General features: G+C 50.3%; 4 protein-coding genes across 13 annotated transcripts in view; all 4 read right to left on the bottom strand.

The window, feature by feature from the left end:
• Positions 1-6,961: 6,961 nt before the first annotated feature.
• Tmem89 (transmembrane protein 89) lies at positions 6,962-9,096 on the bottom strand. Its single transcript, XM_046431861.2, has 2 exons — positions 8,665-9,096; positions 6,962-8,204 (listed from the first exon to the last, which is right to left on the bottom strand). The coding sequence occupies exons 1-2, from the start codon at positions 8,953-8,955 to the stop codon at positions 8,028-8,030; spliced, it is 468 nt and encodes a 155-aa protein (XP_046287817.1). The 5' UTR covers positions 8,956-9,096; the 3' UTR covers positions 6,962-8,027.
• Positions 9,097-10,919: 1,823 nt separating this feature from the next.
• On the bottom strand, positions 10,920-20,606 carry Slc26a6 (solute carrier family 26 member 6). Of its 6 annotated transcripts, none has more exons than XM_046431664.2 (22): positions 19,777-20,444; positions 19,286-19,397; positions 18,512-18,669; positions 18,291-18,430; positions 18,035-18,145; positions 17,408-17,571; positions 17,079-17,243; positions 16,851-17,003; positions 16,465-16,547; positions 16,232-16,379; positions 15,873-15,986; positions 15,701-15,778; positions 15,282-15,377; positions 15,085-15,191; positions 14,852-14,921; positions 13,672-13,764; positions 13,482-13,586; positions 12,999-13,091; positions 12,092-12,268; positions 11,841-11,895; positions 11,434-11,570; positions 10,920-11,195 (listed from the first exon to the last, which is right to left on the bottom strand). In XM_046431664.2, exons 3-22 carry the CDS (start codon positions 18,628-18,630, stop codon positions 11,181-11,183), a joined length of 2,223 nt encoding a protein of 740 aa, XP_046287620.1. In that variant the 5' UTR covers positions 18,631-18,669; positions 19,286-19,397; positions 19,777-20,444; the 3' UTR covers positions 10,920-11,180. The 6 variants fall into 6 exon arrangements, with proteins under 6 accessions (XP_046287620.1, XP_046287622.1, XP_046287623.1 ...); XM_046431666.2 differs by having other exon boundaries at positions 19,286-19,378; XM_046431667.2 differs by having other exon boundaries at positions 19,286-19,358.
• Positions 20,607-22,424: 1,818 nt separating this feature from the next.
• Celsr3 (cadherin EGF LAG seven-pass G-type receptor 3) lies at positions 22,425-49,055 on the bottom strand. 4 transcript variants are annotated; one of them, XM_046431661.2, is made up of 35 exons: positions 45,374-49,055; positions 42,839-43,489; positions 42,194-42,419; positions 41,800-41,915; positions 41,355-41,443; positions 41,056-41,213; positions 40,283-40,446; positions 39,882-40,007; positions 39,622-39,791; positions 39,026-39,211; positions 38,330-38,446; positions 37,756-37,927; positions 37,457-37,598; positions 37,239-37,359; positions 36,760-36,943; positions 36,342-36,443; positions 34,872-34,966; positions 34,459-34,668; positions 33,985-34,180; positions 33,597-33,752; positions 33,051-33,222; positions 32,309-32,476; positions 31,948-32,074; positions 31,650-31,856; positions 31,254-31,428; positions 30,899-31,011; positions 30,364-30,443; positions 29,786-29,909; positions 29,146-29,262; positions 28,906-29,054; positions 28,540-28,649; positions 28,013-28,171; positions 27,368-27,568; positions 25,616-26,501; positions 22,425-24,224 (listed from the first exon to the last, which is right to left on the bottom strand). In XM_046431661.2, exons 1-35 carry the CDS (start codon positions 49,053-49,055, stop codon positions 24,197-24,199), a joined length of 9,879 nt encoding a protein of 3,292 aa, XP_046287617.1. In that variant the 3' UTR covers positions 22,425-24,196. The 4 variants fall into 4 exon arrangements, with proteins under 4 accessions (XP_046287617.1, XP_058430848.1, XP_058430849.1 ...); XM_058574865.1 differs by lacking the exons at positions 22,425-24,224; positions 25,616-26,501; positions 27,368-27,568; ... (1 more) ...; positions 28,540-28,649; positions 28,906-29,054 and adding an exon at positions 36,116-36,130 and having other exon boundaries at positions 29,173-29,912; positions 45,374-49,052; XM_058574866.1 differs by lacking the exons at positions 22,425-24,224; positions 25,616-26,501; positions 27,368-27,568; ... (1 more) ...; positions 28,540-28,649; positions 28,906-29,054 and adding an exon at positions 36,116-36,130 and having other exon boundaries at positions 29,173-29,909; positions 45,374-49,052.
• Positions 49,056-57,167: 8,112 nt separating this feature from the next.
• Positions 57,168-60,948, bottom strand: part of Nckipsd (NCK interacting protein with SH3 domain) — a 10,290-nt gene continuing 6,509 nt past the window's right edge. The window contains exons 10-13 of one of the 2 annotated variants that reach the window (XM_046431944.2): positions 60,880-60,948; positions 60,693-60,785; positions 60,380-60,552; positions 57,168-58,059 (exon numbers count right to left, since the gene is read on the bottom strand). The exon at positions 60,880-60,948 is cut by the window's right edge and continues 60 nt beyond it. In XM_046431944.2, coding sequence (XP_046287900.1) covers positions 57,856-58,059; positions 60,380-60,552; positions 60,693-60,785; positions 60,880-60,948 — 539 coding nt within the window. In that variant the 3' untranslated portion in view covers positions 57,168-57,855. The remainder of the gene's footprint in view (positions 58,060-60,379; positions 60,553-60,692; positions 60,786-60,879) is intronic. The other variant, XM_046431945.2, reaches the window with a different exon arrangement.

Genomic DNA, 60,948 nt, shown 5'->3' with positions numbered 1-60,948 from the left:
ATATAAGAGGGAAGAAGACCTTCCCCTTCCAGGGACTCCACCTCTTGGGTCCCCTTCTTTCTCCAGGGAGAAGTCTTTTCTGCTGTCCTTTAATAAAGGCTTCTACTTTCCACTCTAAACTTGCGTGCTTCTCTGGTGTTATACTTCAGCATTGGGGAAGCAAGGACAGCAGTAACAGAATGTACCAACTGGACCTTGAAAAACATTCTCACTAAACTATCCTTTGGTTTTGGGGTTTTTTTTTTAAATATTTATTTATTTATTTTTAGTTTTCGGCAGACACAATATCTTTGTTTGTATGTGGTGCTGAGGATCAAACCCGGGCCGCAGGCATGCCAGGCAAGCGTGCTACTGCTTGAGCCACATCCCCAGCCCCACTAAACTATCCTTTGAATTACATGTAGATTGGACTAAACTCCTTCCCTTGGCTCTTCTTAGGTTACAAGCCCTCCCAATCAATATCTCCCCTTTTGAGCTTCTATACAGACTATCTTATCTCCCTGCTCAGCTCACCACCCTCTCTGATTCTCCAGTTCCCCTTGCCCCTCATCTTTTCTGGCATACATAATGCTATTCTGGCAAAGCCTAGTTCTGCCTCTTCCACTCTTCCCACTCTGTGACCTGGTACTTTTTAACTCCCGCCCGCAACAAGCCCCCCTCCTCCTCTCAACTCTCAGCAAAATGAACTGGACCCTATCAGGTCATTCTTACCACTCCTCAGCAGCCCACCTTGAGGGCATCTCATATTGGGTTCACAACTCCCATTTAAAATGTTTTTCTCTGCCCTTTTATACAATGAGAATCATAGGCCTTCTCAACTGTGTGTCTCCAAGGCCAGAACCCCCAGTCTTCCTTTGGTCTCTGAGGACATGAGGACACTGCAGAACCATGAGTACCATTCTTCCCTTTTTCACTTCTGCCCTCCTCCCTTATTCTGTACTCACCTCCCACAGGTACCATTATCTGGAATTACCATTCCAATTTCTAGGAGACTTACAGCAACTTGCTCAAACCATACTAACTATACAATCCCACCTTGATTCTTTAGCTGCTGCCGTTCTGCAGAATGAAGGGGTCTTGATCTTTTAACAACCCTGAAAAAGGCGGAATGCTACTTTTATGTCAATCAACATGGAATAGTAAAGGACAAGATAAAACAACTCCAACAGGACCTTGAACACCAGAAACAACAGCTCTCCTCTACTGAAGGATGGCAGCTAAGGACCCCCCTTCTCCAGTGAGCACTTCCTTTCCTGACCCCTCTCTTTGCCATAGCCCTTTTGTTAATTCTTTCCCCCTGCATCATTAGATTGGTTGAAGACCAGATCCAAAAAATCTCTAATCAAACTATAAACCAGCTTTTGTTACAGGAATACCAATCCCTCACCAAAAATTGGGGCACCAGTGACAGCATTCCACCACCACTCAACCTCTGTCATTATTCCAATGATGTCCAGTGCCCCTAATGAGAGATTCAAACTCCACCCCTTCCCAACAGGAAGCAGTTATAGAAGATTGACCTGAGTCCCTATTGGGGGCCCAATAGAAACAAAAATGGGGGGAATATAATAAGGTTCTTGCTTAACATCTGGATGGCCATTTGAAGGAAAAAGTTTCTTTTTCCCACCCAAGGGTGTTTCTGAGAAAGGCCTACCACTTCCCTAAGCCCCCCCCCCCCACACACACACACACAAATACTTAGGGCTGGGCATGGTGGCACATGCCTGAAATCCCAGTGGCTTGGGAGGCTGAGACAGGAGCACCATGATTTCAAAGCCAGCCTCAGCAAAAGTGAGGTGCTAAGCAACTCAGTGAGACCTTATGTTCAAATAAAACAAGATAGGGCTGAGGATATGGCTCCGGTGGTTCAGTGTCCCTGAGTTCAATCCCTGGTACCAAAAAAAAAGAAAAAGAAAAAAAAAGAATAATTATTAAATACCTAGGAATAAGGGGAAAGCTTTCAATCTTCCATTGAATATGAAGTTGGGCTGTGAGTTTTTCATATTTTGCCTTTACTATGTTGAGGTAATTCCTTTCTATTTCTAGTTTATGTACTGTTTTTATTAACAAAGGGCATTGAATTTTGTCAAATTCTTACATGTTTTTTTTTGTATGACAATAATATAGCCAAACTGGCTCTCTTCTAGTTACAATTTGCATGCAGTTTTTCCATCATTTTACTTTTAACCTTTCAGTATCCTTATATCTGCATCTCTTGTAGTCTGCATATAGATGAACTCCTTTTTTGTTGTAGTTTTTGTTGTACCAGGAATTGATTGTGCATGCTAAGTGTGCACTCTATCACTGAGCTACGTTCCCAGCCCAGATCAACTTTTTTAAGCATCTGCCAATCTGTTTTTCAAATCAGAGAGTTTAGTCCACTTGCATTTAATGTTATTAATAATAAAGGATTTACTTCTACCATTCCATTATACGTCTTCTATATATCTACGTATGTACATACATATATATATTTTTTCTTTTTCTTCTTTTTTTTTTTGGTACCAAGGATTAAACCTAGGGAACTTAACCACTAGCCACATCCCTAGCCCATTTTATGTTTTCTTTGCTTTTCTTTCTTTTTTTTGATACCAGGGATTGAACTCAGGGTTACTTGACTCCTGAGCCACATCCCTAGCCCTATTTTGTGTTTGGTTTTTTTTTTTTAGAGACAAGGTCTCACTGAGTTGTTTAGCACTTCACTGTTGCTGAAGCTGGCTTTGAACTCATGATCCTCCTGCCTCAGCCTCCCAAGCAGCTGGGATTACAGGTGTGCCTCTGTCCAGCTTCTCCTCCTTTATTCTTGAAGGATTGGTTTGCTAGGTAATAGAATTATTGGTTGACATTTTTTTTTTCACCAGAATTTTAGATATGTCACACTAACACTTATTGTCCTCCATGGTTTCTGAGAAATCAACTATTATTAGTCTTATTTAGAATCCCTGCGCATAACAAGTAGCTTCCCTCTAGCTGCTTTAAAAATTCTTTGTCTTGAGTAACTTAGCAACAGCCTTGGCTAAGTAACTTAGCAATGTCTTAGGCATAACTTAACTTGGACTCAGTTACTTAGCAATATCCTAGGCAACTTAGTGAGACCCTAGGTTGGTCCTCAGCACCACATAAATAAATAGAATAAAGCTATTGTGTCCAACTACAATAAAAAAAATATTTAAAAAAGATCCTTTGATAAGGTCTCTGGCCTTGAGCAGAAGCTTCACAGAAGTGTCTACATTTCTAAGATAAGTTAACAGCTGGAAGGGGGAGGAAAGAAAGGGGAGAAGAAGCTCTCCCTTCTCAGATGTTGTCCTTGAAGAGTTAACTTGCCCAAAACAGTGAGAGAAAAAGCTGCTTTTATGTGAACTTCTGCAGACTGTGAACTTCTGAGCCCCTCCCCTCACACACTGGGCATAAAGTTCTGAAACTACCTGAACTTGGGATTCAGTGGATTAGTTGATTACAGCAAAAACTGTATCTTCTGAACCTGGCTGCAGCCAAATAAAACTGTTTCCTGCTATCTTCAGGGACTTGCCTCATCTGTCCTCTACAATCTAGACTTGAGTTCCTAAAAAGTTGGTTCAGGCAGTTTCTGAAAACTCAAATACCTGATTTTTTGTTTATTTGTTTTTGGGGTGGGGGGGCGGGGGGGAGTTGAGGGGGATTGAACTCAAAGGCACTCAATCACTGAGCCACATTCCCAGTCCCATTTTGTATTTTATTTAGAGACAGGGTCTCATTGAGTTGCTTAGCGCCTCACTTTTGATGAGACTGCCTTTCAATTTGCAATCCTTCTGCCTCCACCTCCCAAGACACTGGGATTACAGGCACATGCAGCTGCACCCAGCTCAATTCTTGTTTCTGTGAAGGGATGAATCCATGAAGCTTCCTAGTCCACTTTCTTCTGTGACATCATATCCTTCTTGTATATTATTTTTATAAATACTTTATCACTCAAAATGAAGAACTTGATGTTATTTGAATTGTATCAACTTCAACAATTTGAGGTAAAGTGCTTTTCTGGACTGAGAATTCCTAACATCAAGGTCTGATTTCATTGTAACAGTTTCTCTTTGAATTTATATCTCTCTTCCTACAGTTTACCATAATTAGCAAGAAGAACCCAGAATGTACCTTCAACATTTTGCTTAGAAATGGACAAATTCTGTTTTCCACCCTACTGTGGGATACAATTCCACACTAAACTTTCTGCAACTCCAGCTTCCAATAACCTGTTTTTCATTTCTTTCTAAGCTCTCACCAGCAACATCCTTAACATTCAGATTTCTTCTAATGGTTCACTGAAGCCAAAATTGGCCTTTTCTGTTATTCTTCTAGCCTCTGCCAACTGCCCAATTCCAAAGCCAATTCCACATTTTTAGATTTTTTTTTTTTTTTTTTTGTACCAGGGATGGAACCCAGAGACACTTAACCACTAAGCAAGATCCTAGGCCTTTTTATATTTTATTTAGAGATAAGGACTTGCAAAGTTGCTGAGCCTGGCATTGAACTCACAATCCAACTGCCTCAGCCTCCTGAGCTGCTGGTATTACAGACCTGCACCACTGAACCTGGCATGTTTTTGGAATTTGTTACAGCAGTATCTCATTCTCTAATCTCTATCAGTTTTCTTTTCCTACAATAACATATTACCCTTGGGTTGGGGGGTGCAGCTCAATGTTAGAGCACTTGCCTAGCATGCACAAGGTCCTGGGTTCAATCCCTAACAATATAAACACACAAATTAACACAACCTTAGTGGCTTAGAATAATAAAAATTTTTATCATACCACAGTTCTGTAGGCCAGAAGTTCAATATGGGTTTCATTGGGCTAAAATCAACACATTAGCAGGGATGCAATCCTTTCTGGAGGTGGTTGGGGAGAATTTGCTCATTGAGGTTATTGGCAGAATTCAATTCCTAGTGATTGTAGGAGAACTTAGTTTCCTTTTTTTTTTTTTTTTTTTTGCTATCACTTGAGGGTCATTTCTTGCTTGTAGAGACCACCTGAATTCCTTGGATCCTTGGCCAGCTGTGGAGGATCGCATCCCTTTCATACTTTGAGTCTGACCAACTTCTGCCCTCCTCTTTTGCTTTTTCAGGCTCATGTGATTACATTGGGACCACCAAAATAACCCATAATGATCTCTCTAAAGTCCTTTTCCCTAACTTCATCTGCAAAGTACTGTAATATATTCAGAGATTCCAGGGATTAGGATATGGACATCACAGAGGGGCCATCATTCTGCCCATGGTACCCTCTCTAGGAGACACCAATTTTTGTTCCTCTTCAGACCCCTCCTTCCTGCTTTCCAGAGCACCTTCTTTCCCTTGAACTCCTGATCACCTTAAAGCTCCTTTAACAAGTTCTATCTCCCCACTAAGCACTTGTACGTGCTTGTCCTTCTCAGTGGAGCTCTCTTCCCTTCTTCTGGTCATTCTACTCATCCTTCAGGTCCCAACAGTCAGCCTCTGCACCACCCCAGCTGAGCAGCATACCTTGCTTCAGAATAATTGCCTTTTCATGTCTATTTCACCAGCACTAGACCTTTATTTGCAAGAAGGTAAGGGAGGAACCAGGTCTGCTATGCACATTAGTATATACATCCACAATAAAGGGTCAGCAAATAGGAGGTGCTCATTAAACCTTGTAGAGTGCCAAAGTGGATCTCACAACAGGCAGATGAAACTTGGCCTTCAACATCTTACTTTCGGCCTTGAGAAAGGCCCCAGTAGTGTGTCTGGGGGCAAATATTTTTGGAAAACTGGCAAAATTAAGATAATATAATTGCATTAATTCAGGACCTCTGTCCTTTCTGCTCAGACTTGTCTCCAGCCTCAAATGTGTCGGGTGGGGAATATCAGAGAGACTATGGCATTTGGGAATCTATCCAAGGGGAAGGTGGGTTAGGAATTATTCCAGGTTGGGTTCCCTGGAAAGCTAGCTCTAAGAGGAAGATTAGAGTCCAAGATACTTACTAGAGAAATCAATTGGGATCAGTACCTGAGGAAGGAATAGGGTTGGGCAGAGGAAGAAAGCTAGCTGGGAGAGGCTCTCCATGGCTGAGGCAGACTTGTCTTCTGGTTGATTTCCCAGTGTCTGGCAACAGCCAGCCTTTTTTGAAGGGGACTTAAGTGGCACATCTCTGTCTACCATAAGGAAACACTTGGTTTGAGTTAACAGGGACATATTTATGTGAATTGTTCCACTCCTGTGTAAAGTTAGCTTATTATTCCTCTTCTGGAATGTAGCCTGGAAGAACTCCTACCGGGGTGAGAGCTCCTGACAGGACAGAAGTACAAAGTCTTACTGCATTAAGAACGTGCCCCACAGCACCCAGCACTAGAAAAATCAGGGAGGGAAAACAAGGTTTGAAATATGTACAGGTGGAAGTCCACCTATGGGAAATTCTTCCAAATCTTACAGTTTCTGTATGAAAAATGGATGTTTCCAAATTTGGCAGCAATACTTACACCACTGGTAATAGCTTAGGAAGTAAAATAACTTTCCTAAGCTATCAATAATTAAAACTCAAACTTCAATCAACTATGTTAGAAGGAAGGCTGAATTATCTTTCCCTTTTCTATTTAAAAATTTCTCCCCCTGAATTACAAAATCCTTATTGTTTATAGAAGCCATCAAAGTAAGAAGCCAGAAAATGGAGGGAGAAATTATAGGAATGTGTCATATAATAATATGTATCACAAAAGATATATTTACAGATCACTATTGTAATATTTATCAACCTAAAACCATTTGCGGGGGGAGAGGGTACCAGGGATTAAACTCAGGGGCACTCAACCACTAACCCACATCCCCGGCCCTATTTTGTATTTTATTTAGAGACAGGGTCTCACTGAGTTGCTTAGTGCCTCACTTTGGCTGAGGCTGGTTTTGAATTTGCAATCCTCCTGCCTTAGCCTCCAGAGCCACTGGAATTACAGGTGTGCGCCACCATGCCCAGTCTAAAACCATTTTTAATGATTGATTGATTTATTTATTTTTTCAGTGCTGGTGATTGAACCCAGGGCCTCATGCACATGCTCTACTACTGAGCTAAATCCCCAGCCTTTTTCATTTGTTTCTAGTGTTCAATTTTGTTGTTGTTCCCAATGTTCAATTTGCAATAGCATATTGTTTTTCTAAAACAGAGACCCCCAAAATGCATGTGTCTCAGGCCCAACTCCACCTGGATCACCTTTGATAGGTGGGAAAAGGGGTAAGTCTCTTTGGGGAGGTCCGACCCTCATTCTTCTTCTAGGGGCCTTGGAGCAAGGGCACTCAGGTATCAGAGCATGTTTGAGGTGGCCACAAAAACTGCCTACTTGGCTCCAGTTTGATATTATCGGGCCCAAGCTGGGGAGGAGGAGAGTGGGGAGCCAAACAGGTGCCAAGGATCTGGAGAGTGGCTGCTATAGGAGACTCAGCAGTGACCCCCTTGGAGTAGGGCCTTGCAAGTCCAGGGAAGAAGGAAACCAAAGCCAGCTGCTTTCAGGTGGCAAGACTAAAAAGTCACGAGGACATCTCTCCTACTGATCTCCTGAGGTGGTGATAAAGGTGGAAGAAGTAAAGGAGTGGGTGCCCCCCAGTAACTGGGGTCTCAGTTCCCATTAGAGACCATTGGAATCTGGTTCTAGCCTCCTCACTACCCTCCTCCTACTCTTCTCAGCTGACCAGGCCTTTTCTCTGTACCCCATGTGCACTGGAAAAGCCTGGACCCTTCCTTGGCACTTTATGCTCTCCACCACTGATCACTACCCATCCTGACAACAAGCATGGAATACCAAACACAGCATATGGCCTTTACTCAGACTGAGATCTCCACTGGGAGTAACCTTCCCCATACCCACTCTTCCACAGGCACTTTGTCAGTTCCTGGACTCCACAGACCTGCTGGTTCTAAGAGTAAAAAGGGGCCACAGAGAGGCCCAGAGAGAACATTTGCATAGGCTTGAGTCCCAGCCAGGGAACTCAGACTATCGTCACCCTGGCTGGCCAGCAGGCAGAGAGAAATGTGCTGGATCACCCACACTAGGTGGGAGTCCCCTTTATTTGAATTCGCTTTTGGGTAGCTAGACGCTGCAGGTGGCCCTCAATATGGACCAGGAGGGCATCCAGCATGTGAAGGACCCCAAGGAGTAGGGCACGATCTGAAATTGGAGTTCGCCGTTTCCAAGGTCCGTAGCAACTAGTGGTCACCTGTGGGTGCTGAGAATAGGAGTCCAAGTCTTACTCCAAGAGGTAGGAGTAAGTGGAGAGAGGGGAAGGGGGCATAGCAAGTGGCAGCAATAGAGAAGGGTGTAGGGTTATGCATTTGTGCCCAAAGGAGATGGGAGAGGTGACTTAGGGTGATGGATTCCCTGAGGGTCTCCTATAGGCTAGCATGTTCATGGGACCCATGGGGGTTGGATGAGAAATGGATGTACTAAAGGAGGACAAATTGGGCAGGGTACTGACCATGGGGAATAGTCAGGATGGATGGTTCTAGAAATGCATTTCATGGAGATGTGTGGACGGATGCAGGGAAAATAGGGTGTTGGGTAGGGTGAGGTTTGGCAGGAGGCCCATGAGTCTTTATAAGGCTGGCTTATTAGGGAAGGTTGAGTAGAAGTTATGGGCCCACTGGGCATGAGTGGAGGAAGGAGCTGTCGGGGAGTACTGTGCTCACCTTACCCTTAGTGTCCTGTGAACGCCACCGCTGCAGCATCGCACGGCTGATCACCAGCATCATGGTGGTGGTAATCATGACCCCAGCCACAGGGTAGATGCGGTTCCCTCCCAGGCCCACCCAACCGTTCGGACAGCCCAAGCTGCTCCTGCAAGAGTCTAGGCTATTTGGCTGGCACCCCCAGGGCTGCAAGTCCAACCCCACCTGATACCAGAGGGGCCGTGACCAGGCATGGGTGGGAGTAGGTATTGCCAACAGTAGTGACAAGAGAAAGTACAGTGCATGCAACATGGCTGTGGCCACTACCAGAAGCTGGAACCTTTGCGCTTGGCAACCACCAAACACCCCTCCCCCAAGAGTAGGCCCAGCTCTAAAGCAGCAGGTTCCAGCAGGGCCCAAGGCCCTTCATGACCAGCCTGGACCACAAATGGGAGGTGGGGGACTGTGTTGGGGGGGGGGGAATGGCAGCTCTGAGGCCTGGCAGGCCCAGGATAGAGGGAACACCTCTTATCCCCTATCTTCCCTGCTTCCACCTCATCTTGACAAAATCTAAACACCATGGCCCCTACAGCCCTCTGTTCTTCACCAGAGATAGCACTCCCAGGCCAATCAAGCAGTATATGACTGAGCTGCTCACTGTCCCTGCCCCCACCCAGCCCAGCTCCACCATCCATACTGCCTGAGCTGCAAAAATGTGGCTCCCAGGCTGGGGTTGTAGCTCAGTGGTAAAGTGCTTGCCTAGCATGAGTGAGGAACTGGGTTCAAGCCTCAGTTCCACTTACTACAAAAAAAAATTTTTTTTTCATGTGGCTCCTGTCAGTAAAAAAGTCTGAAGGTTCACACTGGCCTATAAGATCTCCCTCCCATTCATTTGGGCTGTACCTGCCTCATATACACATCCCTGAACAAATCTGCTATTCCCTATGTCAGAAGCAATTCGTCTCTTAGAAAGTCACCTTCTCATGGCTAGCGTTTGAGTTCAACTGTTACCTGCTCCCTAAGCCTCCCTCCCATGACCATCTTAGGTAACACAGCCCCTTCTAATGTGACCCTGCATTGTTTTCTTCAAAGCACTTCTAAGTACCTTCAATTTCATATTTGAGGTCCAGACTCCTACTCCAGCATTTAAGTCTCATTCAACCAATATTTACAGAGTGCCAGTTCCTGGTACCAGAATGCGGTATGATGGAGCCGACAAAGAGCTTTGATTTCCTGGACTGTGGTGAGGTTCTGGGGGGAGGACAGACAGTTTGTAAATACAGTGCCAGGCACTGACATAGGCCATGATAAAAATAGGCCTGGGCAAGGGTGCCTGGGTGATTTGGAGGGCAGGGCAGTCTCTGTGGTCAGTAACTTGATGAATGGCAAAGTTCATGCTTTGAGCAGGTGATTCAAGTCCTGAACTCATCTAAGCATTTCCCCACATTTGCTCATTTAATACTTACTGAGTAGTCTATGAGGTGAGTACTATCGCCACTCCACTCATCAGTAGCACACCCAAGCCCAGAAAGATTCTGGTGCCCCCATAGACACTCTTGACAATTTACTGTGTCAAAACCCCCTTGCCTGCTGGGCCATATGCCCTGATGTTGGCTTTTTTTTTTTTTTTTTTTAGTTGTAGACCGACACAATACCTTTATTTATTTTTTTGTGGTGCTGAGGATCGAACCCAGTGCCTCACATGTTCTAGGCAAGTGCTCTTACCACTGAGCCATAATCCCAGCCCCTGATGTTGGCATTTACTGGGAGAAATCAATAAATGCTTCTTGGCTAACAGTGCTCTGCCAAGTCCAATGATCTAATTATATAAACAAGCAATCAATCACACTTATTTAAAAATACAGATCAGCAGCGTTGGTAAGCAACTGATCTTCCTTGACTGGGTGTTCAGGGGTTCACTCTGTACCACCCAAGGGCTGCCCAGTGGCACCTGCCCTGCTGTGAACCTTATTGGGTATCCCTGAGAGCTGATTATTCCTGAGAAACAGTTTTAACTCCAATTATTTTCCAGCCTGAAGCTAAATTCTACCTGTGTGTAATTGGGGAGAAACTTGAGCCTGGGATGTCCTCACATTAGGCCTGGCCCCATAGCTCTCCTACTCTGTACACTTTCTGCCTGACCTTCCCCTCCTCTAATCCCCATCCCTGGCTTCTGACCTCAGTCTCTATCTTGGGGCATAAAAAGGTCAGAAGCCAGAATTGTCAACCATCCAACTCCCCAGTCAAGCCCCCACCATGCCATGGCAAAGCCTAGAGCTGGTTAAACAAATTTTTATTCCTTAGACTGAAAATAGACATTGGCTCCCTCCCCAAGCCTGGCCAAGGTCAGCCAAACCACAGTACCCCTCTTCCAGGCCTATAACCTGAATCTGGATTCCTAAATCTCCATCCCTGAGTTGTATGTATGTATGCACCAAGGGGCTCCTGAGTGGCACATGCTCAGTGTGGGGGTCTTCTTGAGGGTGCTCCATCACAACCTCCTGAGGTGAGCAATCTTGGGCAGGGTAATAACACAGTCAGAGTTTGGTGGCCTGGATAGACAGAGGAGGCGAGGTTCTAGTCAGTCTCCAAAAAACACATAACAAACCACTTCTCCAGGACAGCAACCCCTGCTCCCAGGAGCAACTTAATCCAAAGACAACTGGAGAAGGAAATGGGTCCACTGAGGGCAGAGCTAGGTCAATAAATGGACTTCCTGGAGTTAGGGTCAGGTTGGGGACAAGCAACAGATTAATAAAAAACAGCCTAGTGGGCCAGAAACAAGCTTACCAAAATAGGGCTGATGGGGCCAGACTTTGAGTGTTGGAGGGCAAAGGTCACAGCATCATGAACAGAGACAAAGAGATGCCGTTTTGTTATAGATGCATCAAAGAACTGCCCAGCCTCCAACTGGGTGACCACAGGACCTGTAAGCAAGGAATAGGTCTCCTCTGACTCTCAGGACCACTTGACATTCCAGCCCCAGATACCTTTATAGTGTTCTGATGTCTGCCACACTATCTTCCACCCCTGAGGCTAGAGCTAGACACCCAGTCACTCCCAACACTAGACTCCTTCCTCCCAGGGCACCTTTGATCTCCAGTTTCAGAAACTTTTTCCTTGTGATTCCTGGCAAACCTCTCAGCAAAGAGTCCCACCCTCTTCCTGGACCATCCTGTTATCCCCAAGTAACGCACTGTGGCAGGCTGCAATGTACACATCCACCTCAATCTCCCGGAAGTCACGGAAAATCTGCAGCAACAAAAGGGGCTGGACTCAAGGGAGGCTCAGGGATTCAGAGGGGACACTTGGGCAAGCTTAGGGGAACAATTTTTTGATGTTGAGCTTGCAGGGTTTGGGGGCATCATCATGCTCAGAGGGGTCTCAGCAAAAGTTATGGGGTTTGTGTGGAAGCCTGGGGGGCCATGGCCTGCCTACAGCCCCTTACATTCTTTAGGTTCTTGATGCACACAGTGTCTACAAAGGAGAGGGCACCCAGGTCCAGGATGAGGCTATGAAAGTCCGGCTGAGGCAGGCCCAGGGCTTTCAGCGTAGGCACAGCTATAGCCTTGGCATCTTCTTGACCACTAGCCACAATCTCTTCCAGCTCATTCTCTGGCATTGCCTGCAGGGGAACCAGACGTGTGGTAGGACAGCCCATCAGGAAGTGAAAGCAGGGAACATACAAAGCACCTTAGGGACACATGGGATTAGACACAGGAGTGTGCATATAAATACCCACATATAGAGGGACATACAGGGAACACATGATGACACAGACATGGGGGAGTCATGTGTGTACATAGGACAGGCAGTATAGATACATGGGGACATACAGGAGAGCATGCCCAGATATTCACACACAGCTGTTACCTCCTGGGCCCAGGCTTAAAAGAGACACAAGAAGGGAGGATACTGGGAAACTATATTCCACCATCAGCCAGCCCAGGTGGAGTGGATAGGGGTACAAGGACAGACCAGAAGAAACACATCCATTCATGTGCACACACTCACACACAGACACCTTGGCAGCCTGTTCTGTTTGAGTGTGGCTTCTCTATGTTCCCAAGATTTTTCCCATATATTCAAGCCCTTCCCTCCCTTCATGAGCAGACTCTGGGATCTATAAATCTAAGGTCTTCATCTAGGCCTGAGATTATAGATAAGAGAACAAGCAGAATTCTGTTTCACCACAGGTCTCTCCAGAGTATCAGAGTCATCACCCTATTTCCCCAGACATTGGTGCCTCCTCAAACCCAATTTGGTTGGGGTCCATGACTTTTCTCAGGAGATGTGTAGACACCCTCATCTCTACAGCTCATGGCTGACCTCTCCTCTCCCACCTCTAGCCTCACCTTGGTCTTAGAGCTCTCCACATCATTGCTCTTGGTGTCTCCAAGATTGGTGTTGACATTGATGGAAACTGAGTTGTCCTGGGAAGAAACAGCCTACACAGGGGAAGAGTGGAGACAGGAAAGAGTTATTCCCGCTATCATATAACAACAGGTCAGGTAGGTAGGTCTGATGTAGATCCCAGGCTCTGGAAGCTGTGGGATCTGGGGCAGCCAAGCCACAGGGCTCTGACCAATTCTGAGAACAGCCACAAAAATGGAAGAGGACTATGATGATTCACACTGTCACCGGTATAGGGACAACAAAAGACCACCAAGAGCCCCGCCAGGGAGTGAAACAGGGAGGCTGGGAGACAGGCTGAGGGAGGAACACTGGGGCAGGGGCAGAGTTCAATAGTGAGACAAGTTGGCTGGGGTCAACAGCAGACCACGGGCAGAGGCCAGCCCAGGGCAGGGCCAGGAGTCAGCCAATGGAAGGGGCCCTGCCTGTTCCTGGGGTGACTTGTGTTTCTGTAGGCGCTTCAGCTTCATCTCTTGCTTCTTGAGCAGTTTCTTCTTCCGAGAGATGAGGTGATCAACATCCACACCACACTAGAGGTGAATGTGAAAGAAGAGGATGAGGCACTCTGGGAAGGCAAGGGGCCCTCAATCAGTCTCCAAGAGACCTCAGTCTCACCCTCTGCTTCAGTGTGTCACTGTAGAGCTCAGCGTTGGCAAAGTATATGGTGGCTGAGGAGCGGAAGATCTTCACACCTGGGACCTCCCTGGCCTGGGGATGGGACAGAGTTGTAGGGGAGCCAAGTCCTCTCCCTCCACTGCATCCTGTTCTGTCTTTCCTCCCCAAGAGCACCCAGTGCCTGCCACCTCCCACCCTCTGTTCCTAGCCTTTGGCTTACTCAGAGGTGGACTCCCCATCCTACTACTTCACTCCTGCCTCAGGTCCTCTCCCCATCACCTCTCCTGCTCTTTGCCACTACCCAGATTAGATTTTGGTGGTGCCTAGGCCTCCTCTTAGATCTCCAACCCCTGTCGTTTTGTCGTTGTTGTTGTTGTTTCTGCGTGTGGACATAAAGATTCCTCTAAGCTGTCACCCCGATCTCAGTTCCCATCCCATTTACAACACAGCAAGATCTTTACTAGGCATTTAGGCCTGTGCCTCATGGTGCTTCCTCTCCATCCTGCTGAGCTACTCCCCTCATGTCCTGTCCCACACCTTAGATCCCTTGGTCCCATCCTTTACTCTGTCTAATCACACTGTGCTCATGCTTTCAGTCTCTGTCAGTGCGAAGGGACTTTTTTTTTTTTTTTTTTAAACATTTACTATTTGTAGTTGGACACAATAACTTATTTATTTTTATGTGGTGCCGAGGATCGAACCCAGGGCCTTGCACATGCGAAGCGAGCGCTCTACTGCTGAGCCATAACCCAAGAAGGGGCTTATTTTATTCCAGATCCCTATCCCCTGTGCCTGCCCCACAGCCTTTTTTCCATCATTTGGCTTAAGACTTCCCAGGAGGTAAATGATTAGAGACTTAGTAGCCCCACTGATGAGATCAGGAAACAGCCTATGCCCTAGGACCCTGATCCTCTATATTCCTGACCCAGGATGGCTCTAAGACTGACCCCTCACTAGACCTCCAGACCTACCTCTCTTTACTCTCTTTCTGTACCTTCTTAGCCCCTCCCACTGAGTGGGGGTTATAGACCCAGACTCCTCACTAAAAATTCCAGAGACCAAACCCAAAGTACTCTCAGCCCACTGTGTCCTTGCCAGTGTAAAAGGGATTGACATGGGTTTGCTCTGCCTCTGTTCCACCCAACTCATGCTGCCCTCCTACTCAGCCCCTGCCACTCACATCTGAGTACTCTGCCACGTCTCTGTAAATATCCGTGTCTGACACCTGCCCCAGGACAGAGTAGTGAGGTCTGTGGAGGTGAAAGTGAGTATAAGAAGAGGAGGAGAAGGGAGACATGAGGGCACACTGAGGAGCCTGTGGTTCCCCCTTCTCCAGAGACATGGGGAAACCTGGGGGGAGCCAGTGTTCCCTTTCCAGCTGGAATGAGGGAAGGACCAATAAGGATGACTCACAGCTGTGTTCGGACCACTACAAGAAGCAGGGAGAAGGCTAATGCAACTGCCAGGCCAAGGTCCAGGTTTAGCAGGATGGTAGCCACAAAGGTCACCAGCCAGATGAGCTGAGAACAGAGGGGCAGGAGTTAAAGAGTATAGAGGGGCCACTGGGGCTAAAGGCCCCAATCCCAGCTCTAGGCCCCCAGGTCTCTTACCAGGTCTACACGATTTGTCTTCCACAGGGAGCATATGTCAGCAAACTGCATCAACATGCCCTTTAGGTTCACAATAATGGTGGCTGCCAAAACTGCCTGGGGTGGAGGGAGTATCACCAGGGCTGCTTATAGGTGCCTAGATATTGACCTCAACCATGTAGGCATGATTCAGACTGACCCCAAGAACCTGGTCAGAACCCCAACCAACAGCAATGACCACCCACCCCAACTCTACCAATTTGGATTTGACTGAAAAATTCTAAACCCTGACCCTTGAGGCCAAATCTCACCCTATAGATCTCAGCCTTAAAAATCCAGGGCATGATCTTATATTCTTGCCCCTTACTTGGGTATAGACTAAACTGAGACCCTGGCCTTACCAAAGCCCTGAAAACTGGTTGGGTAGGGCAGTGGCTCACCCTAGGTAGGTCTTGGAAGAGTTCTCCGAGTTTGAGGATGATGAGGAGGATAAAAAGGGAAGAGACAGCTCCGGCAACCTATGGGATAGGGGCGATCAGCAGGTGGGGGCAAGCAGGGGTAAACCACCCTGGAAAAGCAATGTGCACCCTCACTCCCACATCCAAAACCCACCTGTGTGTTGCCCCCAGTGCTTTCTTGTACCAGACTCCGGGACATAGAGCAACTCACAGGAAAGCATCGGAAGATACCCCCAATGAGGTTACTGAGGCCAAGGGCCACCAGCTCCTGTTGGGGGAACATGGGTGTGAGGAGACTTGCCGGAGGTGCCTGGTCACTGCTCCACTATTTAGTTGATGCATCTCCAACCCCCATCCCCAGTTAAGGGCCTTCAAAGACTAGGCTGCTATCCCACACATCTTTTTCCCCACTCTCAGTCCCACACAAGTCCCATCTGATCCTCCCTACCCGCAGCTGCTGGGGACTCTGTACATACACCTGGAGGTCCCCTATGTGTCCCTCATTACTCAGACCTGGTTGCTGTCCACACGGTAGCCATGTCTCAAGGCAAAGATCTTTCCCAGTGAGATGGCAATGGCAAACCCAACCACAGCGATGGCGAAGGCATTTCCCACAAGCTTTACAAACAGCTGGGGGTTGGGAGCTTCTGGGGATACCAGTCTGAAAGAGGCATCTGTGAAGTCAAAGAAAGGTTCTTTCCCTGGCTACCCAGTCCTTCCTGCCCTGATAGGGGACCAGAACTTACCCTGCAGGGATGTTGCCCACAACATCCACCCCAAATCTCTTCTTCAGGCCTACACCATAGGAAATGCCTGTAGCCCCAATGAGCTGTGGGGAGAGAACAGAATCAGGGGAAAAAGGTACAGGTATTATTGTCTGGGAGAAGGATAAACCCCTTTGGGAGAGAGGAGACACTGAAGCAAAATTTTCTGAGGGAAGGGTGAAATTCTGTCAGGGGTAGGGAGAAGACAATGGCATTTTTGCTGCAGTACTCAAGAAGCTTTCACAGGGGCCACTTCAACCAGCTCCCAAATATCTGGAGGTTCCCCATACCTGGGATCTATCCTCACTTGCCTTTTTCCCCTGCCCTTCAACACCCAAACCACAAGCAATTCCCCAGTAAACCCGAACCGTGAGCAATTCCCCAGGTATCGGCAGGGGCAGATACCGCTGCAGCTTGTCATTCAACAGCTTCACCATCACAAGCACCACCCCGGCCACAAATGCAGTGATCACGGTGCCGATGACACTCTGGGGTAGCTTCCAGCAGACCTCCAGCACTATCTGAGGAGAGGTGGGGTCACAGCCAGCACTCAAGTTCATGGGGCACATCTATTCACCCATCCCAACCTTACTCACATAGATGAGGGATAGTGGCCCTGAGTGGCTACTCAGCTGGAGGCCAAACACATACTTGAGCTGTGAGACAAAGACCTGCACAGATGCAGCTGTGGTATAGCTGCGGACCAGCGGCTCTGACAGGTAGGTGACCACAAAGCCAAAGTGCACCAGGCCCAGCCCCACCTGTGGGATAACAGGGAAGAGTCAGGGGAGGCAGGAGTCCTAGGGGTGGTCCAGGGCAGATGGAATCAGAATCAGAGGGGATAGTGAACAGAGGGGACAAAAATAGGATGGCAATAATCGGAGAATCTGGGTGCTGGGGAAACATACTTCTGAATGTTTCACACCTGGAAGAGTCCAACCAGAACACTGAGTGTGGAGGCCAGCTGCACACGGGTGACATCTCTGGCTGTCTCATTGACTGTGGAGTTTGAGTCCAGCAGGAATTTCTCATCTGGGGCTAGGGATTCTGTCACACTGCCCACCATCACAGACATGACAGCAAAGGTCCCTAAAGGAGCAGAGCAGGGCTGGTCTGAAGGGAAAAGAACACTGTCCTCCCCTGGAGCCTTGGTCTTGACAGTGAGGCCAAGATAGAACCCTGAGGCTCATGGGTTCTTAAGGGTACTAGAAATGCTACCCTACATTATATACCTTGTACCATTTATGTCCATTGGCCTAGAGACAGAGACATTCCATGAATTGGGGAAGAGGAAATAACCTGCCTTGGCCTCTTGAATTCCCTCATTCACTTACATCCTCCTGGAGTCAGGGCTTTGAAGTACCCTGAATCTGTGCTCCCACAGTCAGTGACCTAGTCCTGCCTGGGGATGACAAATGGGCCAGCCTCCTAGTGACCCAGCAACCATTCTACTCTTTCCCTAAATTTCCCTGCCCTGCTCAGCCCTCCCTCACCCTGTTCTCCATGGGGGATATGGGCATCCTCCCAAAAGTCTAGGCCTGACTCTACTTACCCACAGAGATATGCCTGGAAGTACCAAACAGGAAGTAGATGAAGACTGGGTAGAAGGAGCTATAGAGGCCAAACACAGGAGGCAATCCAGCCAGGAGGGCATAGGCTAAGCCTGGGGGGAAAATGGCAGCAAAGCAGGCTTGGAGATGAGGATCCAAAAGGTTGGAAGAATCCCAGCATGGTTAGAGGCCATGTGTCCAGGTATGGTATATCACAGATCACAGGGACTCTAGGTCAGGGCCTTGAATGTGGCTCACCCTGGGGAAGCTGCATGATGGCAACACTCAGGCCAGATAACAGGTCACCCAGGAGCCAGTCACGCACAGGATAACGGGGTAACCAGCCCAAGACCGGGAGATGTTGAATCAGAAGGGCACGGGCCCGTGCATGGGAGCACCTGGGGACATGAGGGGTATATATGAGGGACAGGGGCTACCTGGGCCCCGCCAGAGTCCCAGGCCTTTCTCCCTGGCCTTACTTCAACCATGTTCTCCACGGATAGGTCCTAGGTGTCAAGTCCCAGCGCCCCAGTTCTTCCAGTTGCTCCTGGTTCATCAGTGGCCGGTCCACATGGTAATCTTGCTTCTGCAACTCCATTATCTATGTTGCAGACAGGAGTGCCTGTGTATCCCTTATCTGGGGGGATGAGATCAGAGATACAGTAAGGATACCCCCTTACCCAATCTTCCCTACACATACCTGGGAATAGACAGTCACATACTGATTTTTCCAGGCCCTAAGATCAAGGTAGATCCAGCCCCAAGTTGGTCCCTGCAGGCCCCATGCCCACACCCAAGCAGAGGCAGTACCTGAACTTTGGCTGGTAGAAACCTCTTTCTGGGCCAAAGTCCCTCATGAAGGGATAACAAGAAGAACACGACCCACACTTCCAGCCTAGGTGTGGCTGCCCAGCCCTGAGTACTGGTCCAGGTCCAGGTCCAGGTCCAGGTCCAGGGTGACTGCTCCTCCTAGCCCCCTCCTCCCAGGCCCTTGCTCTCCCTGAGTCAATCCCTGTGTCCTTATCCAGCTGCCTCACGGACCCAGATCTGGCTGGCCGAGAACACTTTTAGGGAAGGGATCCAGCAAATCAGAAATCCAAGTCTTCAAGCAATTCTCTCCCCAAGCCTCAGTCCTCCAAATGAAACTCTTTCCTCTAAGGGAAGGACTGCTTTGCCCCTAGGCCTCTAGCCCCAGAGTCCAATTTGTAGAGAAGCTGGAGACTGGGTTGGGGAAGCCAAAGGATGCCTCTCACCTGGGGGGATGTCTGAGGAGAAGGGGATCTTTCTTGAATTTGGAAGTTCTCACCCAGGGGGAGACACGCCCATCTGGAAAGGGAAGCTCTCCCCTGAAGTAGGGAAAGTCACCTAGAAATAGAGCTTTCAGGGGGAAAGCCTTCACCCCCAGGCAAATTCTGATCTGAGGTAAAGTTCTGACCTGGGAGGAATCTTTTATCTGCCTAGAGGCTCCTCTCTGAAGTGAAAGACCTTAAAGAATAGGAGATGGAGGTGGGTGGGTGGGAGAGGGAAGTCTTATCTGGGAAATACTCTCACCTAAGGGGTAGGCTCCCCATGGCATGGGAAAAAGCTCTCTCTTGGAAATAACTTCTCAACAGGGTAGGGGTGGTAATGGGGTTCTAGAGCGGGAGGGTCTAGCATATTAGGAAAGCTTTCACCCATCAGGAGAGTTCTAACCTAGGAGAAGCTCCAACCAGGAGAGGATCCCACCTGAGGGACTGGAACTCACCTGGGGAAAGCCTCTAACCTGGATGTCCCGGTTGGAGGGAGGCAGTATAGCAGGTACAAGGAAGATCCTCAGAAGGCTCCGCTGTTTCACGGAGATCTTAGAGACCCCTCTCCCCTCCTCCGTAACTCACTCCAGTCTTCTTAAAGGGCTCCCTCCCTCACAACGCGGGACGCGTGCCTGGAGGGCGGAGCCTTGATCCTTGGCCCCTCCCTCTGGGAGAGTACGGGGGCCGTAGAGCTAGAGCTCTCGTTCCCTGGTCAGTTATACAGCTGGGAGGACTCGGGCCCCAGCTGATCCACAGGCCCCAGCCAGAGACTCTCTTGCAGCGATCTTCCAATCTCAACGCGCCCCAGCTAGCACACCTCTTGGGCCGGGGCTCCTCCGCACGCAGCCACCTCCCTGAGGCCCCCCGTTAGCCCTTGGACAGCATTCCAGTGGCTTTACGCACAGCCCTCAAGGGCCAGGGTGGCACCGGCTCCCACCCCCATCCCTCGCTGCAGAGGGGCAGCCACCTGCGGGAAATCGTCAAAGCGGTAAACCGGTTGGGAGAAGGAAAAGCCTACTCGGGACTTAGCGGTCCCTCTTAAGAAGCCCAGGCCGGGAGCCCGCGCGGGGGCCACGAGGCTGCCCGCGCCTCTCGGACAAGCAGAATCCGGGCCATGCCCTGCACTCACCCCAAAGCATCAGACAGCCCCAAGGCCCTCAGGCTTCTAAGCCAACAGCTCCAGCAAAAGGCCGCTTTGGGACGAAGGTGGCGCCAAGACAGGGACGAGGTGGGCCTCTAGCTCCCAGGGCCTAATCCAGGGGCAAATTGGGGAAGGTTTGAACCAATCAGCGTTCTAGGGGCAGGGACCAAAGCACGCTTTCTGAGCAGGGAGAGTCGGGAGAAGAGAAGTTTAACCCCTTCTTCACCCCGGGCCTGGCTTTTTTCTTGCTCCCCCTTGCGGCTCGCTTAACGGTCTGCCAGAGCCTGATGGGACTGTGGAACGTGAACCAAGAACCACAGCGGGACTGGCAAGGAAGTAAGTACTGGCCAGAACCGCGCCTCCAGGGCCCTGAGTGGATGGAGCTGATCCTGGTGCTTCGCTGCGTAGTGTGACCTGATGTGCATGAGGTCTTGTGGGGCCTCTCATATTTCCAAGCTGAGGGCGCCACCCTCAGGCTTTCCCTTGGAGAGCAGGAGGCATGTTTCTGAGACCCACGAAATGTCCCCAAGGCCTCCTCTTCAACTCTAGCTAGTGAGGAGGGCTCTGGACAGGTGCAGGGAGCCCAACCTAGGCATGGTGCCTGGAGTTTCCTCCCTGAGCCATGGAGGAACTCAACATTCTGGCCAGTTGCAAGTCATGGAGGGTGGGAGGAGTCTGGGATTGTGGCTCAGTGGTAGAGTGCTTGTCTGGCATGTGTGAGGCCCTAGGTTTGATCCTCAGCACTGCATATAAGTAAATAAAATAAAGGTCCATCAATAACTAAAAAATATTTTAAAAAAGAAAGGCTTGTGGGGATTAGTGTTGTCAATGGGCAGCTGCAAGGGAAGCTCCTAGAAGTTGACAACTTCTCATGTAACAGTGGTTCACTTTATGCTTTGGATATAGCCCTTGCTGCTCTGCCATTGCAAAATTTTTTAAAATGGACATTTTTTTCTCTCCCTCTTTCCCTTCTCTTGCCTAATCTTTCCCTGTCCCTAATCTCAGAGGAAACAGGATTACCTTTCTTCCCCATCCTAGGCAGATTTCTCTGTTCTTGAGTAATCACCCACCATAGAAACAAAGTAATCTGGACTTTGGGGATGGTATCAGAAGATCTCAGAAATGACTAGCTCCTAACTTAACAAGTGAATTACAACTTCAGTAGAGAATGTAGCCTTTGAATCACCTCTATAAAAGACCCCTGTTCCTGTTGGTAGGCAGAATCACAGACTCTGGGAAGGGAGCCCCCTGTGTTTCTCCTTTGCTAGCAAAGCAATAAACCTTCTTTTGGCTTTTTCTCAAAACCGTGTCCTCATTGTTGGACTGGATTGGGGACAAGGACTGCACTTTCAGCAACACCCAGAGCAAAACAGTAACCAGCTGTAGGCATGGTGGCATACGCTTGTAATCCCAGTGGCTTGGGAGGTTGACGCAGGAAGATAATGAGTTCAAAGCCAGTCTCAACAATGGCAAGGTACTAAGCAACTCAGTGAGATCCTGTCTCTAAATAAAATACAAAATAGGGCTGGGGAGGTGGCTCAGTGGTTGAGTGCCCCTGAGTTCAATCCCCCGTACCAAAAAAAGGTGGGGGGAGCCAGTCTTAGCAATTTAGCAGGGCACTTAGCAATTCAGGGAGACCCTGTCTCTAGTAAAATATGTTTTTAAAGGGCTGGGGATGTGGCTCAGTGGTTAAGCACCATTGGGTTCAATTCCCAATACCAAAAAAAAAAAAAAAAGTACTTAGCCAGGGCTGCAGGCCCTGAACACTAAGTAGGTCCTCATGCTTGACCAGGGAAGAGATTTCCTTGGCACCCTACTCCCAGCACTTGTGGTCCATCTCTAGCCCCAATCACAGGTGAAGGGCCAGATTTCAAAGAGAAAGAGATGGGAACCTGGTCCAAATCTCCTATAAAGTGAGCAAAAAACCCCCAAAATACCCCTAGATATTCAAACTCAGTCTGAACTGAATCATTCACAGCCACCATCCTACCACCACCACCTCCAACAGAAAGAGGCAACAACTGTTTTATATAGAAGTTTATTCCCAAAACAGAGCTCGGCTTCACGGAACAATTTACACAGACAGGAAAGAGGGCCGCTGGGCTGGAGTGGGGAGACCCCAGAGAGGGGTATCTACAGAACCTAGGACATAGCAAGGATACCCTCTCACCCACAGCATGCCACTCAGCCCTTTGAGGGCTGGGGTCATTTTGGGTAAGAAGAGCTGGGGTCCTGGCTGGTGGGATTTGAAACCAGTCAGTGAAGTAGAATTTTTAATCTCCTTGGAAACTGCCTCCAAGAGCATGCATGGGAGTCGGGTATGGGGAGGTGTCTGCACAGACCCAACCCTGTACAACCACTGTTAATAGTGGTAAAAGGATGCCTACTCTCAGACCTTCTGGGTCTGCTGTCAAACTGGGGGCTCAGGATGGACCTTTGGCCTGGGAGAGCTAGGAGTTAGAAAACCCCACAAGATGACCAGGCCCAGGATCTTCACAGGTGGGTCCTCTTAAGCCCCTCTCCCACTTTTCCTACCTTTCACTTGTAAACAAAGGGGGAAAAAATTCTCAACTGTAAACAAAGTGTTAAAGTTCAAAATTTTAAGTTGTAAACAAAAAAAGTTTTTAAAAACCTCACCTGTAAACAAAGTAACAAAATTTTAAAGTCTCTAGTTCTGAACATCAGACAAAGTAACAAAAGTAAGAGTTTTGTGAACAGGGTCTAACAGTCATTTTTCCCTTTAAAAGGGAATAAAGGAAGGGTGGAACTGAGTCACTTCAGCAGCCCGGTGCCTAGGGCCAGGGAGGATCCTGTAAACATGGGAGGCAGTGGCACCTACATTCTGGGTCTTGAATTCCCTCATATCTGCTCCCTTTGTTCACTCTCCCACCCACCCCTCAGAGGGCAGTGTGGGGGAATCAAATGGCACCACAGACAACTTTTGCTCAGGCAGGGGCAGGGGCAGGTCAGTGACCCCTCTACCCACCCAATACTGGAATGTCTGAGTAGAAGCCTGGGCCCCTCCCCAAGGGAGAAAGGGAAGCCTTGCTCTGTAAACATGACATCTGCTGCTCCACCAGTGCCCACAGCATCAGTCCTAGGTCATAAGGCAGTAAGTGGCAGGGACTCCATGTAATAAACACACACATCCACGGGGAGGGGTGGCATGAGCAAGCCCCCATGAGAGAATCAGAGGACCCCTGTTTCCAAGACCAACCCCCAACCCCAGAAGTTTGGTCGGTGGGGCATTTAAGAGAAAATAAGATCAATTCTGCACTTTGGGCCCTGACAATCCTCAGATCAAACAGGGGGGTGGGGTGGGGTGGGGTCAGGAGGGCATCTGTCCACATGTTGGACAAGTCTACCCCAGTAAGATATGAGAAAAGAACATATGGTTTACTATGGACCCAAATGGGGCCAAACTCTGCATCTCTCTTCCTCTGTTCCCTTCCCTTTACCAGTCCAGTCTCAGACCCCTGGGGGAGACAGAAAAGCTGAAAAATAACATAAGCATATCTCTCTGGTTACAAAGGTATAAAATGTATAAAAGTCTTCCCTTCAGTCCCCACCTGCCTTGCACTTGTCACACCCATGCTCACTGATGTGCATGGAACCTCCACACTGCCATAGAGGGAGCTGGGGGGAGGCACACAGGATGCTGCCTTAGGATCAGCCCCCCTCCTCCTGGATTTTCTCCTGTTGCCCTCAGTTGTTCCTCATATGCACGTCATCCTTCAGGAGTGACCCTCACTTCTGGGAACCCTGTAGAGTTGAACATGGACATCAAAGTTAACTGCTGAGAGTACCCTAAGTCAGATGCCTCCTAGCTTCCCTACCATATCTGGCCTGCTCCACCTCCCCCCATTACCGTTGCCTCTCAGTGTTCAGCCCTTCATGTTCACTTTGGAGTTCTGAGTCCCCCACCCATTCTGAACACCTTAACTCATCAGCAAGGCTTCCCGACTACCTCGGTCTTTTCTCTTAACACTTAGCAAGCACCTGCCATGTACAGACATTATGTTAAGCACTTGGCACGTAATATCTCACAAATCTTCACATCTCAAAGAGTTCGATACTATGGACCTTTCTACAGATGAGGAAACTGAGGCTCACAGAGGCTTGTACCCTGCACAAGGTCACACAGCTAGTAAGATAAGAGAACTCAAACTCACACCTGTATGATTCTAGAGCCTAAGCCCCTACTCAATTTCCCAGCCCTCCTCTTACTCAGCCAAAGCCCAAGGCTACACTGTAGGGGGACCCAGGTGATAAGTCTGCTCCCTTTCATCCTCACCCTTTAGTATCCCTCTAGAACCCTGGGCCCTCCAACCCCCCCTGCCTCTCCCTTCTTCCTTTGTCTTCCCCCAAACACTGGGTCCTGCACAGTTCTGTTGGTCCCCTGTCCCATCCCCAAAGACCCCTTCCCCTCAGATCCATCTCTCAGCCTACAGACTCCCCACTCCTCCAGAGCTTGACCTAGCTATACTCCCTGAAATGCAACTCTCCCATTGGCTTACAAAACCAGCAACTCCTGGTTTCTCCTCACCCCACCATTCCTTCTCAGGCTCTTGTATATCCTGCTACTTCTGGGCATGTCTGCCATCCTCTACCCCACAGATGCCCTGCAGGCTCCTGAGATGTACCAGATCCCAGCTCAAGCCTCTGAGCCTCACCCCATAGTGCCCACAGGCAGGAGGAACTTAAAATTGACTGAATATAGTTTATCCTCAAAGTTAGCTCTTCATCCTGATATATCTGGTATCCCAGGATATGACCCCTTAGACAAACCTTCCCAAGCAAACACTCCTTCACTCCTCCCTGCTCTTTGAAAATATGGGGTTATCTTCTACTTCTAGGCTTTGACTCCTGCCTTGCCCCCTCTACTAGATCCAGTCCTTTGGAGGGCAACTATCTCTTCCTTAGTCTGGGAGGTGCAGGGAAAGAAAGCTGGTCCCAATCATACAACTGGTGAGTCCCTGCTAGTCACATTCCCTTTCAATGCCAGATCTCTGTACCCAGCCTCTGACCTCCTGGCTGTGCTGAGCCTGGGGTAGCCCCCACCTGTCTGTCAACCCCCACCCCATTCTGTAGTGGAACCTAGGGGAGGAGGCTAAGCTAATAAGGGTATGAGTAGTTGGCTAGGCCATGCTTACTCTGAGTCCGGCGACAACTCTGAGATGCTGTGGGACGTGGCAGAGCGAGGTGTGGAAGGCCCAAGTACAGAGGCTGTGGCAGAAGGGGTGGCAGTGGTGTGAGGGCCAGAGGGCGTGCTTGAGGACTGCACAGAGGAAAGAGCTGAAGAGTTGAAAGAGGCGAGGATGGAGGAGAGAATGTCCAGCTGCTCTGTGGAGGGGCCATGGCTCGGGCCACTGGTTGGCTCCTCCCTAGCTCTGAGCAGCTGAGGGGGTGGTCCAAGGGCCTCTCGTGAGGAGTGCCTACTAGGCACTTGGTCCAGCTGCTCCCGAGAGTTCGAGCTCCTGGACAGAGAGTCCAGGGGCCGAGATGGCAAGAGGGGGTCCTTTGAGAGTTGCCGCTGGGGAGACAGGGGCAGAGTAGGGTGCTGTGGGTCAAGGTCCCGGGTGAGACGGGGTGGGGGCAGTGTGCTCAGCCATTCTCGGGGTGCTCCTAAGTCCAGTGCATCCCGTGACCCAAAGCGACCAGCTGTGGCTCCAGGGTAGTCTCGGGGTGGCTGCCTCCGTGGCAGGGTGCTGCCCCGAGCTCTGGGCTCTAAGCGGCCTAATGCAGCATCCAGGTGTTCCTGGGAACCTGGCCGGCTCAGGGGATGCAGAACAGGGACAGGGGCTTCCTCTAGTCTCTCACGGCTCAGCTGCCGCCGTAGGAGCAGATCCAGTTGTTCTCGAGAAGAGTAGCGACTGGCTGGCTGTGAAAGGCTGCCTGTGCCCCCACCAGCATAGATGCGACCATAAGAGGCAGCTGGCACAGCACGGTGACCCAAGGTGGCTGCACGGCACCAGGACAGCTCAGGAGCACCTCGGGTCTGTGGTACCAGTGGGTATTGCAATGGGTTCTTCAGGATACCTATAGGAGAAACAAAATGGGGGGCGGGGTGTGGGGGTGGAGTGGGCCAGGTAGGTATTCCCTGAGTTTAGGGATGGGGTAGCTGCTGGGATCCCTGTCAGAGTTGGGACTAGAAATCAATCCCCTGGGGAGGAGCAGAGGCAACCCTGGGGGTCTCAAAGAGGCAGCAAGAAAGGGCCAGAGTGGGCTGGAGATGTGGCTCAAGCAGTGGGGCCCGGGTTCGATCCTCAGCACCACAACAAAGAAAGATGTTGTGTCCGCTGAAAACTAAAAAATAAATATTAAAAAAATTCTCTCTCTCTCTTGAAAGAAAGAAAGAAAGGGCCAGAGTGGAGAAGTATTAATACTCTGGCTCAGGTGAAGGCAACCAAACTTCCCCACTGACGTCAAAAGAGCAGCAGCCACCAGGTTCTGGAAATATAGGACTAGGTCAAAGAGGAAGTCCCCAGGGTCCCTGTAATGCAAGATTGAAGACAGAAATGTTTTGTGTTGTATAGGAACAACCTCTGGTGGTTCCTGTAAAGCAAAGTAAGGAGACAGAAATCTTCCAGATCAGACAGGCTCTGGGATCTGGGAGACAGCTTCCCTTAGGATCTCCACGAAGCAGACATGGGAATGGGGAAGGGAGAGGAATCCCTTGGGTTGGGGCAGCACTGGCTTCTGGATGTAGGCCAGGGCATGGGAGGAAGGAATTGTCTGGGTTAATATAGGTGCATGGGGACCATGAAGCAGAGTAGAGAAACAGAAACCTCCCAGATCAGAATAAGAGGAGCTCAGTTTGAGACCAGGAAGCTGAAATTGATTGCATGAGGGCAAGAGTAGCCTCTAGGGTTCATGTAATGCAGGTCAAAGGTCAGAGACCATACCTTTCCTCTGGCGCTGGGCTTGGCCCAGGGATGTTTCGTCCCCGCTGGTCAGGGCCAGATCTGGATGGTTGTTGTTGGCTGTATCTTTGCTGGTGTCCAGCCCCAGGCGCCTTTCAGAGCCCCATGTCTGCAGAGCACAGGGGGCTGCCTCGCATTCCCCCAGGGCTGGCCAGTAGGACAGGAGGTCATTGCCATCCACGTCTGTGGAGCCAGGGCAGGTTACAGAAGCCTCTAGTTTGATCCCAGTGACTTAGGACTTCTGTGACCCAGACTCAATGACATTCAGTGATTCCTGGCTCTAATGACTTTTGAAAATCCTGGCTATTCTCATTGAGTAGAGGTAGGAACAGAAGGGAGACCAGGAAGACCAGGTTGGGTCCCAACCCACAGGGACAGAGTCTGGAGGGACATGTCATTCTATAACATCCCTGACTTCATCACTCTATTGCTTAGGCTGTTCCTGTGTCATCCAGATACTGCTGGAAAACTGGATGGGGATGGTGCGTGGGGTTCCCATGAACACCCCAGAGGGTCCTAATGTATCAGATTCAGGCATCCTGAGGAGATGACAGGATCCTTGAATCGCATCTAAGTGGAACATGGGGTATCCCTCAGTCATTCATGGGATCAGAGTGTTCCCATCACCTTTAGGGTGGGTGAGGAGCCTCTCACTCTGGGCTGTCCGTCGGAGAGGACGCTGGAAACGCCCTCGTGTCCGACCATTGTCCTCGCTTTCTGAAGATGGGATAGACAGACTCCTTTCCTCCTCCAAAGACAGGTCACTGTCAGAGTCAGAGTCTGCACCTAGAGTTGGGAAGACCAGAAGGAGGAATGTGTAGCAGTAGCTTTGGGAAGCAAAGGACTTGGGGATAAGGAAAAGGCCTGGAGATAAGGGTCTAGAGGTGGATGCAGCAAGGAAGTTGGGGAGGAGGGCCCCAGGCAGAACTTGGGAAAGGGATAGGAACAGAGGGGCTATAACTATCAGGTATGAGCTGGGTTAGGAGTGGGTTGGAAGAACCAGGGTTAGGTGGGTGGGTGCCTCCTAAGACAGTGACCTGGGGGGAGCTCATCCCATCCCAGTCAGCCACTGCTCTCAGTTTGGGACAGTAGGAGGATCAGGAAGAGACCCTCTCCCTCCCTCCTTCCTTCCTGATCCAGGGCTCCAACTCCACCAGCATCTCGATGGAACATGGCCACGTCCAGGTCAGTGGGGCCAGCATGAGCCTGGAGGCTGTGGTTAGTGTGGTCAGCAGCTGAGCCATGTCGAACCAGAACATTGTCCCTAGAAATACAGGAGACCCCCCCAATCAAGGACAGATGTGATGAGGTGCTTTGGGAGCTGCAATATCTTCAAGGACATGGCCAGCTGAGAGTAGAATGGTTGAAGGTGTCCCTGGGTGTATAGCAGGAAACATCTGGGGCAGTGGCAGCAACAGGCCCCCAGGTGGCTGAGATAGGTAAAGTCACCCACCTTAGGATCTGGTATTGCCAACCCCCTGGTGAAGGGGGACTGGTCTAAACCTCATGTGGCCACTCACCTGAGGTAGCCGCGGCCCCGCTGGCTGTCCTGGTCCTGGGTCCGGCCAGAGCGGGCACTGCTCACTGAGGAGACGGTGGAAGCACCAAGAGTGATGCGGATGAGGCCACTCTCTTCAAAGAGGGCCGTGTTATTGTAGGCCCCAGGCCCCTAAGGATGGTGGGCAGGACAGGGGTGTGAGCCAGCCCTGAAGGACTACCAGGGTCCCCATCCTGACTCCCCAGACTTGGAAGCCCCTCACCGTCCCAGGTGCTGGCCTTGTCTCCTCTGGTGCTGCCTTCCTACTCAGACAGGCTGGTGTCCAGGCAGCCCGAGCATCTGCATTCAGGACACAAAAGAGCAGCAGCACTGCCAGGCCCTGGAGGTGAGCAAGGATCAGGGTGGGGTCAGCAAAAGTCACTAAGAAAGGAGTGGGTTAGGAGTGGGTTGGAAGAACCAGGGTTAGGTGGGTAGATGCCTCCTAAGAGATCAAAAAAGTCAGATAAGATCAGAGGAGGGCCACCAGATGTCCCTGTGGCTCAGCAAGAGGGGAGTCAGTTATTGCAGGTTATTGAGCCAGTGAAAAGTCCAAGGAGGGCTTAGAAAAGTCAGCAGGATCTGAGCAACAGGAGTAACTGGAGTCAGTCAGCAAGGGGCCAGGAACACAGTGTTAGTGAAGGTCTAAGCAGCACACAGCCTGACAATGTCTAGTTCAGAGTCAGCTCCAGGCCTGGGGCTAGCAGTTAGGGCCCGTGATTGGTCTGGAGTAAGCACCCAGCCTGGCAATAATTGTTACCCACTCAGAGTGAACTCCAGGCCTGGGGGCAATGCCTTGCCTGGGCTGGGCCCAGCCTGCTGAAGCCCCCTCTGGTTCTGGGATAGAGGAAGGGTGTGAAAGGTACCTGGAGGCCACAGAGTCCAGCATGGAGGTAGTGGAAGGCCAGGATGCTGTGGTTGACTGCCAGGAGGCCAAAGAGCCAGGAGGCACTGACCAGCAGGAGGAGCAGAAAAGAGCTGCGAAGGGTCCTGCTGTGAGGACATGAGAGGACACAGGAGGACACAAAGGGGTCACACTAGAAGAACAGGAACTTTATGGGGAAATGGAAGTCTCAGAAGAACACTAGGGGAAATGGGAAGTCACACAAAGAACCAGGAAAGCACTCAGGGAGCCATGAAAGGACATGGGGAAAATGGAAGAGTTCGGGTACCATGAAAGAAAACATGGAAACACATGGGGCAGGGGAAAAAGTGAGTCACCCAGACTTTGGGTGACAGAGACCCTGGGAAGAGCCAGGGAACAAGGAGATGGTAGCATGGAAGCACATGTGGGACCAGAGAGGGACCCCAAGCTAGGGAAGGCATGACTTTATCCAGAATTTAGAGCCCGACCTATACCAGGCAAGGATGCTCTGGGGGCTCCATATTTTATCCATAATGGGTCTTCCATCTGTGAACCCCCCTTTTTCCCCAGTCAACTCACAGCACAGAGGTCTTCTTGGTTTCCCTCTGTCCTGTGGAGCAGGATGTGCGGGCAGCAAGGAGAAACATGGTCCCATTCATCTGGACCCATGGTGGACATGTGGGGTCCGGGTAGGGCAAAGAGAAAGAGAAGAGATAGTGTGAGACAGGGACACAGAGAGACCAAGACTATACATAGGGGCAGAACCAATGATAAATTCATATACACGCACACACACAAAGATAGATCAGGAACAAAGACAGTGGAGCTTAGAATCACAGGAAAAGTTAGACATAGGGAGCCAGAGAGATACTGAGAGATGGAGACAGAGAGAGATGCAGAAAGAATCAGAGAGAGTGGCCAAGTCTCTGACCTCAGGCCCTCCATCTCCATGCCAGCTAAGTGGGGATTGGTCACTCTGTGACCAGACAACAGAGGTAAAGAGAACCCAGGAAGCCTATGGACTGCCACCTCAGCAGATTCCACATTTTCTGCAAGCCCTCTCCCTTTGTCCTGGGAGGGAAGCACATGGTGGCACCAACTGCTGGGCACTCACCACAATGACAAGGATAACAGGGCCAGCAAAACTCCAGATGAGGGGTTCATGGATAGAGATCCAGCAGAAGTCAGGGTTCCCGTAGCCCTCAGGATCCAGGCCAACAGCAAGGCCTTGGAAAGAGATGGGGAAGGACCAAAAGGGTGTCTTCTAGAACTATAGAATGACTGAAAACCCCTTGTGTGGGGGGAAAATCTGGGAGTAAGGATGAACAGGTTCTTCCTTGAGTAGATGGCATTGGGGGGCTGGGGTTAGGGGTCATGATCAGGACTAGGGATATGGTCAGGGTTGGAACATGTGATAAGTGAAGATTTTGGGGTCACATCCCTGAATAGATAAGTGGGCAGGGCCTCACCCAGCAGCACAGCAGGGACACCCCAGCCCAGGGTGTGGTAGAAGCGCATTGCACCGCGGTCCACATTGCGGGGCTCAACCTGCATGCGGTAGAGGTGCAGGCCCTCTACCAGGAGCCATGCAAAGGTGCTGAGGAAGAAGTAGTGCAGGAGGATGGCAACCGCAGTGCACACCAGCTGAAGGCAGAGAAGGAGACATCAGCCCATCTCCTGCCTTGCCCTACCTCTGACCCTACTGCAGGCATCTGCTTCCCATCTCTGACTCTTAAACCATAGCATCTTACCCAGCATATTGTCCCAAACTCTGACCCCAACCTGAGCTTCTAAACTTTGGCCCCAGGCCTTCCCAGGTTAGGTGGGGTCATCAGGACACAGGTTCCCTGGCCCTGACCCTGCACCTGGTTATGGGTCCTGTGAATCCCCAGCAGGAAGAGAAGCTCTGCCACCCCCAGGGCAGCTGCTACATTGGCATGGATCCCACGCACGTTGGACTTGAGACTACGTAGGCTCAGCAGGACAGCTGCAGTCAATACCAGTGCAGCCACAGACACTGCCACAACCACATGGGTGAACACAGCCAGAAGCTCCAAGTCACCTTCTAGCCGCTGTGGAGACAGGGATGGTTATTGGGTGTTGGGCAGGACCTCCCTGCCCTTTCAACCTCCCATTTCCTCAGAACCCAGAACACAGCCCCACCTCACGGGGGGAGGCATCCATGAGAACACCAAAGGTGCCGGTCCGGCTGCAGCGACACCGTGCGTGGGACCCATTCCTGTGCACCAGCTCACAGTCCCGTGCTGTCCACGTGCCATGCTGGTCCACCCTGCAGCCACAAGACAGTTAGACCTACCTTTCCCAACAGGGAGTGCCCACTACTAGAATTTGTAAGAGTTGGTGTAGGGGCTGCGAGTTCCTGAAGTTGGGGAGCAGCATTCCTCATGGACCTAGTTGCAAGGCAGCATGGGTAGGGAGCTCAGAGGAAGGCTGGGACTATCAGTTGGCCTCTCAGAGGCTAAAAGGGGAACCAAGGGAGGGTTTCCAGAGCAGGGATCCTCACGGGCCAGGTGGGTCCCATTGCACGCAGATCGCCTTGCTCCGATTCGCTGTCTGCAGGAGGCGGAACTCAAGGCTAATGGGGGACTCCAAAACACCCTTTAGGAAGTTGCGTCCATGGAACACAGCCACGCTGACCACCGGGGAGTTCATAACAGGGTTCTGGGGAAGCCTGAGGAGATACCCCATTTGGGCTTGGTCATTATTGACTTCTGATCTTTTCAAGCTCTAAATAGCAATCTCATCCTATCTTCATACCATCTACCATGGCTGACCCAGGGTTTAGGATGCCCCTGGAGTAGATGCTGCTTCTAAGAATGCCTCTAGCCCCTGCCAGCCTGCCATGGGGCTTTAGATTCACTGCCCAGATTGGGATCTGAGCAGCTTTTGATGGTCTACAACTGTTTGACCCAATCTTTCCCCCTCCCACCTCGATCAGACCATCAATTCCTCAGTCATTATGTCTCAGTTAGTTGGCCTATCTGCACCTGTTTCACATACTCCTCTTGTATGATTGACCCATTTGTGCTCCATGTCCATCAGCCTTCACCTCTTCTACTCTGCACAAATCCAGAGAAAATTCACACGGTACCTAAATTGGATAGGTCTTGGAGCCGTGCACAAGGACATCTCTGTATATCTGTGAACCTGTGCATCTGTCCACCAAATAAGGAGGTACTAGGCTAGGTAGAAGCTCACAGAAAACTCAAGAGTGAGGGGCCTGAGAATAGTTCTACTCATGGTACCTGGCACCCCGGCGCTCAGCTTGGAACTGGGCAGGGAGTAGCCCCCCCAAGGTGCGGTACACGAGGAGGATGACAATGGAGATCCCAGATTCGGGCTCAGGCTCTGGAGGGGCTGATGAAGGGACCACACTTGAGGCAGTAGAGTTTTCCATGTTGCTACTTGTGGGAAGAACTGACAGGAGAGAGGGAAGAACCATTGTCAAGTGACCTCTAACCTATAAGACCCACAAATCCAACATTGAACCCAACCCAGCATCAAGCACAAGGATCTCTTCCTTGCAGATCCAGAACCGGGGAGTACGGAGAGCAGGCACCCATGAATGAAATATTCCAGGCCTGGGAAGTATCATCTGTGGTGAAGGAGAGGATCTGGCAAGTGAGAGTGTAGCAAGGTGTAGGGTAGAGGGTTAACCTGGAAGGTCACACTTAGGAGATCTGAAGCAGGAAAGGTCTGATAAGGGGAGAATCAATAAGAGGGCAACATGGTGTCTGTCTTGAGAGAACAGGAAAACAGGACTTGGTCAGGGATCACCCAAAGGTTCTCACCTTCAGATGGGAAAGACCGTGGAGTCTGGGAAGGCAGCAGCACATGAGTATGAGGATCCCAGGCATCTTGGCCCCGAAAAAGGTTGCTGTGGTAGCGGGGGTAGCGACGGGCCCCCCGAGTTGAACTAGGATGCTCCAGGCGGTCAATGCTGAGCACTGTCCAGGAGAAAGAAGAGTGACACCCATCAAGTACCTCCTCCCCATACCAAGAGTCTCATTCCCACCTACCCAAGTATCACAAGTCACATTTTCCTTGCCACTAGTGTAGAGACTGTCCATACAAAGCTTGTCACAGCCTCCTGCCACTATTTGCATTATCATCTGTAGCCCCTCCAAACTCTAGGCCCCTGCCTTTTGCAGCCCCAGTCCTGCCCCACCCACCACGCACTGATATTGGGTGTCACCAGTCCCACAGGATTCAGGTATGTGAGTTCCATATTCCTTGCGAGTGTGGCTGCATATTCCTCCAGATGCTGCATCAGCCCTGCACTGCCTGGGGAGTCCTCAGGGGCCCGCTGCCCCAGCGCTGCCCACAAGTTCCCTGTCTCTGGAGCAAGCAGTGCAGAGCCAGTCCACAGCAGATTCTGAGAGAATAGAAATAAAATTGAGCTCAGCCAGGTGGTGAGGATATGCCAAGGGAGAGGGCAGGCATGAGGGATCTGGCCAGGTGCTCAGAGGGACTCCAAGAGGCTAGAGGGCAGAACTGTGGAAGATAAGGGAAGAGAGAATGCCCAGGTCCTTCACTTCTTCAAAGATCAGGAAGGACCTGAACTGGGGATCCAGGGCTGGAGGACTAGGGAGTCAGGGCACATGGAGCTGGGAAATGGGACCAGGGATCTGTGAATATAGGGCATAGCCCTACCTCATTGAAATGGGCATCTTGTGTGGCTGTCAGCCCAAAGCCCTGCTGATGGCTCTCAAAGGCCAGTAGGTAGGCCAACAGGCGGGAAGTGACTCGGACATCTTGGCTAAAGTAGCGGTCAGTGTGGCCAGTCACCTCCCGTAGCCGTTGAGCCAGCTTCTTGGCCTCCACAGTATCCAGTGCTGTCTTGTTCAGCTCTAGGCCATCCAGCTGCCAGGACAAGGATGGGAATGGTTGTTCTGTCATCCTGTGGGCTTTTCTCAAGTCTTACAGGGAGAAAGACTGGGACAGATTAAAGGATAACCAGGAAAATCCTTTTGGGTCAATAATTAGGGCATGATATTTGGTGCCCACCACAGGCCTGGGGAAGTTGAATCCAGGCCCAGGGCCAAGGAAGGTCTAGGCAGTCTCACCAGCAGACTGAGCTCTCGAAAGGCAGGGGAGGTACAGTTGAAGAGGTCAGGCTCCAGCCAACCCCGATCCTCATCACATAGTCTCACAGCAGCACCTGGGGGCAGGCAATACTTGGTCAGGCCTAGGGCCTGGATACCTTTACTGACAGGGTGACCCTCTTCTATCCCAGGGGGAACCCTGAGACAGAGGCCAGTGTAACAGGCATCTATGGCTAGATGCCTGGATGTAGCAGCCCAAGCCCAGCTGCTTGTTGGTCAATTCCTGAGGGGTCTGTGGAACATTCTTATCACCAAGCACATAAAGGAGAGCACAAGGATGGTGCTGCACACACACACACACACACACACACACACTCACACACACAATTATTCTCACACAGGCATGGCAGGACAGACACATACACACTGGCCAACGTTCATACTCATACACTATTGCTTAGCTGCACAAACACAGACATGTGGACCAGGAGAAGTGTGCAAATACTTGATGATCTCTCATACACACGCAAACACACTGATTCAAACAAGGTCTTCCAGGATTATAATGTGACACAAGTGAGATGGGGTTGGGGTTCTCATACAAGTTTTATCTGCCCCACTGGTGACTTTGCTGTCATTACTCTCCCTTATCTGTGGGGTTGGGATGTAGTTGACTAAGACATGACCGGATCTTAAGCGAGATTATAGCCACCAACAAAAGGGACCCTAACTTAAATATAGTACCCCATTTTCCCAAAAGAGAGTCATAGACACGTGCACAGGCACAGTAAGACACACACATACACATAAGCATGCACACACAGACAATCTCTGTCCAGCCACTGCAGAGACCTCAAGCAGCAGAGAGGTTCTGAGGGACTCTCAGGTGGCAGGGAGGAGCTACTGGGTCCTCAGTCAGAGGGAAGGGGTATTTTGTGACCTCAGTCCGTATGGATAGGCCTACAGGGACCTCAGGAAGTGAGGAAAGGCCAATACAATTCCTTATTAGGGAAGGGTTGGCAAGGGTCTTAGGAAGTGGGGAGGGATCTGTAAGATTCTGAGGTGACAGGGAGGGGTCTCTGAGGACCTCAGGCATCTTCAAACAGCAGAAAGAGGCTTCCAGGAACTTTAGGCAGTTAGAAATAGATTTTAGGGACCTCAGGCAGCAGGGAGGGGTCTGCAGGGACTTTAAGCAGCAGGAAGGATCTGCAAAAGCTCAGGCAGTGGGAGGAGGCAGTGCACCTGAGCAAACACGTACCCCTTACCTGCACCCCGCAATCCTGCCCAGAAGCCAAGAGAAACAGATGGAGGCTTAATGAAGGTGTAGGAAAGAACCCAGAGCCCTTAGAAGGTAGTGACGGGCCCACAGGACTCCCAACCCATCCCACCTTTTTACAGGTACAAGGTCACCCCACTCAAGAAAAGTAGCTCTGACCATCAGAGAATAGGCCCACCCCTGCCATCAGCAATGCCCCTATTTCTCATACTTACCTAGGGCCCCCCGGGGACAGGGCACTGTGGCCAAGACACCAAACTTGGTTTGGGGCCACCACACACCCGATCTCAGGGACTTGGGGCAGGCATCATAGAGCACTAGGGAAAGAGGAAGCTCTGAGCCAGGTAGCCAGGGTCTAAGGCAAGTGACAGCCACACCTACTACCCCTGTACCACACACCACTGTAGACCCACCACTCCCCTGTGGACTTCTTAAGAGCTGGCATGTCACATTCTGTGACAGGTCAGCAAAGTATTTGGGGTAAATATGAAGCTTCCTGGGTAAAACTGGTCTGGTCTCCCTCAGAAGCTTCCCAGAGCCCCCCTACCCAGAAGCCAAGCATGCCACTGATCCTTTAGTGGCAACTTGCTGGAACCAACCCTCTACAGGTGGAGCTGGGTGGAGCTTGCTCACCCCGGCAGCCGCTGGCTGTCACCTCAGCAAAAGGACTGTCACAGCTGTTGCACTGGCGGCCAAGGGCTCCTGGGCGGCAGGGGCACTGTCCACTATGGGGTGCACATGATCGCGAAGTGGAACCAACAGGGTAGCAGTCACAAGGGAAGCATGAGTCACTGCCCCGTGGTCGATAGTGGAACTCCTGTTTGAGGATGAGTCAGGGGCCTGAAGTCAGAAGTCAGGGCTTAACATAAGAGTCTTAGGTCAAGGCTTGGGGAGCAAGCAGAATTAAGGGCAAATGGTAAAGACAATAGGAACATTGGTCTCAAATGAAGACAAGGAAGATGTTATGGGATGAGGAGGAGAAATGATAACTAGGTCACAGAATTCAGGTAAGAGGTTAGGGCCCAAGTCAGGTGACTGAGGTCAGCCAACTGGACAAGAATCATAGATCATACTTAGAGGTTTTAAAGGTCAGGGTCAGGGGCCAGGCAAACCTTGCAATGACACTGCCCATTTGTCTTGTTGCAGCTGGGGTCAAAGCCCTTGTGAACATCACAGTTGCAGGGACCACATGTTGGGCTCCCCCACCAGCCCCGTGGGCATTGTTGGTCCATCCTGGGGATAAGATGAGGTGATAAATGCTTCCATAATACTTCAGTGACCCTCCCTATCCCCACCAGCTCTTTCCATCATCCAGCCCCCAGAGTCTCACCTGTGTTCACAGTGGTGACCAAAATAGCCACTTGTACAGTCACAGGTATAGCCATGGGGGGCTCCTGGGAGGTGCCGGCATGAACCCTGGTTCTGACAAGGGTTCAAGAGGCAGGCATCCACACAGCCTGGGCCATAGTAACCTGCAAATTGGGTCAGGAAGCTCAGGACACTAGTCACAGAGCATGGAAGGAAGTAGGCACTTCTCCCTCTCAATTCCTGCCTCCTCTAGGCCCTGCAGCCTCCCAGTCTTTCCCATAGGCCCCTGGCTTCTTCCCAGATGACCCTCTCAAGGCCCACCTGGCTGGCAGGTACAGGAAAAAGTCTGCCAGAGATCTCGGCAGTCAGCGTGGGGTGGGCAGGGCCCAGATGCACAGGCGTTGGTCACGACACAGCCAGGCTCCACATTCACTTGGTGGGTGGGGGGTAGCAGGGCTGGGGACCCCAAGGGTGTAGAGCCAAGCCATACCCCCTATGGACACAGCCAGCAAGGGATAAGACTCATGTCAAGGCACCTCAGCATCAAGTCCTGTAGAGCCAGCCACCCAGTCTGATGACCCCTGACATACAGTCTCCCTCAGGTCCCCCCAAATCCCAGCCCCCCCAAACCCCAGCTTAGCCCCCCATTGGACCCCAAATTGTGCTATTTCTGATATAGATCATTAATGATTCTTGATAATCTAATCTAGACTCTTACTTTCCACACTTCAGAAAGGCTTGACTAATCTCTGAATGCTCTGGGTCATTTATCCCCCAATATCAACTCTACTTGAATGCTATTTTTCAGCTCCTGATATCTGACCATTATAGGAGCCCCTGATAGCTGACCACTAACCCTAATGCCCCCATATCATATTCTCATGCTGACCCCCACCTGGATACAGCCGACCAGACCCTGAGGAACATCCTCCTTACTGCTGTGGGGCAGGCCTCCCACGTGGAGTTGCTTTACCTTCAGGCCCTGCAGCTCACTCCCCACTGTCATGGTGTCCTAAAGAAGGGAGACGGTCAGCACTGAGGGAAGGGGGTGACTAGTGGACTCCTGCCATACCCCAGAGTCAGTATTAGTCTTTTTCTAACTCTGCATGACCATATTCTCTGTATCAGAGGAATAATGTGGAAATGAGCTACTTCCAAGTACAAAGAATCTTCTGAGGCATGGAGGATGCATAATAGAATAGTTGCAGTCAAGAGCTGGGCTTGGACAGGCCCCTCCCTCCTGAACTCAGAGCAGACCTTGAACTTCCATGATTTTGACCTGAAGTAGTAAGGATTGGGGTGAAGACCAGAAGGGTCTTTTAGGAATCAGGCAAAGTATTGGCTACAGAGGTACCCCCAAGACTAGGTCAGATATCTGGGTATCCTTCCTGATATGAAGAGGGCCTTGACAGTGGACCAACCTAGCTGGTGGGATGGGCTTAGAGCAAGGCTATGAGCAGGGAGACTGGGGGAAGAACATTAGATTTGGTGCAGTGATGGAGTAGAGAGGACCTGGATTAGAGGTGGGGTCAAATAAGGTAAATCTGATTGGAAAACTGAAAACAGACTACACTGGGGTTAGAGGTCAGACCCGGAAGAGGCTGAAGTCCAGTGAGACCATGAAGACGTGGTGGCCCCGCCGGCCACCTGGCTCCTCCTGTAACTCCAGCCGCACATCATGCCATCGGCCATCATTGACAGTCACTTGGTCTAGCAGGAGGTAGGCAGCACGGCCTGAACCCCTGGTTACCGTCACAGATAGCAACCCTCGATCTAGCTGTGGATAGAGATAAATAGCCCCAAGGTTAGAATCCCAACCTGAGTTATGACTGGAAGATGAGATGAGATGAGAATATCAGAGGTCAGAAGAGTAAAGTCAAGGCTATATCTGCCACACAGGGGACACCATGTTGCTGACATGGATCAGTAATAGACAGGGAGCAAATGAAAGGACCAGGGGGTCATGGATTGATGCAGTTAGCACAAGAAAAAGCTATGCTTAGGCCCTGCACCTGCAGAGAATATTGTGGTAGGGAAAAGTCAAGGGTCCAGAGCAGAGTCTAGTGCAGCTAGGACACCTGGCAGAGAAGTATGCCATATGATCAGCCTGAATCCATAGAAATGTTACTGGAAGTATCAGAGATTGATGGTTGAGGGTGTATGAAGGGATCAGAAGGACAAACACACCTGGCAGAGAAGCGTGCTGTGTGGCCCAATCTGTACTTGCATCAGGACCCCGTGCATCGCCCATGTCCGAAATGCTAGCCCCAGGTACCATGGCACAGTCACAGCCATGTCACTTCCAAAGTCCCAGCTCAGTGAGCTGTTGCCATGGAAATGGTAGGGATGGGCCATGGCTGAGGAGATAAGAGAAGCAGGGTCACAGCCCCTATTCTAGAAACAGACCTTACCCTGCAGACCCCTCCTGCCCTATGCAGCCCACTCACTGAGCCGACAGTCTTTGCCACCAAAGCCCACAGGGCAGTCACAACTGAAGCCACCCCAGCGCTCTGAGCAGAAGCCACTATTCTTGCAAGGGCTTGAGTCACAAAAGTGCAGCTTGGCCTGGCAGCCTGGAAGAGGAAGGCATATAGAAGATATAAAAATATGAGGTGAGGGCATGAGTGCTAGGTGCAGAGGGGCCAAAAAACAGCATGATCTCAGCTTTGTGTTCACTGGTGGGGGAGAGGTGGGTAGGAGTAAGGCCCTAAAGGCTGGGCTCTAGCAGCCTTGCCATCAAAGGAGACTGGGTTGAGGTCAGATATGGAGCCACCCCATGCAGCCCTGCAGAACCCTCTTATGATTGGGACAGGGCCACAAGTGAGGCTAATGGAAGCTTTGTGCCTACCTGCCATGGTGCCATTGTTTGCAACAAAGGCCGCCATGTCCACTCGGCGGCCATCAATATGCAGGTCTCGCATACAGCCAATGAAGTCCTTGTGGGACACGGGGAAGTTCTCGGGGAGGTTGGGGACACCCCCCAGGAGCAGAGGGCCCGTCAGGTCCAGGGACCTGGGAGTCAGGGGCCTGGGTCATTGGTGGAACTGGGGCCAAAGTAGGATTGCTCCTGGAGGCCACAGGAAGTAGGGGGTAGGACTCAGAGGAAAGGGTAAAAAGCAGGGAGGAAAAGGCCATCTGGGGAGGGAACTGGGGGCTTATTCCAATTGTGGGGGCACAAAGGAGAGATCATGATGATGTGGGGAAAGATGGGCGAGATGGAGTCAAGCAAGGGTCATGATGAAGGAGTGAGGCATCCAGGTGACTGGGGCAAGTGATGGAGAAGTGGGTTTGGGAGGTGATATCAGTAGGCTCAGAGTCCTGGAAGGCTAGATAGAGATCAAGGAGCTGTAGGTGATGTATGGCATTAGAGACTTGGATGGGAGAGTAGAGGCTTTGGAGGACTGGGTACCTGGGAACTTGTGCATGGGAGCAGGGAGTCAGGGATAGAATACAGGATTGGGGGCTAGGGTGAGGAGGCTTCTAAGGTCTTTAAAGGGAAATCTGGTGGTTTGGAGAAAGGATGGGAAGTTTGGCAGGCTGTGGTGAGGAATGGGGTATGTGAAGGGTTGGGGTAGGCTTTTATAGTCAGAGGATATGGGGACCACGGGATGGGGGCCTCACTTCTTGGAGCTTGTTTGCACACCAGCAGCAGCACATGAGTAGTTGCCAATTTCAGCACCAAACTGCAGAGCTACAGCCACATTGCAGTCATCCACACTCAACACAGCAACCTTGTCCTTGGAGGGGCCCTGAGCACCCCCTAGGGCATCTGTCCGGGGCTAAAAATCCAGGCACACCAGTCAACTATGCCCAAGGGTAACCCCTGAGAAGCAGAACTCAGAATCCCCATGCACATGCACGCGTGCGCCCCGCGTGCGCCCCCCCCCACACACACACACCAAGCCAGGGGTGGTGCCTACCTTGTTGTAGTATTTTAGATGCACTGTATGCCACTGCCCATCACTCAGGCCCCCTGGAATTGTGGGGCTGACCACTGTATTGGATTCACCTGTGGGGGATATGCAAGTGGAGTGTCCTCTGGAGCTGATGAGTTGCTCTACCCTCACCCAGCTCATATAGCATATTCCCACAGTCATCCTGGATGCATCAGATCAGTATATCTCCTGGTGACCACACTGGTTAGAACAGAGTGGCCTTGAAGAGACAGGAGAAACATACACTTCTTGGAGAGATGGACCTTCCCACAGGGAATGGACATGGAGCTGGGTTCTCACTGTTGTCTGTTTGGCACTGAAGTGTGTTGAACAGTGCTATAATGAAGCAAACCTGAGGGGAACTTGTGGACTGCATTTTCCAGCCATCCCATGCACACACTGTCATGTACATCTCCCAGGGAGCACCCACCAGTGGAATATGTGAGCCGCACTTGGCCAGCCACGAGCTCCAGGGCCAGAAAGTCATGCTTCTCATTCAGGCGCCCATTATAGAAGAGTAACCCGCTGTGCTGCACCGTCGCAAACCTGGGTGGAGTGGAGTGGGGACATTAGGAACCAAAATGACCTCACACCTACCATCCTTGAGGGAAGGCTCGCAGGTCACCCGCCCAAGCTGGAGCAAGAGAAGACAAGACACACCAGTATACTGATGGCCAGGGTACTGATGCTCTGAGACACCCTAACTAACTTCAGGGGAGGGGGCGGTGTCCTGTGGGGACTTCAGGATGGGGCAATCAAGAATCTTAAGGTCATGGAGGTAGGGACGGAATGGAGGCACACAGAGACACGGGGCGGGCACCTACGAGAGGGACAGCGTGAGGTGGAAGCGCTGCCGCAGGCCACGGAACATGACGAACGAACTGGGCGGGAACGAGCGTGCAGCCACCTCACAGCGAGGGCCCTCGAAGGCGCCGCCCGCAGGACACTGGCAGCGGAAGCCGCCAGTGGGTGCATCAGTACAGGTGCCCCCATTGCGGCATATGCCGGGCACGCAGCGTCCGGCCTCGGTGTCCAGCTCGCAGTCTTCTCCTGCGGAGCAAGACACTTTCAGAAGCCATCATGGCCATACCCTGCCCACGCTGGAGCACGACCAGCCCAAGCCGAGCCTCCAGGCGGGTTCCAAGACCTCTGATTGGTCGAGCTACCAGAGAGTACGCCCTCTTTCAGTCTAGCCTCGCCCCATTCTTCCCGCCCAGATCTGATCACACCCCCTTATCGCCTGGCCCTTGGCCACGCCTCCTTCACAGCTCTTCCAGTCTGAGGCTTTTATTCCTTGTGTTCTTAGGCTTTCTTTAGGCTGGGCTCTATGATTTCAAATGTAACTGAGCCCATACTAACCCCGTTGCCTCAAAAGTGATGTCCAGTCCGCACTTGTACTATAGTCCCGCCCCCAATTTTGCACGTGTTCACCCAGCTCGGTCCAACTTTCAGCCCTGTGTGGGACTCACCGGTAAAGCGCGGACGGCAAACGCAGGTGTAGCCGCCTTCTCGCTGCGCGCAGGCGCCGCCATTCCGGCATGGGTTCGAGTAGCAGAGGTCCAGCTCAGTCTCGCAGAAGTCACCAGTGAAGCCAGGCGGGCAGCGGCAGCGCAAGCCCGCGATAGGCTGGATGGGTCGGAAGAGCGTAGAGGTGGAGGCCAGGAAGGGTGCGGATGAGTCAAAGCGGAGCACCGACACACATTTCATATAGTTCTCACAGGGCTCACGCAGGCACACGTTATCGTCAAAGGGCAGGACATCCAGCAGAGAGCGGGCAGCAAGTGCAGCACGACGAACGTACAGCTGCTCCTGAAGTTCCTCAGAGCTAAACCAGGGCCCAGCAGCTCCCGCCCCCGCCCCACGAGGTGCTAGAGCAGAGAAGCTCACATTAAGCACCGTGCCCCCGACATCTGTGTCATTCTGTATGTTAAAGATGAAGACGTCCTCGGTGGGTGTAGCAAGCACTGCAGCCACGCCTTCCAGGAAGTGGCCCAGGAGCGGTGACAGAAAGCGCTCCTGCCACATGTTCTCCAGACGTACAGTCAGGCTGTTAGCCAGCAGTTCCTCCGTGATGATGACCACCCGCAGCACACACTGCGCTGTCACACTGTGTAGGCCATCTGCAGAAAGGGGTATGTATGGATAGTGATCAGCCTGGGATTAGCAGCTGCCTTTCCCTGGGACACAAGAGGGCTATGGCTAGTGACTCCAGTCCCCAGTATCTCTGAGTCAACAGGCTGAACCCACCAGGACACAAGTTGAGTCTGGGACTAGTGACTACTAACTCCCCCAGCGTCATAGCATCAGCAATTTGCTGCTTCTTCCCCAGCCCCAAAACAGAAGGTGGCTGGGTCAGCAAGCCCATGGTTAGCAAGTCACTCCAACCACACTCAAGAAGGTCCCTAATGCTGGGTGTGGTGGTGCACCTCTGTAATTCCAGGGACTAGGAAGGCTGAGGCAGGAGGATCCCAAGTTCAAGAACAGCCTGGGAAACTTAGCCAGACCCTATCTCAAAATAAAAATAAACCTGGGAAGGGTGTTGCACACCTGTAATCCCAGCAGCTCTGGAGGCTGAGACAGGATCCGAGTTCAAAGCCAGCCTCAGCAAAAAGCAAGGCGCTAAGCAACCCAGTGAGACCTTGTCTCTAAATAAATTACAAAATAGGGCTGGGGATGTGGCTCAATAGTCAAGTGCCCCCGAGTTCAATCTTTGGTACCAAAACAAATAAATAAATAAATAAAAATAAAAGCTCAGTGGTAGAGCACCCTGGGTTCAATCCCTAGTACTGGGTTGGGGAGCAGGCCCCTAAGTGCTCACTCCTTTATTCCTGTTAACATCAGCAGCCTACTCCACTCATGACACAAAGAGAAGTCAAGGTCACTGACTACACATTTCCAACTTCCTCCCTCACCCATCTCCAGCATGACAGAACCAGCAAAAACACATGCTCCAGAAACAAGGACAATTCCAAGTCAGGGATCCCAGTACCTTTCGTCAGCAAACTGAAAGGGACTCTGGCTAAGGGAACACTAATTGCAATTCCCCAGAATCCTGTGTCAACAAGCTCCAGGGGGATATAGTACCCTGACACTCCCATACCTCCCCTTACAAACATAAACCCACCACAACATTCTTCAATTAGCAAACTGCTCACCACCTTAGACCTGGTTTCAGTGCATACCCCCAGAGATGAAGGTGAGGTGCTTATCTGCCTTGTTCACCTTGTTCTCAGACCCTGGTACATGTTAGGAGATCAATAGATTGGTTGTTGCATGAATTATGAGTAAATGAAGGCTATGCTTTTTCTGACGGTGCCAGGACTCCCAGCTCCAAAATTGAGGAATGAGCACTGCTAAAGCCTATTCTCCAACCTCTGCAGCTTCCAGTAAGTAGGACTTCAAGAACCTCTTCAACTTGTTCTCCCCTCCTAATAGGAGGGGTTTGTGAAAGCCTGGAGAAGTGAAATCAGGAAAGAGGCGGGTGGGTCTCTGGACATTTCCCCAAGACCAGGGCCTTAGACCACAGCCAGGCCACTGTGGGCACACTCTCTGCTTGAAGCTGCCATAGTAAGCTGTTATTCCAAACCATTAAACTACTGGTCTCTTTTTCCTGCACAAATGGGGTAAGGGTCAGTCTGGATCTAAAGTAATCATTCATCTAAACATGGGCATGGTATGGACTAACTGGCAATCTGGTTCTGCCTGGGACCTCCAGAACATTATCTGAGGCCTTCCATGCCCTTTAGGGATAACAAAACTGTCCCTAGGGCAGCAGACAGTTGTTTACAATCTTTATGGTATATACTAGATGCCTTAGAATTTGGGGAGTTCTTAGGATACTATCCAAGAACCTAAGCAGAGTCCCTGTGAGGTCTATGGCAGATCTGTGGGGCACAGGAACTTAGAAGACTTGGAAATCACTATTTGATTTGAGGGTCTTTGGAGTTCCTGAGGCCCTGACAGCCTAGGATCATTGGGTCACTTGCCCGTTCCCTGCCCCTCACCTGTGACAGTCACCAACATGGAGGCTACCAGTGGGCGGTTGTTATCTAGCTTTCGGCTGAGTCGCAGTTCCCCACTGGTTTGGTTGACCACAAGCAGCTGCAGCTCATTGCCACGCTCAAAGGAGTAGAAGAGGTGATCAGAGACATCAGGATCATAAGCTGGGATACGCCCAATGATGCCCGAGGGGAAGGTGTCTGAGCGGTTTGATACATAGTTGTTGAAGAGGATCTGGAAGTTGTTGAGCACAGGACTGTTGTCATTCTGGTCAACTAGGCGGACATGAACGGTGGCCCGGCTGACCAGAGGAGCAGATGTGGCTTGTACCACAATCACATATTCCTGACGAGCCTCGTAGTCCAAGTCAATGAGTGCTGTCAACTCTCCAGAAAAGATGTCCATTTGGAACAGCTCAGGGATGTTCCCCTCTACAATCTGGTACATTATATGGGCATTGGGTCCTTCATCAGGGTCTATTGCAGTGATCTGGGCCACCACTGAGCCCACAATACTGTTCTCCTTCACTCGCACTTCAAACTCCTCAGCTGGAAAAACAGGTGCATTGTCATTCACATCTTGCACTGTCACCTGGATACTGACTGGAGTCCGCAGTGGGGGCACACCACGGTCCACTGCATAGGCAGTCAACTCATACACTGGTACTGCTTCCCGGTCCAGCCGCCTCACAGTCCGGACAATGCCAGAAGTGGGCTCAATGGTAAAATCTCCATCCCCATCTTCCCCATTCTGGAAAGTGTACTGGACCCGGCCATTGGCATGAACATCCCGGTCAGTGGCTGAGATCTGCAGGACACTTGTGAAAGGTGGAGCATCCTCAGAGACCAACCCTGTATAGTGGGAGGCCACAAACTGTGGTGCATTGTCATTCACGTCATTAACCATCACCTCTACATAAGTGGTATCTGCTTTCTGTGGGATGCCATTGTCCCGAGCAGTAATGGCCAGTGTATAGGTCACCTGGTCCTCATAGTCCAACGGAGCCTGTAGTGTAATGGCCCCTGAATCTGCATCAATACGGAACTGGGGCAGGTTGTCCTCCAGAAGATAGGTGATACGAGCATTCTCGCCCACATCATCATCAGAGGCACTGATGACCACCACAGTGCTACCCACTGGCCGATCCTCATTCATACTCACCGAGTAGTGAGCACTTTGAAAGACAGGCCGGTGAGTATTGGCATCTGTGATATTAATATGCACATAGCAGTGGTCATGAAGGGCACGGTCAGATGCAGTAAGCACCAGTTTGAAATAGCGTTCCTGTTTGTAATCCAGTGGCAGAGCCAGTGTCACTAGACCCACACCTCCTTGGGTGCTGATGGCAAAACGATTCCGGGTGTTTCCACCTGTGATCTGGTAACTGATGGCACTGTTGGCATCACGGTCTACAGCAGTCACACTGACCACACTGGTGCCCACAGCCGCATCCTCATTCAGCCGAAGGTGGTATTCTTTCATGGTGAACTCAGGCCGATTGTCATTAACATCTAGCACAGTCACTGTGACACTGGCTGAGGCAGAGAGCGGGGGTGAGCCATGGTCTCGAGCCTCCACACCAAAAAAGTAATGCTCCACAGACTCACGGTCCAGGGGACCACTCACAGAAACCCAGCCAGTGGCACTGTTTATTACAAATGGTGTATCAGGTGCCACACCAGTTAGGGAATACTCCAATCTGGCATTCTCCCCATGGTCTGCATCCACTGCCTGAATGTGGATGACTGAATGGCCGAGGGGTGCATTTTCCAGAACAGAGACCTGGAAGGGTGTGCTGACAAAGATAGGAGTGTGGTCATTGATGTCTACCACCTGAATGCTGACCAGGCCTGTGTTGTTGGACAAGGGTGGCCGGCCTGCATCTTGCGCCCGAATACGCAAGGCATACTCTCTCTCTGCTTCAAAGTCCAAAGGTGCCACTACCTGTATCTCACCCGTGAGGCTGTCAATAGCAAAGTGGCCACGGCTGTTACCACTGATGATGTTGTAGTGCACCAAACCATTGGCGTCCTTATCCCTATCTGTGGCTGTGACACGTAGCACCACCGTATGGGGGCGCACATCTTCGCGTACCTGAGCCACATAGCGCTTCTCGCTGAATTGGGGCACGTTGTCATTCTCATCAAGCACTGTTATATGTACACGAACGGTGGACGAGCGTGGCCCGGGCTCCTGGCCCTGGTCGCTGGCCTCTACCACCAGTTCGTAGCTTTCCATGTGCTCACGGTCTACGCGGCCGCTGGTGCTGATGAGGCCAGAGCGAGAATCAATCTCAAAAGCTGCTGCTGCTGCAGTGCGAGCAGCTGGCGGCCCCACAAAGCGGTAGCGCAGGTTGGCATTGGGGGGCGCATCGCCGTCTGTGGCACGCAACTGCAGGATGGGGTAACCCTCTTCCACATTCTCACGAAGTGTTTCCCGGTACTGAGCCTGCTCAAACACCGGCGCGTGGTCATTGCGGTCGGCTACTGTCACGGCCACCATGGTGGTGGCTGATAGGCGTGGTGAACCGTGATCCTGCGCTGTCACACGCAGGTAGTGGCGCTCCATACTCTCCCGGTCCAGAGCGGCAGCTGTGCGGATGAGGCCGCTCTGCGGGTCAATGCTGAAAAGTTCCAGCGAGCGGCTGTTCATGAGCGCCGCCAGAGAGTAGACTAGGCGCCCAGCCTCACCAATATCCGGGTCCTGCGCCACCACACGTAGCACCACGGTGCCTGCCGCCTCATTCTCGGGCACCAGGGTCTGGTAGTTGTACTGAGGAAACTGCGGGTGGCGGTTTGCTGCGCGACGGGGGCGTGACCTGTTCACTGAAGGTATTCGCCAGGTTTCAGAACCCGCGGGCGGTCCCGGGGGGCGCGGCCCCGGGCGCTGCGGAAGGAAGCGGCGGCGGAAGACACTACCCGAGCGCATGCGCTGCGGCACAGGCTCGGGAGCTGTCCGAGACTTGAGGGGTGCTGAACCCGCTGTAGGAGCTGTCCTCGCCGCACGCGGTGCTGAATCCAGTCCGGGCCCAGATTCCACAGCCCCGGGAAGACAGTCCTGCCGAGGGACTGCCCTGCCCGCTTGGGATGCTGTGGCTCTCTCGCCCTGACCCCTGCGCCCTAGCGCCCACAATTCCCTGCAACAACGCAAGGTTCCCACTCTTTTGCGGGAGCTTCTCCTAGCGTCACGCTGGAAGGACACTGGCTTTGGACCACTGGGCTGGGCCAGGAGGTCCAAACGGAAGGGCAAGCTGTTCCCTAGACCAGACCCCCCTGGGGACAGAGCCTCTGGCGAATGACTATCTCTCCGTCCGCAAGAGGAGACCTCTGGGCGCCAGCACAACAGGGGCCCTGGTCCCTGACTTGTCTCTCGCTGCTCAGGGGCCCCTCGGCCTCCCCAAGTGCTTTGCCTTCCCCCTCGGAGCCCCATGAAGACAGGCTCCCTAACTCCCAGGCCAGACCTCCCATTCTCCTGAGCCCCAGGCGACTCGGGACAAAGAGCCAAGGCTCCGCCGCAGATCTGCGTCCTTGGTCCCATAGCAGGAGCTACCCCCGGGTCCCAGCCCTGGTCTCCGCCACCCCCCAGTTCCTCCTGGCTGAGGGGGAACAAAGAGAGGAGGAGAAGGAACTGGAGTACCGGGGTCAACGGTCCCCCGAGACCCTGCCATAGCGGCCACCTCGCCATCATCCCCGTCCTCCTTGCACGGCCTCCACCACCCCCAGTCCTGGTCCGGGCCATGGGCCCGCCCCGCCGCTCGGGCCCCCTCCCGGGCCCCTGCCGCCGCCCCGGCCCCCCGCCCCTCGGCCTGTCGCTCCGCGCCGCTGCCTCCTTCTGGGCACCATCTACTCCGCGGCCAGAGCCCCTTTGGCATACGGCCCCGGCTTTCGCCGTCCCCACCACAGCATCCCCGACGCTGCTGCCGCCTCCCGCTGCACCAACATGGCTCCCGAACGCCCCAATGGTTCGCTCCACCTTCGCCCCGACGCCCCAAACCTGGTGGTACAACCCGTTGCGCATGGCAGCTCCGGCTGTTGAAGCAGATGCCGCCATCTTTATTGAGGACACAAGTGCTACCCACAGTGCTGAACAGAACACAGAGGTTCATGGTTGTTAGGTCCGCCCTCCCGGCTCTTGGCCGCCGCCCTCTCCCGCCTCTCTCCTCTAGGGCGCTATCCCGGCTCCTTTTTCTAGCCTTTCTTCTGCTTGTGGATCTCTTGTCCCCTTCCTGAACCCCATGTCCGATTTTGATCTGAAAATTCGGTGCTCATGATATGGTGAGAAAGTGCTCTTACAGATGGGCGGGGGTACCATGTGGAATCCTGGGGCAAGGAAGATGAAGGCCAGACGCTGCCCGGAGCCCCTGAAGCCTGAATGATAAATAGCTTTAACTATCTGATCCCAAGTTTAACTTATAAGATACGTCGCGACTGTTTGTTAGGAGTGCCCCTTCGTAACAGGCACTGGGGATGCCACTCCTGAGCCAGGAGCAGAGGTCAAACTCTTCCCGGTCTCGCCCGCCTTCAGCAATCTCCTGGGCTCGGGTTCCTCCCCTGGAAGCTACATTTACTCTCCAGGACACAGGTCCCGAGTGTTCTGGGATGCCACGTGGAGCCCAGTGCTGCCCTACAGCTGTGAGCTCAAGCTTCCTCAGATCCCCGCCCCTTGCCTACGACGATCACATTCCTTAACCCCTTCAAGGAACTGACAGAAGCTTAGTTTTCCAGGGTCCTGATTCAATCCAGCTCTCTCAACGCGGTCCAACTCCTGGCACACGCGGGTCTCGATTGGCCAATAGCTGGACACGGCGCAACAGACGTCACAGAAAAAGAGCTGAGGTATGGGTAAAAGCAGAGCATTCCAATCAAAGAGTCATTGTTTCTATTGGCACAATAGAAAGCCCCGCCCCTCACGGCGGACTCATTGTAAGGGGAGGAGGCTTCGCGGGTTCCAAGCTAGGTGGGAGAGAGAACCTGGGAGGCTCTATACCACCAGCCTCCACAGATGGCAGCGATAACGGGCTGCAGTACCAGCTGTAGAGCACGCCGGCATCTTGGCACCAAGGAAAGGGTCAGGGCCAGGACTGCTCTACTGGGTGCGGGTCTCCCAACCGGTGGATACTGCTTCAAACTGTCCAAGGACTCCAGGCCTTAAGACCTCTGACCCTCCTATGACATCATCACCAACCAATCAGAGCATTCTCTCTTAGACTTCGGGGAGGCTGAACCTAGCCTGTTAAACTTCCAAACGCCCCACTTGGCTGCTGGTAAATGTTTTTCAGCAATGACTACTTACCCCCCACCCCACATCGGGTCTGTCCTAACACCTTCCCCAGGATCAGAGCTCCATGCCGGTTGCACACTCTAGGTTCCTACAGTTTTGTGCACGCAGAGGTGGAGCATCTGCAGAGGAAAGCAGAATTCCTCTGAATGAAGACCAGTATGTGCGGGGACCAGAGGAGTTAGAGCCAAGACGTGGCTTTAATAGCGCCCACTGCTCTTTGGGTTCACAGCGTAATGACTGGAGGGCACAAAACCTGACGCCAAGGAAGGATGAAGGAGATGGGTGGGGCGCTAGTGGGGAGGAGAGGGAGGGGTTCCTGAGAATTGGTGCATTTGAGCCACCTTGGTGGTTTGAGAAGGCTTCCCACAGAAGATGCTTGAGTAATGCCTTTGAGGAAGGTGGCCCTGTGGGCAAATGTGCAGAGACCTACAGAGACTGTGGCTGAGGGAAATCAAGCCTTGCCCTATCACCTAACAGGGCTGGTCCTGGCTTCTGTGGGCACTCCTAGTGAACAGCAGCACTCCTTGACACCTCTGAGCAGTGGTGTCCACTGCAGGTGGCTCTCCATGTTGCTCCCTGATCTACCTGCCTCCACTGTTTTCCTCCTTTGTGGCTCCTGTTCTGTGAAGGCCACTTGCTGGCCTTGTCCTCCCATCTGCACTCATCTCTGTGCCCCATCCCCCGTGGTACCTCCCAATGCACTCCCTGTAAAGACAAAAATCAAGTGTCAGTGATAATTCCTCCCTCTACCTCAAAGTCTAGCCTTGCCCCTACCTGCTAGGAGCAATAATAAGACCCCTATATGGTTCATCCTCATTCTTTTCTTATCAGCTCCAAACTAGAATGTGCATCCAGGTCCCGGAGACCTAGATTTAAGGCTGCTGTGGAGGAAGTGGACAAAAGGCCAAAAGACCAAGAAGGTAAAGGTGTGGCCTTCTCAGCTCCTTATCTTTACCTCATATAATTCAATGCCTTATAGAATCCTTACAGTATTGCATGCCCTGGGTTCAATACACACACACACACACACACACACACACACAAATAGAACCCAGCACTATAACTTACCAGCTCTTTGCTGGGCTAAAATTTAACCTCTACTTAAAACAGACTCTTCATGTATTCCTCACTTTTGGCACAGCAGAACATTGCTAAAGAAAAATATATAACCCTGATAATTGGCCTCATTTTACATTTGTGATCAAATTATGGATGTAATAAAAATCCAAAGAACCTACAAATAAATTCTTAAAAGTGAGTTTAGAAAGTTGTTGAACAGAGTCAATATAGAAAAATCAGCCTAGTCAGGCTGTGGCTGTGGCTCAGTGGTAGAGCACTTGCCTAGCATGTGTAAGGCACCAGATTTGATTCTCAGCACTGCATATAAATAAATGAATAAAATAAAGATATATCACATCTAAACATTAAAAAAAAAATTAGCCTGCTGCCATGGCCCACACCTATAATCCCAGTGGTACCAGAGACTGTAGGCAGAAAGATCACAAGTTCAAAGCCAGCCTCAGTAACTCAATGAGGCCCTAAGCAACTTAGAGACCCTGTCTCAAAACAAAACATAAAAAGGGCTAGGATGTGACTCAGTGGTTAAGATTCCCTGGGTTCAATTCCCAGTATGGAAAAAAAAAAGAGAGGGAGAAAAGAAAGAAAAGTTTGTTGTAATTTCTGTATGTTGGCAACAGAAAATAAACTTTAAATTTTTTTAAAATACCATTTACAATAGCATTAAGTAATATCAAATGTCAAGGAGTAAATCAATGAAAGATATGTAAAGGGCTGGGGATGTGGCTCAAGCGGTAGCGCGCTTGCCTGGCATGCGTGCGGCCCGGGTTCGATCCTCAGCACCACATACAAACAAAGATGTTGTGTCCGCCGAAAACTAAAAATAAATAAATATATATATATATATAAAAAGAAAGATATGTAAAGACTCTACATGCATAAAAAACTATAAAACCTTGTTTAAAGAAATAAAAAAAAATGGAATGAAAACTGTCCTCAAAGATAGGAATAGTGAATACTGTAAAGGTACTATTTCTCCCCAAATTACAAAATTTGAGTTCATACAACTCCAAATGTAATCCTAGCAGATTGTGTATGTGTAAACTGACAAATTAGATTCTAAAAAATAAGGACAGGAATTCCCAAGACAGTCTTGAAGAAAACCAAAGAAGGAAAACAAGACAAGATTTAAAAAGCAACAGAAACTAAGACTGTAGGGTGCTGGCACAGGGATGGGTGCACTAATGGAAGAAATCCAAGGACAGGCCTAAAGATATGTGTAAACTTTGATTTTGACAAAGATGGCTCTATAAAATTAACACAAGAAAAGGATGGACTTTTCAGTAAATGGCCATTTGGATATCTCTACAGAAAAAAATTAAATGAGATCGCTATCTTCCTAACAACTGCATAATCAATTCCAGATAGATTTGACATCCAGATATAAAGGGAAAGACTATACAGCTGCAAGAAGGAAGTGCAGGAGAAGATCCTAACAATAACTTAAGGATTTTTTTTAACAGGACATAAAATGCACTAACTAAACCAAGTATGGTAGCACCCACTTGTAATCCCAGAAATTTAGGAGGCTGAGGCATAAGGATCTCAAGTTTGAGGCCAATCTCAGCAACTTAATGAGACCCTCAGCAACTTAACAGACCCTGGATGAAAATAAAAATGACTAGGGAGACAACTCAGTGGTAAATAGCCTCTGGGTTCAAATCCTTATTAAAAAAAAAAAAAAGTAGGGCTGGGGTTGTAGCTCAGTGGTATAGTGCTTGCCTAGCACATGTGAGGTACTGGGTTCGATCCTCAGCACCACATAAAAATAAATTAATTAAATAAAGATATTTTTTTAAAAAAGTATTAACTATAAAGGAAAAAACTGATAAACGCAATTACATTACAATTAACAACTTCCTTTTATCAAATGTCAACATTAACAATGGAAACACCCTGGCACAGTGGCACATGGTAGTAGTTTCAGCTACTCCAGAGGCTGGGGCAGGAGGATCACTTGAGCTCAGGGGTTTAAGACATTCTAAATCACAGACTCTGTTCCCTGTCTCAATATATAAATAAATAAAAGAGTGAGATATTATAAAATGTAAAACCTAAGGACTCATATCCTGAATACATATTACAAGTCAATGAAAGATAAAACTAATAGATACAGACAAGAGTTTTGAATAAGCACATCACAAAAGAAAATATCCAAATGTTAAATAACCAAACCTAATGAAAAGGTGCTCATATTCTTTAGTCATCAGGGAACTACAAACAAAAAAAATATCAGTGGGGCAGGGTGGTCCATGCCTGTAATCCAGCTACTCAGGAGGCTAAAGTAGATGTATCACAAGTTCAAGGTCAGCCTCAGCAACTTAGCAAGACTATCTCAAAATAAGAAATAGAAAGGACTAGGCATGCAGCTCAGTGAGAGCACTTGACTAGCATATACAACTCCAGGGGTCAATCCCCAGTACTGTAAAAATGTACACCACTCAGTAACATATGGATGGCTAAAATAAAAATGAAATACCAAGTTTTTGGGAAAATATATTTGTGTGTGTGTGTGTGTGTGTGTATCTGTATACATGTGTGTGTGAATTTTTTTTTGTTGGTGCTATGGATTGAACTCAGGGTCTTGTATATGTTAGGCAGTGCTCTACCACTGAACATGCCCAGCCATACCAAGTTTTGGGAAAGATAGGAGGAGAATACATTGCTAGAAATATTTGGAAAACATGGGCTGTGGTATAGCTCAGTAGTAGACCACCTGCCTAATATGCCAAAGGTTCTGAGTCCCATCCCCAGCACCATAAAGAAAGAAAGTATCTGCCAGTGACCCTATAATTCTACCCTTGGCAATATGCGCTCCCCCCCACCAATAATGCATATGAGCTACAAGAAAACTTGTGCACTAATGCTCCTCGTAGCTTTATTTATTTATGGGTACCAGGGATTGAACTCTGGGGAACTCAACCACTGAGCCACATCCTCAGCCCTATTTTGTATTTTATTTAGAGACAGGGTCTCATTGAGTAGCTCAGCCTCCCATTGCTGAGGCTGGCTTTGAACTCAGCCTCCCAAGCCACTGGAATTACAGGCATGCACCACCATGCCTGTCTATAACACTATTTATAATAGAAATTGAAAACAATTGAAAAGTCACCAACAATGGATGGATAAATATGGATACTGTCCATAGAGCACTGGGAATGAACAAACTGCAACCAAATACTATGATAGATGAATCTCAGACATTTAAGGATATCGGAAGCAAGACAAGGGTTTTTATCCCGATTCGAAGCTGGGGGTGTAACTTAGTGGTAGAGTGCTTGCCTATGATGTACTAGGCCCTGAATTTGATCCCCAGTAATGAAAAAAAAAACTGTATACTGTATGATTCCATGGCAAAATTTATGATTAACTCCAGGAAGGAGGGAGCAGTGACTGAATGATTAAGTGAGCTTGGAGACTGTAACATTCTATTTCCTTGCTCAAATTGTGGTTATATCAGCATTTTTCACTCTAAATTCATTGTCACTCTTTAAATATTTTTAAATAGTGTATTATTCAATAAAACCAAAAAAGGCTTGGCACAGTGGCTCACACCTATAATCCCAGCAGCTTAGGAGGCTGAGACAGAGGGGGATCAAGGATGAAGGCAGCCTCAGCAACAGTGAGGCACTAAGCAACTCAGTGAGACCCTGTCTCTAAATAAAACACAAAATAGAGCTGGCAATATGGCTCAGTGGTTCAGTGCCCCTGAATTCAATCCCTAGTACCCCACCTCCTAAAACAACAATTGTTCTCATTTATTTGGATCCTCTGTCTATCTTTTGAGGACTGAACAGGCAAGTGATCTCTTGGTCACCTGGAGTTGCTGTACATATGCAGTTGGGGTCCAGTCAATAGACACAGTGCCAGCACTCTTAAGCACTCATTTCTAACCCAGAAGTCAGCCCCAAACTTCTTTGCAACCACCTACACCTTCTTTTTTGAACCCAGGGCCTTTTGCATGCAAGGCAAGCATTTTACCAGATGAATTATATACCCAGCCCCTCCTGCAACTTCTTGAATTATCTTTTCAACTTTACCCATAAACACTCCCCTTTGAGTGCTCTCATTGCCCTCTTTCCTAGCCACATTCTACATCTACCAACCTTTCAAGCAGCCTGAGAGATATTGTCTCAGAAAATTCCCTAAGATTTCTGTGGTTGATCATAATCTTCCTTTGTGATGTAATTTTGTGAGACTGTCACTAGGTATTTGCTTAGGAAATCCTGGACTCCTTGGACTCCTCAGAGCATGTTTGTTACCAAGACCCAGCTTTTATATAACTTGTCAGCTAGGACTTCTGCAACCCTTACAAACACATGCAAGGGTCCCTTAGATGATCCTGCAAAAATGGGCAAGGGATTCTGCCATGGGGCCACAGTTTGTCCATCCTAGGTGCCAGCACTGGGATAGAGAGTATAATACAGCCCTGCTCTTCCCACAAGGTAAGTGCATGTTGACAGGGTACAGAGTAATCACAAGTGCATCAGATGTTCCTGACTCAGCTTCCTGAGGGCCTGTGCTTTCTACTGTATTATACTCTTTTCAGAATGGTTCTCTGCCTTCAACACTCTAGTTGAGAAAGGAGTCATGATTGGAAGTCATTGATATTGGATGTGAAAGAGAAGGTAGAAAATCTCCAGGATGAAGACAAGTAACCAGGTTGTAACCCCTAGAGCCTGTGTGCTTAACATTCTAACAATGCCTAAGGAAGGTCATCTCTCCAGCAGCCTTCAGTGCTGTGCTCCCATGGGTTTCCCAGCAGATATATATTCCTACCTCAACTTCCTGAGAACCTGCTTGCTGAGATTCCATCCCAAGCCTGCTTTGTGCTGTTGTGACATTAAATTATGAAAATCACTGCCACCTGCTGTCTACCTATGGGTACTGACTTTCCTTGCTCACTGTCAGTGAGAATCTTTTTGTTAGTCCAGGAAGAATAATAGTTTTTGTCAGACTCTAGCCTCTCATCACTCTAAAACAGAAGTGCAAATCCCACCCCTGTTAATCTACCCTTTTGCCTTACCAAAATGAGGGCATTGTAGATTCAATGAAAAGGGAAACAGGGCTGGATGTGGTCATGTATTCAGGGAGACTGGATATGGGAGAGGGCCTTCTTCACCTGAGAACAACTATGTAGGACAAGAGGGCTTAAACAGGAAGAAGTATGACTTTCAGAGAAAAGAGGACGATGTAAGTGAAGGCTGGAAGCAGTCATTTCCAAATGGAACCCAGAGGCACAAGGCTGTGACTAGGCCCAGGTGAAAGGGAAACTCAGGGAATGGAGGCTGAAACAGGGCCCACAAGGTCTTACAGGACAGGCCTGACAGGGCCTATCATCTCTTCAGGATGCAGAAATAAATGCAAACTAGAGTGATGGATCCTGAGACCCCACTCACCCACTCATCCTCTCCCACCCTAGCATCATAGAGGGAAGTCCAATTCCAGATGCCTGTGATTTATTTCCAAAGGTGAGCTGCAGCACATAGGAAAATACACATGGCTTTTCAGTCTACATTTTTAGAGAAAATAGAATCTGTCACTGGCTTTCTCAGCCATCATCCAGTTCCATGAGGCTCTAGGACAAATGGCTTGTCTCCAAGATCCCGATTTCAAAGCAGCAACTTGGTCAAGGCCTCTGGGGGTAGAAAGCAAGGGGCAACAACCCCTATGGGGATCAGGGGAGCACATGAGCAGCACTCACTGCAAAGCTAAGGCAAAGAACAGAGCTGGTTGGAGGTACCTCCCATCACCCCAAGGACATGGCTTGCTGAGGCCCAGGACCCAGACCAGGTGGGGTGGGGATGGGGGCTCTGGCCCAGCCTGGAGCAGCAGCAGGACTTTGCGTGTGTACAAGGGAATGGGATGGAGTGGGGGGCATGCTGAAGAGGCAGCCTACCAGGGGATAGAGGGGCTTCAGCTTGCACATTTCCTCTGCCCCAGTCTAACTCCCAGAAAATGGTCCCAAACCCTACAGTTGGCCCCTTGCATTAGCTATACTTCAAGTGGTGGGGGCCTTGCTCAGGTAACCTTCTACCCTCTTATCCCCTCACAATGACAGTGCAAAACATTCTCCCCTGAGTCCCCTGCACCCTCACCAGGGCTGCAGGGAAGGAGGAAAAGGAAGGTGCTAGCTGGGGGCCTCCCCCAACACCGGGAATTCCTTGCACATCTCTCGGACAATCATGCGGTCCATCTGGCACTGGGGGGAGGCTTCCTCCTCAGCCAGGATGCGCCGTAGTGTGGCCTGCAGGTCAGGCAGCCGATGGCGGTGCTGCAGGTAGGGCGTGGAGCGGACCACAGCATGCATCAGGGAGAGGTATTCCATGCGCAGCTGTGGGAAGAGCAGGTCAGCTCAGGAACCTCAAGAAGGTACTGTAACCACCACCAGAAAGGGACTGGCCACTACTGCCCCACGGACCCTAAGGCTACTGACCAACTTACACTATTTGAACATAAGGCCTGCATTTCCAGCACCCAAAATGTACCTGGCCTTCAACAGTTGCTAAATAAAGTGAACAGATCAATCATCTCAGCCACAGAGAGTCCTAGAATGTGGCCTGCCTAGGGAAGTCCTGCCAATCCTTTAGAGGCCAAACTCTCAAGGTGTCATGTCTGTCAGTTGGAGGCCCTCTTATTCTCACCCTATCCCTCTTCTTCCTTGGAAGATCTCACAGCTTAAAACAGGGACCCACCCTCTACCTATTGCCTAGACCTGTTCTATAAGCACCAGACAAGAATATCCAATTGCAAGCTTGTCACCTCCTGAACATCTCAAAAAACTCAAACCTACATATTCACCATCAAACTGAAGATCTTCCCCATCCTCTCCAAGCTGAAGGCTTTCTCATGTTCTTTATTGTAAGATAAAACAACACTATTGTCTATTTAGAAGCACAGGCCTGAAATGCAGGTATCCTTTTTGATTCCTATCTTCCAAATACCTCATATCCAATCCATCTCCAAGACCTGGATATCTTACTTTCTATGTACACCCTGAACATATCTCTAACGCTCCTCCCCCGAGCTCATACTCCCAGTACCTCTAGCTTAAGCAATTCCATCAGCCCTGTGATTTAACATCCAAGCTCTTCCTTGTTCTGAGACTCCAAATCCATTGGCCTGACTTTTTCTCTCCGCCCCCCCCCCCCAGAGATATCCCTCATTATCTCTGACTAGAGAAACTGATATCAAAACCTCCTTTAGGCAGCATCACCTTAATTACTAATCCTGGGACTTAGACCAAGGTGCCTACACACCAAAATGCCCGTATCTAAGCAACACACAAGTACAGTAGTTTTCAGGTCTGAACTTCACTCACTACCACAAACCTCAAAAGGATATGTGGCACTAGTGGAGACCCCACTGCTTTTCTTTGATGTGTTTGCTCTCCTTATAGAAGGTGTATCACTGTACACCTTCTCGGTCTTCCAAACCTAAACTGCCTGGCCAGCTGGACTTGTGCTTCATGGATAAAACAGAAGCAATAAATTTTGTTGTTGCATTGCTGGGGATTGAACCCAGGGTACTCTACCTCTGAAATACATCCCCAGCCCTTTTTATTTTTCTGAGACAGAGTCTAAGTTACTGAGGCTGGCCTTGAACTTGTGATTCTCCTGCCTCAGTCACTCAAGGAGTTGGGATTACTATGCTTAGCTCAGATGCAATCTTTTAAAATACCTTGTCTTTTGCTCTCAGCATCCACATCACACCTGTCCCCACCTGCTGTGGCTTCTGTCCATGTGATCCTGGACACCCCTCACCCCCTGACTCATCTACCTGCCTCCTGAAGTGGCCTACTCTCCCCAACATGTTCACCATTTTTTAATGCTTACTGGATCATCCCCTCTGACTTAGCACATGCACTGGTACTTCCTACCTTTAAAACACTCCCTGAACTCACATTACGTGTCTCTAGCCCTATTACCCCTGCTCCCCCATTTTTCTGTTCCCTTCACAGAAAATTTTATGAGAGTTGTTTCCATTCTAATCCTTCCTTGTTTTTACTCCCCAATAACTTCAAATTCTCTTAAACTCTCCATTCAGACTCATACTCCCACTCCATCAACACCGCTTGTCAATCAACCCCGACCTCCATGTGGCAAATTTTTAGCCCTCTTTTGGACTCCTGACTGTGTGGAGGCAGCAGATCTCCTTCCTTCCAACATGTGACTAGGGCCCCTGCTCACTTGGTTTTGTTCCCGGGTTTCTCCTTACTTGTCCCTGGTGAAGCCTGAACTTCCAGTTGACCCTGCTCATCTATCTCATTTCCTAGGTGACTGCACCACTGCAGGTTTCCCATAACATCTCTGCATGGACAGCTCCAAAACGTCCCTCTGGTTCCAACTTGCTCCTCACTGCATCCCTGATGCCCTCAGTTTGGCAGGTAGCTCCTTAATCTTGACCTATTCAAAACACAACTCTATCTTCCCAAAGTTTTCCCCATAATAATAATCAGCACTGATTTCACCTACTTGCTCAAAATAAATTCAGCAAGCTTTGCCAGATCCACATCCATCATATCCCAAACCTGACCTGTTTTCACCACCACCATGTTTCTCTCTGTCTCCTTATTTCCATTTGATATTATGTCCCCCCCCATTTGGTTCAGATTCCACTCAGCTACCATCCCCATTGTGGTAACCACCAGGCACCTTGTCACCAGGTGACAGGTCTGCAATATGCCGCACAGTGATGTCAATGAGTGCCATCATGTCTGTGTGGTAGAAGATAGAAGCCGTGGCAGAGCTGCTGAACACATCCTGCAGGAACTTCAGGATAGAATGTGGTGGCTGTGGCTCATGTTTGAAGATGCGCACAGGGTCATCTAGGAAGCAAGAGTCATGGGGGTCAGAGTGATTCTTGCCAGGGTCCCAGAACCACCCCAGGAGTTAGAGGAGTCAAAGCAAGGGGTCATAGAGTAACAGGGTATCAAAGGGGTACCCACACGGATTCATGGGCCCTTACCCCCTCTGTTCAGAAGCAACAGCAGCTTCTCAGAGAAGATTTTGACATTGGCATGCTTACTCAGGGCAGCCATGATGACGTTCTGGTCAGGAGCTAAGGAAGGACATGGGTATAGACAAGAGCACAGGTGCAGAGCTTAGAAGGCTTCACGTTGGTTAACCCCCTCCCAGCTAGGACCCAACCTCACCTGGGAGGTGCAGGTTGAGAGCCAGAAGCAGGTTCATGCAGAGGTCTGGCAGCTGCTCTGTGGTGTCTG

This window comes from Marmota monax, unplaced genomic scaffold, assembly GCF_021218885.2.
Source record: "Marmota monax isolate L192 unplaced genomic scaffold, Marmota_monax_Labrador192_F-V1.1 WCK01_AAM20220418_F8-fsc00022, whole genome shotgun sequence".
Classification (NCBI taxonomy): domain Eukaryota; kingdom Metazoa; phylum Chordata; class Mammalia; order Rodentia; family Sciuridae; genus Marmota; species Marmota monax.
This window is presented reverse-complemented; position numbering and strand designations above follow the sequence as displayed.

Coding starts and splice junctions, on each gene's coding strand:
- Tmem89 (XM_046431861.2), bottom strand. CDS start 8,955: ATGTTGCATGCACTGTACTTTCTCTTGTCACTACTGTTGGCAATACCT. Junction 8,205..8,664: donor CACAGGACACTAAGGGTAAG/GTGAGCACAGTA, acceptor TCCTATTCTCAG/CACCCACAGGTGACCACTAG.
- Slc26a6 (XM_046431665.2), bottom strand. CDS start 18,630: ATGGAGTTGCAGAAGCAAGATTACCATGTGGACCGGCCACTGATGAAC. Junction 18,146..18,290: donor CATCATGCAGCTTCCCCAGG/GTGAGCCACATT, acceptor TTTTCCCCCCAG/GCTTAGCCTATGCCCTCCTG. Junction 11,896..12,091: donor GCATCAAGAACCTAAAGAAT/GTAAGGGGCTGT, acceptor TTGTTGCTGCAG/ATTTTCCGTGACTTCCGGGA.
- Celsr3 (XM_046431661.2), bottom strand. CDS start 49,055: ATGATGGCGAGGTGGCCGCTATGGCAGGGTCTCGGGGGACCGTTGACC. Junction 32,477..33,050: donor GCTGAGCGCCGGGGTGCCAG/GTACCATGAGTA, acceptor GTATCTCCTCAG/GCTTCCCCAGAACCCTGTTA. Junction 31,429..31,649: donor TTCACAGGACCCATAACCAG/GTGCAGGGTCAG, acceptor CTCTGCCTTCAG/CTGGTGTGCACTGCGGTTGC.